The 54,560-nt window shown below is 40.1% G+C and overlaps 1 protein-coding gene across 2 annotated transcripts; it reads right to left on the bottom strand.

The window, feature by feature from the left end:
* Positions 1-10,661: 10,661 nt before the first annotated feature.
* CASR (calcium sensing receptor) lies at positions 10,662-36,561 on the bottom strand. 2 transcript variants are annotated; one of them, XM_011371111.1, is made up of 6 exons: positions 36,362-36,561; positions 33,739-34,045; positions 29,110-29,994; positions 19,604-19,834; positions 13,513-13,636; positions 10,662-12,279 (listed from the first exon to the last, which is right to left on the bottom strand). In XM_011371111.1, the coding sequence occupies exons 1-6, from the start codon at positions 36,544-36,546 to the stop codon at positions 10,766-10,768; spliced, it is 3,246 nt and encodes a 1,081-aa protein (XP_011369413.1). In that variant the 5' UTR covers positions 36,547-36,561; the 3' UTR covers positions 10,662-10,765. The 2 variants fall into 2 exon arrangements, with proteins under 2 accessions (XP_011369413.1, XP_011369347.1); XM_011371045.1 differs by having other exon boundaries at positions 10,766-12,279; positions 13,513-13,666; positions 36,362-36,546.
* Between the last annotated feature and the right edge of the window lie 17,999 nt (positions 36,562-54,560).

Raw genomic sequence — 54,560 nt, forward strand, 5'->3', positions numbered from 1 at the left:
TAACCAATTCCTATTATCATGAGAAAGTTTTCAGGAGTTGCAGTGGTTTGAAACCACAAATCTTTTGGTCTGACTGATTCTTTCATGGGGAAGACCTGCAGCCATGGAATGTTAGAGCAGGAAAGCTCATCCCCACAATGACACACTAGAAAAGGGTAAGTGTAATAGTTTCCTATTGCAACTGTAACAAGTTACTCCAAATATAGTGGCATAAAACAATGCAAAGGTCAGAAGTCCAAAATGGGTCTCACTGGACCAACATCAAGGTGTTGCATTCCTTTCTGTAGACTCAGGGAAACTCTGTTCCTTGCTTTTCCCATCTTCTAGAGGCCATCTACATTCCTTCATCTTCAAAGGCAGCAGTGCAGATTCTTCAAAAGTCTCTGACTCTGATCCTGACTTTCCTGCATTTCTATTGGGCCCACCTGAATAATTCAGATATTTTTCCTATCAAAATCTGCTGATTAGCAATCTTATTTGTATATACAACAGATTTTTCCATAGGCGTGTAACATAATATAGTCACAGGTCTCAGGCATTAGGATGTAGACATTCTTGGGAACCGTTATTCTGCCTAAGAAGAAAATGACCTGACAAAAATTTGTTAAGTTACTCACGAGAGTCCTTTTAATATACTGTAACCCTACTGTTTGTTCCTTTTGCACTGGAATTTAGTAAAAGGTGATCCTATGTTGAACCTTATTCAAGAGTTTAATAAAAGAGGCATTAGAAAGATTTTATTATAGAATTATGTTCTCATTACCAAGTATATCCTCAATTTGGTGTTGGAGGATAGTGATGATTTTTGTATCTGATATATCTGACGTCAGATTGTTTCACTTGCTAGTTTTGTTTGATTTTGATAAGGAAGTTAAGTGTTTTCTGTGACTATAATTAGAGAGTCCAAATGGCTTAAATCTTCTAACTCACTTCAACTCAACATTCTAGTTGTCTTTTTCCATCACCTCAAGGTACAGTAAGAGTCCAGAAATGTAGGTGGGCTCACCCACCTCCTCCTGGATTATCTGTTCAAATCGGATCTGAGGTGGATCATGTAGTGTCAAGACAACACTTTACTGAAAGGTGAGGTTCTGGAGTGGTCTCAGGCCCACTATTCGTCCACAGGGCCCTCTGAGTGCTGACTTCTTGTTATGATAATTTCATAACCACTAATGCAACAGCATTTTTCTTTTGGCTAAATATTTTTTGAGATTTAGGAAAAACCAGACTCATTGATGTCCCAGTAAATGCAATAAAATCTGTCTCACGAATGTTGGTGGGGTTTTTCTGAAGTGGCAAATGAAAATCGTTAAGTATTATTCATCATATAGAAAAAACTAGTTTATTGCGAAAGGAAAATTATGAGGTTTTAGTTAGTAGAAATGAAATGTTTTAAGTTAGTGAATTTAGGGGCCTCGTTGAGGGAGTCAGACAAAATAAGAATGAAACTACAGAATCTTGAGTACACAGCAGGGATGGAGCTGAGAAAATAGCTAGAGTCGGACCAGATATATCAGAGGGCTCAGTTGAGGTCTGAAATCTCTACTCTTGGATTCCCTGATTTTGAGACTTATTCTTTAAATTAATGATATTATAATGGGGAAAACCACAACCTCTGCCTTGGGGAAAGGTCAGGAAAGAGTTTGGGAGGGGCTTGTGCAGGAGACCAAGGATGTGATCCTGAGGGCATGGTCTTGGGTTGCAAATCACAGGGACTATACAAGCCTGTCAGGTCAAGGTCATCTTGGCAACTTTATGTTGAATGTCCCACCAAAGTGGTTGTGTCAGGGGAAGTAAACAGAGTTTTAAGGTGTGTGTGTGTCACGTCATTTATTTAACCAAGTGGGAAAGAACTGCAAGGCCATGGGAAGTTAGAGCTTATTCTTCCGTGTGTTCTTAGATTCTGACCAAGAAGGCCACTTGTAGGGGCAAACATAGAAACTAGAGATACCATAGGATGCTTAGGAGTAAGTGAGGAGAGTGCATCACCCCTATTAAGGAACCTGCAGGAGAGAGGGCTCCAAAATGGAGTGGGGTCTCCAAAGAACACGTGAGGGTCCCATGAACAAAAGAGCCAACTATAAACACCTGCTGGGTACCAGTCAGTGTGGGGGTTTTCTGCCCCGCTTACCTTTCTTTCTCCTTGTGCCCTGACCTTGGAGGGGTTAACCATATGCGTAGGGAGAAAAGGTCATAGCACACACAGGGTAAGTAGGGAGATAGCTGACCACACCTCCTTCTCTGATTATTGGCTTCTCTTTCTGCAGGAGGCCTGAACTGAGGGGAAGGGAGGAGGCCTTAATGAAACCACGCTGTTCAGAGTTTGCCATGAAAATGGACATTTTAATCACCGATTGGGACCTGTGTCTCCTCGGCGTTACCATAAACTTTATAACCAAGTCTTTTCCTTTAAAGGCAGGAGAACTAACCTCACGGAGCAGATTTTATATGTATCATGGGAAACAGAAATAAAATAACTTTAGGATTATATCCCATGAGTCCTGCTTGTTCAGTATGATTGTTGCAGTTGTGAAAGTCTTGGACGGAGATGTCTGGTGCCTTAATTAGCATGCTGGGGTGGGGACGAGGGTAAAGACACTGGAAAAGAGGTGAGACTGAGGAATGCTAATAACTCTTTGTTTTAAATTTGGTTTAAAATTTATTTACCACATCCGTATCACAAAGAAAGTGATTTTTAAAATTATTCTTTGACCATTTTACATTCTACTTTATCTAAGTTCACTTAGTATTGGCCAGGGTGTGAGGAAATGGATTCACATAGTCCATAGCCTATCGAATCAGGAATTCTGGTGGATTTAGCTCCAGAGCCCACAAGTGATTTCTTCTAATCTGCTGCCCACTATAACCTTGGCTTTACTGGTCCTTAAATAGTAGCTAAAATATCATAGGTAAGGCTGTGCTTCTTCCTCTTTCTTTCTCTATTTCCTTTCCTCATTTCAATGAAGTAATGTAACTCTACAAAAAAAAGAGAAGCAAACAAACAATCAAACTTTATTTTCCTCTCCTGTATTCCCTCTTCTTCCTTTTCAGTGAAACTTCATTCTTGTTATTCTGTGTGGACATACCATTCTGTGTCCTGCTCTCTGCCTTAACATTACTTCTAAACTTGATTACGTGTTTTGACATAGTGCACACGCTTGTCATATCTGATGTTTGTGGCTTCTCCCACAATCAGATTATAATGTAATTTCCTTAGCTGTCCCCTGGGTGTTGGGCATCTGAATTCTTTCCTGCCTGCATCACAGGACCTCAGTAGTGTGTCAGTGCTCCTCTGGGCACGTGGCCCAGAATACATTTAGCCAGAACATATTGGTGCTAATTAATTTTGTTGCCTGTTAGATTATTTCCTTGGGGGTATAGACATAAAAGAGAAATTTATTGGCACAAAGGCTAAGAAGGATCTGTTAAAGACTTTAAAACCTTTTGCCAGATCGCGATCCAGAAAACTTGAACCAGCCCACACTTGGTTCATCTCAGGATAAGATCATAGTAGATCACATCAGAGAATCTAGGGAGACTTGTCTCTCGTCAAGCTCCAAGAAGGCCTTTCTGATACACTTCAAAGAACTACTTTTTGAACCTGTCGTAAAGATCTTAATCTTATTTAAAAATGTTTTGCTTTTCAACTCAAATTTTAGTTGCTTGGCAGACATTTAGTTTCTTTTGTTAGTGTCAGTGTTTGACTGACTTCCTGTGATGAATGGGGCCAGTCAAGACACTGAAATTCTTTCGTGAGATTTTTTTTTTTTCGAATGATGAATTCTTTTTTATCATTATAAAAAATTTTAAAAACTTATAAAAATAGAATAGAAAAACAAAGCCCCATGCACCCATCATTCAGCTTTAACACTATTAACTTTCTGTCATTCTTTCTTAGCTTATCCTCCTCTCTCTATATATATGTGCTTATTTCCTCCCCATTTTGTGGTATTATAAAGCAAATCCCAAACATTATATGATTTCACTCATAAATACTTCAGTGTACTTCATCTTTTGTTGAATGCCCACAGTGCATATGACAAAGCAAATGAGGTAAAATGTTACCAATAAGTGAATCTGGGTAGAAGGAATACAAATGTTTTTTGTACTACTTATTTTTTTGCAAATTTTCTGTAAGTTTGAAATTATTTCTAAATAAAAAGTAAAAACAAATAAAAGAATATGAACATAATATCATCACACCTGATAATCTAAGGAACAGATTTTTCTTGATTTACTGTAAGTCATGCTCATGGAAAGAAATTAAAGAGAAAAAACCCCAATAAATATTAAAAAGAAAAAAAATCGCTCATTATTATAACACCCAGACATAATAGCTATTAAATAATTATGTATTTTTCTCCAGGCTACTCAATAGACGTAGATACACACAGACAGACAGACACACAAACAAACATATGCATATCATTTAAAAAGTCAAATAGTACTTATAATCAAACATACTAGTTCCCATTTTCCCATCCCTTGCAGTCTCATCCCTGAAGTGCTTGCCCCCGCTTGCTCTCTTTTATCTGCCAACAGGCTCTTTCTCTCATGGAAAAATGCCAGGTACAATTCTGTTTTAAATGCAATATCTTTCTGATCTACCACAACTGTTAAAATGAAAGGGAATCATATTGCACTTGGTTTTTTTCTCAGACATGGTTTTCATTTTGTGTTTGGTCTCGAAAATACTTCATTTGTAGGCAGTGGATACTGAAGATTACCTCATTCATTATCCACTATGACCTCCTTCTAGCATGTCTTCCTATACTGTAGAGGCTAGACAGCAAAGCTATATGTCCAGACTCCCTTGCAAATGGTCAATGGGAGACTTGGAAAGTTGATGTAAATGGGACCAAGCACACTGGCAGAGGGTCTTGGTTACTCTGGCTGCAGTGAAGGTTCTAGTGTTTGATTCCCTGTGTCATGGGTGCTGACTGGAAGACAGGGGAGGTAGTGAGGTTTCTACCATGGAGAGATTAGATGTTACTCTTGGTTGCATTTGTTTCTGATTATGTAGCATCCAAGCTTGTATCATCAGAAGTTTAGAAGCATCCTAATACCCTGTAATAAATTCCTTTCTGCTTAAACTAACTAGAGTGGATTCTATTTTCTCCAACTAAAAAACTCAATATTGTCTCCAACTAAGAAACTCAATAGAAGAAATTATTGAACTCTATGCTTCTTCTTGAGTATCTAAAAACAAACTCTCTAAACTTCAGTCACCTGTTGTTTGAATAATTTTCTATAGTTTTTCTATGCTCCTGAAGGTGACACTTTTACATCAGTTATTTTATTTGGCAAATAATCATAGTAGATAATTATAGCAGGTAATATTATATCCTCTTTATATAAGAATCTGAGACAATGAAAGATTAAGTACGTTATCCAAGGACATATAGCTTATGTGTTTTACTGCTTAGTATTCAACTTCTGGTTTTCAACTATTTCATATACCCAGCCTGTTCATGAGTAAATAAAGCAAATAAAAAATTGTTCCATAAAAGTCCCGGGACCAATTATAGGTCTAGTAAAATTTTATAGGAGTGGCAACTGACTCAACAGGGGATTCTTATTTAGATGATATACTTATCTGTTTAAAACTTCATTATGTGGTTATTATTTTAAATTCTTTATTTTCCTGATATGATTTAGTGCTTAATATGCAAAAATTGGAAGAATAGACAAATCCAAAAAAGCAGAAATGATTAGTCTACTACCATGCAGAAATCTTGGTTTATAATTTTAATGCTTTCAGAGGTCAAATAGAAACAAAACACTTAAAGAAAATTGAGACATTTCAAGCAATAACCACATCTTTGGGTTGATGTCAAGGAAACAACTGCATTCTCCCTGATGCTTTTTGCCAGGAATCAAATCTTGTACTGACTGGGAGGTTTTCTCAGGCTTTGTTCTTACCTGTTTTCACTATATTCACAGGCATTTGCCCCATGTGCTGGAAACTTGGTCCTAGAGTTAATCGCTTTTATTGATTCTAGCCTCCTATGCTAGCTGGTTATCCAGGTTTTCAGATTTCAGAGGGAGGCAGCTTGTGATGTATCTCCATTGCTCCCTGCTTCCTCCAATCCAGCTCTTAATATAAACTGGTACCCCTACCTCCACTCCAAACTCCCTCCATTTTTGTGTAGGATTCAGGAAAAGGTAAGGATGTGGTGGTCATTCCAGCAGAAGAGAGGGTCTGTCTACCTTTACTATGCCTTGGTCACAGTTGTCTCTGCAGACCCCAGATGTACCTTTAAGCGGGTTCTGCCTGGTTTCTTGCCCCTCTTTGGCTTTCTAGTTCACTTCTCATACCACTAGCTGAGCTTTTCCCCTCAAGGCTAAAACGCTTCTTTCTATCCTTGAAATGCAACTTGGTTACCGTGACTAGTCTTACCCTGTGCTTGTGGTATCCCTGACCCTTATCTCACTCCTTGCATAATAGCAAAGTTCTCATCCAACCCCTAGTAGTATTCTTTCATGACTCAGGACAGGAAATCCAGGGTCTTCTGGAGATCAGTTATCTCACTACAACAAATTTCTTCTACCCGCCCCAATTCCACCCACCTTTGGGAGATGCCTTTGTCTCCAATAGACTCCTAAAATGGCCAGCCAGGCTCAGACCAATGCGGACCACCTCCTCTCCTCCAGTGATTAACCAGCACCCCTTACTGATGTTCTGTTGTTCTTCTAGCACTGATGCGTTCAAATGCAGATGAGCAGAGAGAAACTCTGGCTCTACTCAGAACTAGCCCACAGCTTGTATAACTTTAGCCAGGCCAAAAGGAGAAATAACATTGTCTGGAAACACAGCTTTTGGAGACAGAGGTAGTTCCAATGGAAACTAATGCAATTAGACAACTGTCAATGATCATTGGGACTTTCAGGGTGACAATGTTCTATGTCGATCATTATCTCTAAACTTCAATGTAAATTTTTTAAATCTTCTAGGAAACTTTTTCGTTTGAGTGAAAATCCTTCATTTTTATTTTCAAAAGAAAGAAAAACAGTTTCCCATTGCCAGAGGATCCTAAAGAATCTTGCCAGTGAATTTAAAAAAAGAATTTCTGACTTAATTTATATAAGAGAAAAACAAACCCTAGTTTGTTGAAGCTACTGTTTTTCAGGTTTCTGTGACTAACAGATAATAGATTGAGAGAAAATGGCTTTTTAATGATCTGAAACCAAAACCCAGAAAGACTCAGAAACGAGGTTTATACTTCTCTAAACATCTGGAAGAATAGAATATTGGTCAGAACTTTCTTCTGGGAGTTGAGAGAGGGAGCTTGCTGGTGAGTGCTCAAGTGAGAGGAAGTATGAATCTCTGAGAAAGGCCCTGGCCTGTTCCTTGAGCTGGTCATGCTCAGAGAAGGAGACGACTCTAAAAATGTTATATTAGTTTCCTGTTGCTGCTGTAACAGATTACTACTAACTTAGTGGTTTAAGACAATATAAATGTATTATCTTATAGTTCGGGAGGTCAGAAGTCTGAAAAGGGCCTCATAGGACTAAAATCAAGGTTTCAACAGGGCTAGTTTCTTCTAGAAGCTCTGGGGAGAATTGTTTTTTCTTTTTTGCTTTTTCCAGTTTCTAGAAGCTGCCTGCATTCTTCGACTCATGGTCCTCTTCTGTATTCAAAGGCAGCAATGGCCGGTGCAGTCTTTCTCACATCACGTCACTCTGGCACTGGTTCTTTCTGCTTCCCTCTTCCACTTTTGAGGGGCTGGTGATTACATACATTGGGCACCTGGATCATTCAGAATAATCTCCCTATCTCAAGGGTTTAGCAACCTTAATTCCATCCGAAGCCTTAATTCACCATTGCCACGTAATGTAACATCATCATAGGTTCTGGAGATTAGGATGTAAGAATCTTTTGGGGGGGCCATTATTTGGCTTTCCACAGATGCCTACACAGGTTCAGAGATATGGGCCCTGCTTGTTAGCCTTCATGAATTCTCCATACCAGCACAGAGGCAGCCGTCAAGTAGACATGGCAGTCTAGGGTGCCAGGAGGGAGGGGCCTGAAAGCTGCTGGGCAGTTCCCAGGCCCCAGTGCCCTCTCATGAGAGAGCTGGCAGAGAGGTCTGGGAGAGGCCTAATGGTTGAGAGAAAGTGATGCAGCTGAAGACATCACTATGGATCCACGACTGAGGACCATATGGGGATGTAATGCCTCAGAGGATGCTAGTGTGGAAGCATCTTTATTACTAGGGGCCAGATAAAAATGTTCTCAGAGTTGTCAACAGCAGCTGCCAATATTTGGGAAGCCCCACCCCCCTTACTATACAAAATCCCTCCTGGAAGCGGGAAGGAAGAAACCTCTGAACTGACCTCCGGAAATTTAACTGACTTAGAAAACTCTGAAGTTACTGAGAAAACCCCAGTTGACTAAGATGACGTTTCTGTCACTAGGCTGAATGAGAATTTGAGATAGAAAATAAGTTGTTATAGAAAAATAATGAAAGTTCATATTTCACACCCCTGATTTTGTGCTGAGAGTTGTCCTGCCACATATAAATGAAGACAAAGATGTCAAGTCTCCCTTTCTGCTTTATTTGCAAGCGCTTGGTAAAGTGAATCTCCATGTAAGTGGTGTGTGTTTTCTGTGATGAGCTCACACCTCCAGATCCATGACATCAATCTCGGGAAGGATGAACGTGTGACATTTTGCATAGCAAATAGCTGTTTCTACATAGATATTCTGACACATAAAACCGCGCTTTCAAACTTTCACCTTTTTTTTTTTTAAGACCAAGTAAAATATTAAATATAAATCTTCATTCAGCTCTGTGTTTTGCTCATAGGTGTGACTAGGGTGAAAGCAGCAGGCTGGGCCTGGTTGGGGGAGCAGATGCCTCACCGGTGTCTTCTGCGTGAGAACTCTGTGTCTCACAGCCATGCTCCCACCTTCCATTGTCTTTTCACCTAAATCAACAGCTGTCATATCAACAGGTTACTTTAAAAATCATGAAAAGACAGCTGTTTGGAAGAAAGTGGTCAGAAGAAGTTTTTAGGAGCTATTAAGCTTGAGGCTTCACATAGATATAATTGCTATATTTGGCCTTGGCTTAAAAGCAGCATTTAGAGTGATCTCAGAAACTACTCCCAGGTGGGTGCTGGCACCATAAGAGCAGAGTGTCGGATCCTCTGGGGGATTCACAGACCTTCTGGCTTCTTTGTCATAAGCAACGTAACTAGGGCTGACCCCCTTCAACTGGGCCCCAGACTTCTTGGGCTTATTATGGAAAAAGTTATTGTGATCAGTGGACTTGTCACTAAAATCTGAATGGTAAATAAATAAGCTTTGCTTTGTATTTTAAATAAGTGAAAAAAAATAATTACAGTATCATTAGTAATATTAACTAATATTTATTTAGTGCTTACTATGTGCTAGGCACCATGCTAAAGTACTTTACATACATTATCTCATTTAATCCACATAAGAGCTCTGAGAGAAAAGAATGATTATTACCCCCAGTTTAGAGACAAAGAAGCTGGGGCTTAGCAAAACTAAGGTTCCCTGTCTATAGTCACCCAACTTGTAAATAACCAACCCAAGGCTTGAACCCAGGTCTCTCTGGCTCCAGAGTCTGAATGCTCAGCAGTATGCCATTTGACCCCTTTCACTACCCATGGGAAGACTTCCACCACTGGAGGAAACGTGGTATGGCATTTGGGGAGTGGAATGCCAGGCTAATGTCTTAGAACCACTTTCTTACCCCAGCAACTGGTAGGGCACCAATGACCTAGAGCTTATTCTCCACTGGCTTCAGGAAGCCTTCGGGTAGGGATGCGGAGGGAGCTTCTGGACCCCTGGGGCCCTGAAAGGGCTCACATAAGGCTTAGCTCGTGGGGTGGGGATGGTGGGGTGGGTGAGGAAGATGGAGCTCAATAATACTGCCTTATATAAACCAGACCGTGACATTGTTTTCAGTTCATATTGTCCATGGACTATTATAACAAAAGTATTTTTTCTTAAGCTACATATAGCAACATTAATTACAGATATAGCTCACTGGAACCATGCAGTCCCTTCCCAACAATATGAAGTGATTCCTGTCATCCTTGAATCTAAACATGGCATCACTATCACATTCTGGACAAAACCAGGTATATTGGTACAGGAGGGACACTAACCTTCTAGATGTCACATGATAGCAGCAGCAAGTAGGAGACCAAATATCTTATGGTTTTTATAAATAGGAGGAGATACATTCACCTTACAGTTCTGAACATTTATAGTTCTTCCCCTTGTCAAGGTGTTGGGCAGCACTGGTGACATTCTGTCTTTTAGACTCTTAACTCTAGTGGTGGCCAAACTGATGTCTTGTCACTCTGTACACTTTGTCTCTGGGCCAGGCTGCCTGCATTGTTCAGGGCAGGCATTTCAATATGAAGAAGAAGGAAAAAAGGATGGGGCAGGTGGATTACTTAAAGCCTGGTTCCATCTCTGGGCTGTTGGTTGGGATAGAACAGAGGAAGAGACATGAACAGCAAATCTGACTACGGCAATCTCAATGCTCCGACAAATCCAACCACAGAAGCACATGGCTCTTTTTTTTTTTTTTAAATTTTAAAGGGAACATTAGTCAATTCACTGTCATTTAAAACAGTGCAACTAAGTTCCAGGCGTTTGGTATGTCTATTATTCCTCTTTCCTCAGAGGAAAAGAGTCAGGAGCAGCCCTGCACACCTGTGGGAAAACGTGATCCCAAGAAACCTCTCTGGACCCTCCCTGGACTGGCCGTCTCCTTCCCTTTTACGAATGCAGTATGTTTTCTGTGACAGTGCTGCCTCCACCGCTGATGACAAAGCTCCGTGAATTAGACACTACAAGTGCTGGGGACAGCTCTTCAGGGTCTTCTGTCTCTGGCTGGCAGTCCCCACCCACTGGCCCTTGCAGGCCTGTCTCTTGGGTGGTCAATTCCGAGTCTGTCTCCCCATACTGCAGCGGGAGCAATGCCTGGTGCCTGGTCATGGTATCATTGCTTTTCTGGGCCTCCAGAGAGTTCTGGTGTATGGAATTCCTGTGAGCTGTGGCACTTTTCTGAGGCTCGTCAAAGCTCAGCGAGAAAGTGACTGTGCCACTGCCAAATATGACCTTCTGCTTGCATCTGGGCTGCTGCTGTGATGGCTGCTGCTGCTGTATGGTCAAGGGCAGCTGTGGCTGCCGCCTCTGCTCTTGCTGGGTCAGGGCCAGCGGCTGCTGCTGCTTCTGCCCCTCGGGCTGTGGGAAGGGGTCTTCGCTGTTGCTCTTGCTGCTGATGGAGGAGGAGGGGGTGGATCCGGTGGAGCCCCCGAGGCTGCTGGACCGCTTGCGGGAGATGTTGCTGCGGCGCAGTGTGGCCCGGGCTGCCACCTTGAAGGCGTGAGCAGCAGTGCTGCAGCGCACCTCCTCGATGGTATTACGGGATGGCTTGAAGAGGATGATATAGACCTTGTTGAAGAAGATGCAGGCCAGCAAACCAAAGCTGGCTGCCAGGATGGCGATCACCTCCACGGCAGAGACGAACTTGCCGTAAGTGCTGGCGTAGGCCGGAATGAAGGAGATCCAGACGATGAAGAAGATGAGCATGCTGAAGGTGATGAACTTGGCTTCGTTGAAGTTCTCCGGCAGCTTCCGGGACTTGAAAGCGAAGAAGAAGCAGATGGCAGCCAGCAGGCAGGTGTAGCCGATCAGGAAGCCCAGTGCCATGAGCGAGCCCTCGTGGCACGTGATGAAGATGATCTCATCCTCTAGCTCGTGGTTGCGGTAGCTCGAGGGGGGCGCGGTGTAGAGCCAGATCACACAGATGACGATCTGCATGAAGGTGCAGAGGAAGACCAGCAGGAACTGCAGGTTGAGCCCCCACCACTTGCGGTGGAAGCTGGTGGGGATCTTGGCCTCAAACACCAGGAGGACACGATTCGTTTTTACCAGGATGCAGGAGATGCAGAGCACAAAGCTGATGCCGAAGGCCGGCTGGCGCAGGCGGCACGTCCAGTCCTGGGGCTCACCGATGAAGAACAGGGAGCTGGAGAAACAGCAGAGCAGGGAGAAGAGGAGGAGGTAAGAGAGCTCTCGGTTGGTGGCCTTGACGATGGGTGTGTTGCGGAACTTGATGAAGACACCCAGCACGAAGGCGGTCAGGAAAATGCCCAGCACAGCGAAGAGCGTGAGTGCGATCCCAAAGGGCTCCGTCCACGACAGAAACTCAATCTCCTTGGCAATACAGGATGTGTGGTTCTCATTGGACCAGAAGTCATCAGGGCACTTGTCACAGGCACTTGCATCTGTAAAATGTCCCAGTGAAGAATTAGCGAGGGTGTGGCATAGACTAAAATGTGTGCGTGTTAGTGTCTTGGTGAGGGTACATGGGTTATTGGATGTGGCCACTCTACATTTTCTTTATTGTTGAAGAAATTGTGGTTTTTACATTATCAGATAATATATTAAACTCTGACTTCTCTATTATTTTTTCCCTTCTACATGGTGGGGGAAGTATACACTACCCACTGATGGTTTGTAGCAAAGAATGATCAATTCTGCTAGACAGGTGGCTGCCCAGAGGTCTGACAGAGTCCATCAACTTTTCACAGAGTGATTCAAGCTCAGCTCGACTCATTTTGGATATGGATGGGCTTTGCAGATCTGCCAGGGTAGACTTCCTCTTAGATCCAGGCAGAGTATCCCACGCATATGACCTGCGCCCTCCTCGCTCCACATCCCCGGCTTTTCGGTGAGAAAGGCTGCAGACTCGTTCAGGAAACAAATGCTTATCAAGTCTCTGCTATGTCCCTGGCAGTGCGCACTTTGGGGAAAGGAAAGCAACGTGGGCTTTCCAGTCAGAGATCTAGATGGGAATCCTGACTTTGCCGTTTGCTAGCTGTATGACTTTAGTCGGGTTCCTCAACCTCTTTGAGCCTGTTTCTTCATATATGAACTGGAAACAATAATAACCCCATTATCGGGAGGAGGATGAAATGGGATTATAACAATTATAGTTAATATGTATAGAGTACTTTCCAATCAAGGTTTTTATTGAACAGACATTTATCTAGAACTTACCATGTGCTTTAACAATATTAACTCATTTAACTCCCACTTTAGGATGGAGAAACTGAGGTACAGGAAAAACATGAGTAAGACAGCAAGTACAGTGCCAGGCACCCAGCGGGCAGTTTACCATGGCCTGTTAACTCCGGAGCCTGGAACAGACAGAACTTTGTCTATTCCGGGCCACTGAGCTATAAGAAAAGGAAAACAATATTGGAAAACTGTATAAAAGTAAAAGAAAGATGCGTCACAGGTGTGTTTGTAAGCTCTTATGGTGTTACAAGACATCTAACATTACTTTTCTATTCCTCTCAGTGCCCAGCCCAGCATCAGTGCTCAGGCATACCTTATTAAATGAGAAACTGTGCTAAGCACCATCTCGGCCCAGCCCTTCCAGGGACTTCGCTGACTCCAGAGCCCCCACAGTGGACCATGCCCTGCATGGTGTTCATGAAGCATTGTTTCGTTACCTGTCTCATCGCTGTACTCTCCATCAGGACACTCCACACACTCAAAGCAGCAGGTGGGCTCCCCCTCTATGATTCCTTTCCTGGTCCCTGCCAAGCAGTCTCGGCTGCAGTTGGAGAAAGGCACCTGCAGGACAGAGAGCACGAAAGGGACGGGCTGCAGCTGTGCGATCAGTCTTACAGCTCCTTTGCCATGAGCAAGGCAGAGGAGTCGGGCACAAGGACTATTGCAGCAGACTCCAGGCCCATTCCAGACTGAGGAAGGTCCAGAAGCCCTACCTTTATGAAAGGGAGAGATGCCTGTGGACAAGTGAAAATACACACACACACGCATCTGTGATTCTACGAAGATTAATTGCGGAGAGTCTACACCATAACCCAAATCCTCCTTAAATAATGCCTCTTCTATTCTCTCCAGGTCTCAGAATGAGACACTGTTTGCTCTGTATGGAAGTAAAAGTTTGAGATAAACTAAAAGATGCAGGGACACGAACCTACACATAGAGCAACAGTCACAAGGGAAGACGGGATGAGGGGAAGTTTGTTTGAAAACGAGACTCTGAACTTTGCAGTGAATTGTAATTCTTACAATTTTATTTTAGGCTTTACAGGGTGATTTTAGGCTTTACAGCAAGGCAGGCAGGACAGGCATAGAGGAGTTGAAAGTAAATGGATCAGAAAGATGTATCAGGCAAAAGAAAGCTGCAGTAACTACATTAATTTCAGGTAACAGATTTTAGTTCATTTATTTTCTTAATGAACTTTGTGTGTACAGAATTTGATTACTTATAATTCTTGCTATGTTTGAATCTCTTAGTCATTTTTAATGACTGCCACCCAAAACAAAAGCTAAGACTGGGGCAATAATCTCCATCTAACTCTATGCTTCCCTCTGCCCCTGACTTCTACCCCCACCACATATTCATATCTGAGATGACTATCATCCTGGATTCATCACAGGCAAGTAATATTAAACTTTCAGGGAGTTTATCAATCTAATTTTACACAAATAAAAAAAGGAAAATAAAAAAGGAAACACCCTCCAATTCATTCTCGTAAGGTCAGTATAACCCTAATTCCAAAACCAGACAAGAACAGCATGAAAAAGAAAAAAAAATTACAGGCCCATCTCATTTATTAAGTTATCTTCAGAAGCAGACCCAAGTCAGGGATTTGTGTCCAAGTGATTTATAAAGAAAGTCCTCCCAATAAAAACAGGAAGACAATGGAGGAAGTAGGACCTAGAAATGAAGAGGAGAAGCAAGGGTATGATCTTGAGCAAAGTCCCTCTGAGGGTAGCTTCTGCCAGATCCCCAGGGGAACTCTAGACTGTAAGCTATGCCTCAGAACTGTCCTGAACTGAGGAAAAGGGACCAGGGCTTTCATACCTCCACACCATTTATTGGGTAAAGGTCATCTCAAAGAAAAGTAGATTCCTAGGCTCTTCTGCCTCTCTCAGCCTATGGGCAAAGTGGGTTCCATTAGCCTGCAGGCAGTCTTCTGAGAAAGACCCTAGAGTTCTGGTTATTGGAAGTAAAAAAATACAGAAGTCCTGGAAGTGCATAAGAAGTATAAGGAATGTGGAAGGGTCTAGAAAGAGTATGGCTATTTTCCACTACTAGAAAATAGATGAAAAATACTAAAACAATAAACAAGCAAACTCAAAAGGACATAAAAAAGAAAATGCAACATGATCATGTTAGGTTTATGCTGGGAATGCAAACAGGTTTAATATCAGAAAATCTGTGTCATTTACTGCAGTAATAAATTAACAGAAAAATATGATCATTAATAATTGAAGTATTTGGTAGAATTCAACAAAAACTAGTGATAAAAACTCAATGAAAAAGAGTAGGAAGAAATATCTTTGAGTTGAAAAAGGGTAACATAAAAAAATTCCTTAGAGTAAATATCATTCTGTATGAGAAAATACTAAAAGCATTTTCATTAAAACAAGGGTGCCCACCATCACCACTATTATTAAATATTGCACCGGTGGCATTCTAGCCAGTGAGTAGAATAAGACAAGAAAAATAAGGGCATAAATATTAGAGAGGACTCAATAAAACTGTTATTATCTGCAGATGCTATGATTGTCCGTGTAGAAAACCCCAAAGAATCAGCAACCAAATTATCAGAAATAATTGGAGAGTAGCCTCATGCTAAAATGCCACAGACTGCCACTGTTCTTACCTGAGTTTCATTAGTGTTTTTTTTAAAAAAAAAACAAAAAAACACTTGACCTTTTGTTGTATGCTTTGGGTTGATTTCCAGGTCCTTAAATGGTTGTTTTTGACAGTTTTGTCCAATTTATTATTGCCTCACCATTTTAGAAACCCCACTTCCTGTTCTCTGACCATGCCAGGCAACGGAGTACTTACTCTAGAAATTTATTAGGTATCTATTATCTTACAGTCTATGTGCATCAGAGAGAATAAATATACCATAAGAATGAAGTATATCTTGCAAAAGCATATGTTTCTTGAAGTAGGGAGCAAGTCTTACTCAACCTTGGTACCCCAGTTACAAAGACTTGACTAATGCTTGGTACATAGCAGGGTTCATACTACTTGCAAAATGTCTCTTTTATAAGACGCTGCTCTTCCCCTCACCTACCTGCTTGCATTGGAGACATCTTACAAAGTTAAACACGTGGAAAACAATAACATAATTATCATTGTTTCTAGCAGAAAAGAAATAACCAGCTTGACAAGGAGTTTTTAAAAATCTTGAACAGAAGATGAGTGGTATTATCTTCTAATATAAGAGGAGTAGAAATGGCAGTATTGGACCTAATAAGTGCTAAGACTTTCAGGACCCCGGGAAGGACAGGAAAGGAAAGAGTTAAAGTCAGTATACATTAGCATGTTTAACTGTGATAACAAGGCACCCTCAGAAACTTTCTCTTAATCTTTCTTGAATTACCAACCCATTTGATCACCTAATGAAAGACATGGACCCTATTTCCCAAACCCACAATAAGAGTGCTTCTAAAATTTTTCTATTGAAGAATGATGGTTGCTGTATTCTTTATCAAGATAAGGTAAGGTAAAGTTCCCTTTTATTCCTAGGTTTATAGAGCTTTTGTTTTTAATCTTCAAGGGCGTTGGATGTTACTGAATGTTTTCTCTGCATCTACTGACATCGTAGTAGGATTTTTCTTTTTTATTCTGTTAATGTGAATAAACTACATTTATGAACTTTGTAATGTTGGGCTATCATCACATTCCTGTAAATTCACTGCAAACTCTATTGGGTCATGATGTATTATATATTTTTTCATTGCTGATCTAGGTTTGCTAAAATTTTATTTAGGATTTGAGCATCCGTATTTATAAAATAGATTGGCTTATAATTGTCTTTCCTTGTCCTGACCTTGTCTGTTTTGGTGTAAAATTATATCAGTCTCATAAAACGAGTTTAGTAGGTTTTTCTGTTGGCTTCTGTTAGGTTGTGAGTGGTAACAAAACAAAACTAAACCAAACCTCATAATAACAATGGCTTAAATAATACTGAAATCAGTTTCTCTCTCATATTCACATCTGAAGTGGTGGTCCAAATTGATATGGCACTCCACAGCATTGAGAACTAGACTCTTTCTACCTTGCTGGTCTGCTATGTTTGGTTTTGGCATCATAGTCCTTGATGGTAGCATCTAGTTTCCAGAAAGCAAGATGGAAGAAGGGATAAAAAAGAGAGCAAAGGATACTTGCAAACACTTTCTTAAAAGAAGGTTTCCAGACTTCATCACACAATACTGCCTCTTGTATCCCATTCTTCAGGATTTAGTCATGTGGCCACACTTAGCTGAAAGGAAAGCTGGGTAATATATTTATTTCTGGGTGGTCATGTGTTCAGATAGAATTGAGTTTAAATATTGGGGGCCTGTAGCAGTCTCTTTTTCTTAATGGTTAAGGAATAGTTTCAAGATTATAGCTATTGGAGCTGGGATCCACACCCAGGTCAGTCTTCCAAAGTCTGAACATTTTATTGTACCAAATCCTGCTTTAAAGAATTACAAGAATGCCAACCTCTGAGTCCTCTTACTGCATCCTTCTATCACCCTTCAGTTAAAGAGAAATCTCACCACCAAAGAAGTAGGCTGAGGCAGCCACCAGAAGGATCTGTTTTGCAAAAAGCCAACAAGTGTCTACAAGTCTCTCCACCAAAGGTGTCTATACACTTCTGGTCCAGGAAGCTCATCTGAATTCCAAAACCCCAATGAAGATGTACCTTTTCCTTCTGATTTGTTGCAATAAAATATGGAAATAATTATGGAGAGTATAGTTAGAGGATGGAGCACTGAAATCAGAGTCAGAGCACTTCTATCCTAATCTCGGCTCTTACACAGACCGTCTGTCTGTGTAAATCACCTTTGTCTCTCTAAACCTCAGCATCGACGACTTCAAATAAGGATACAAAGATGTTTAAAAACCCATTTAGCTCTAAAGTACTTCATTAGAAAGTAAATTTAGATGTTAAGATATTATAATGCTATATTAATAACAGTTTGCATTTATGTAGTTTATAGTACGCTTTCACATCCTTGATCTTATTTGATTTCAGTAACAGCTTTGTGAGCTATGTGGGGAAGTTATTAATACACAATTTATAGTTAAATATAGCTGGCATATTTGTGGTTATTTCTACAAAAAGCACAGAAAAAAGAGTGGACTAGACTCTAATAATTTGTTGAATGCCTAAGTGTGTTAGGTTTGAGGTAATGTGTCTATGGAGAAATTAAATTTAATGTGTAACTCTGTCAACTATCCTAGGGACATAAATGACTGAATTCATGAGGATTCTCTGTGTTATTGATTTATCAATATTTAAGGCCTTTTAAGCGTAGAGAACATTAGGGTTATAGAGAACTATACAGGAAATAGTTTTCATGCAGGAGGGGAGACAAGACATACACCAATTAGAGACAATCAATTACATGCATTAATGGACATAAAATATAGTCTGGATGTTTCGACAGCAGGTAATCAGTGATAGTGCAGCTGATCAATTTAGATTCCACTTAGTTTAAACTTGTGATAATTTAGACAAGGCTATAATTAATGCACAGAGGAGGATAACCTCTGGAATCCCCAAATCGCTCTTTGTAAAAGATTATAACAAGATGCTCAAAGATGTTTATAATTGAGAATCTGCCCTCCAAGGTAGAATCTAATAGTTACTCACACACTATGGATAAGATTCACTATCTATTTGAGACCTTTGCAGGGGTAGCTATCCCAGATAGTGGGAAACAATGAAATTATAGGATCTGATCAGAAACCCACCAACCTAAGGATCATTTAGTAAAAAGATGAAGTTGAATCTTTGGTCATGTTATACAAAAGGGAGACAAGATGCTCAAAGGCGATACTAGAAAGGCAAATGCAAAGAGTAATACAGTGGGTCTTATCCAAACTTCTTGAGAGAGTTAAGAGAGGTTGTTCTGTCCAGGGGTTGTTCCCACAGAGACTTGGGTCCTCAGCAGCTACTACATTCTGGGATACAGCTGCCACAGAATGGTCATTGTTTCAGCATATCATGTGCTTTTCCCTAAAGTGCATATTCACTGGGTCATCACCAGGTTATTAATCAAGCTTCTGGATGCAGTGATACTCTGGAGAGGGGGTCCTGATCATGGCCACAAGAATCCTTCTATTTGTTACAGGTCTCCCATAGGAAAAGAATAAATTTTCATTCTGACTTGTAGGTCAGCCCTGAGCTGTTTGGATGACAGGGAACTACCTCTGTGTGTATTATCCAGGCCTTACATTGAAAGATGTTTATCTTTGCTTAAATATTTTGCTCTGGTTGGGGAAAGTTTCCTTTAGACAAGGAAATTATTACTGGCTGGGGAGTAAGATTTGTAAAGAATAAAATTGTTTTAGCATGGGGCTCAGGCATGGAGCTCAGGTTCTGAGGATTTTCCTCTGTACACTAAACACTCATGGATTTCACAGGAAATTTTGGCAATGCAGAGGAGTGAGTTGAGGAAAGTGGACTCATCATTCTGGAAGTCTGTGGCCCTCCCAAAGCCCAGCACAGATTCCTGCTTGTGGTGGAGGCATTCAGTAGTCTGATGGACAGCACGTACCTCCCTGGAGAACCCACTCCACAGGATTTTCTCCTCATTGATGAAGAGCCTTTCTCCTTTCTTGGCATAGACGTTGTAATATCCAACTTCCTTGAACACAATGGAGCCGTCCTCTGGGGAGAGGTGCCAGTTGATGATGGAATAGTTCCCCATCAAGTCACCACATTCATCAAAAGTCACCTGTTCCCCCATATTGTTGGTAAAGTTTAGGTGACGTAAGTGCTTCAGGACCTAAAGAGGAACAAAGATGAATATTCTGAGTGCAAGCCACAGGACTGCCACATATGGTTATGTAAATTGTGTGCTGTGATAGGACAGTAAACTATATTGTCCTAACAAAGTGGAAGGAACACGATTTGGGGAAATGGCGCCTTTTTCTAATTTATACTAGGGTACTTGCATATATTAGTATCAGCTCTGGTAAGCCAGGGGATTTACACGGTATTCAAATTATATCTGGGGTAGGAAACACTTTCTTGAAGCCAGGAAAGGACAAAGGATATATCAGACCACAAGCCAAGTCTAGGCTTCTGCCAGTGTATCATCACCATCACCTGGGTAGGACCCCAGGAAGGGTGGAGTTTGTAAGCCAGAGCCCATTCTTGATGTTTTCTGAGATGCGCTTTGGGGAAGGAGTGGAGACCCTAGCTGCTCTTATGATCTGTACCATTCTCCCCTGTGTTACTGCTTCTGTGGTAGTGACTTGCTGCCAAAAATCACGGAGAGTGAAGTGGAAGGAAGAAAGAAATGAAGCTGTGGATGGAGTCCTAGCCATCACTGTTGTAATAGTTATGGCCAGTTCCTTATTTTCACAGGGTTTTATGGGTCACAGAGCCCTTATACAAAAAAGTAATGACAATAATTACTAAACTTTACTAGTCATTTTACTACCTCTGAGGAAAAATGTTAAATACTTTATATTCATTATCTAATTTAATCTTCACAACAGATAGTACTATTATCTCATTTTATTGCTGGGGAAACGGAGGCACAGAAAACAGAATATCTTTTCCAGGGTCACACAGCAGCAAGTGGTACAAAGCCTGTCCTCTCAACAGCTATGCTCTACAGAAGCATCATTAAGATCTTGGTTTCACTTTCTGCATGGCCCTGACATGGGTCAGGTGGAGGCAGTAGGCACTTGGCAGCTTATCTTTCATGCAGGATCTGGCAGGTACCAGGGGTCACTGAGAGAGCAAGACACAGTCCAGCCTGTGAGTGTAGGAGCACTCACTTCTACTGTACCTCAAATCAAATCCAGCTATCTACAAAAAAGAAAATACACTGTGACTAAGTAGAGCTTACCCCCAGGAATGCAAGGTTAGTTTAACATTTGACTATATTAACATGCTACAAAAGAGAAACTATATGATCATTTCAATAGATACAGAAAAAGCATTTGATAACATTTAACCTCTCTTCCAAATAAAAACTCTCAACAGTCTAGGAATAAAAGGGAACTTCCTCAACCCTACAAAAGGCATCTATGAAAAACTATAGTAACTTCGTACGTAGTGGTGAAAGACTGACTGCTTTCCTCCTAAGATCAGGGACAAGACAAGATGTCTGTTCTCACTATGGCTGTACAGCACTGTATAGAGGTTCTAACTGGTGCAACTGGGCTGAAATATGCTGATTCAGACTGAAAATTAAAAAATCTAAATTCTACACTCAGACAAAAACAAATAAGCAAACAAACAAAAGAACTTTCAGATAAAGTGAAAAGACATAAGATTCACTTTTTGAAAAACTTACTGTTAGAATTAAGGCTTTTTTTTTATAATTGTCTCGGATTTTTCTGGGGAAATATTTCTTTGTGGTCTTTTAAGAAAGCTGCAGCTAAATATTATATTCACATGTCATGTTTTCAATTATGGACATAAGCTTAATTCTTAGTAAACATTCAAACCATGGAAAAAACTGATTATAAAACTTCTACCACTTTGTTGAAGAAAAAGGAAGTTGGACCTTTAGTGCAATAATGTAGTAACAGCTGAGAGTTGCCTGAAGAGAATGGTAAGTCCAAAAAACAACTATTTCATACAAGAATGATGACAGGAGTATGCCAGAAAGTGAAGGAAGCAACCAACATCTGAAATGAAGGACTGGAAGTCTCCTGATACAGAGAGAACCCCGAATTATTCAATTAGCTATAATAAATTAATTCGGACTAATTGCACGAAGGATCAGTTTTATTTTTTTTTTTATTTAAACAAATAAAAGCCAGAATAGATTTAAAAATAATTTCTTTTCTTCTTTTAGGCATATTCATTGGTAGGATCAGTTTTATTATTTTTTTTATTTAAACAAATAAAAGCCAGAATAGATTAAAAAATAATTTCTTTTCTTCTTTTAGGCATATTCATTGGTATGAATTAGGCTAACACATTGTTCCTGATAAAGATTCTTAGGAAGCCTGTGTCATTAAAAAAAAAAAAGGAATCTAAAATTTAGTGGTTTCTGGAAATTTATTTCTCATTAATCCTGTTTATACTCCTAAAATCCTTACCAAAGTGGTGTTTCCCCCAGTCATTTATCTCACTGATAATGAAGAGGCGTATTTCAGCCCAAACTTATGAAGTTAGAATTACTGCAATATGAAAAATTTCTGCCAACTTCTATGAGATAGCTCACTTTCTCTCTTATCTATGCCTGTATCCATGTACTGTCCTATGTCATCCACTTATCCCCTGTCTTCTCTCAGTATTTACTTTTGTCCCATTCTCTTCCTTTAGCTATTTGTTCATCCAATAAATATTTATTGAGTAACCAATATGGGCCAAGCAAGCCCTTTTCTAGGGATAAGAGAAACAGTAATGTTCAGGATGGACAAATAGATATTCAAATACTCTAATGTATTGTGTCCACTCTCTCTTATTTGTACACTGTGCTTCCTTTCTGTGTCTGTGTATGAACCAGAGTTTTAGGATAATCAGTTTCCTCCTAAGGTTTAAGGCTATGGACTAGTGTCTTCACTATGAAACCATCTGCTGACCTGGCAGCCTCTCAGGAGCTAAAAAGCATGTTCCAGAGAGACAACTGGGCACATGGTTCTTTTAACAGTGACTTTGGCCTCATCAAGGAACAGACCACTTGGAGCAGATATTGCCTTTCTTTTTGGCTAGAAATAAGCCTTTGGGAAAATCATTTTGGCTTCTTTGGGTCTTACTTTCTTCGCTTACAAAAGAATAATACTCGAGACTAATATTTACTGAACACTTAGTATGTATAGGCAGTATCCTAAGCATTTTATACATATTAACTAATGTTCTCATAGTAAATTTATGTTTCATTATTCCCATTTTTTGAGTTAGGAAAGTGAGGCACAGGGACATTAAGTGACTGTCCAAGGTCATAAGCTGTTAGGTAGCAATTGGGATTTAAATCCAATTAGTCTGGTTCTAGAACCCAAACTCTCAACGATTACACTGTTTACTACATACTCAGGCATAGGAGTCAGATTGGACAATTTATCTATTAAGTTGTCCATCTCTAGTTACAACACGTTAACAAGTATAAAATTGAGGTTGAGAAGATGGATATAGTTTTAAAATGGGGTGGTGGAGTTATGTATAAAGCTTGCAACAACACAAGAAGACACAATCGGAAAAGTGGTCGAAACCAAATGACATCCAGATCTCCATGAAAGGTCTGTACTTTCCCACCCCAGGGACTTCCCACTGTTTTCTATTTTTAATCAACTTAATTGAGGTATTGTGTACATGGGATAAAGTACACCCATTTTAAGAGTGTAGTTCTGAATTTTGGCAAATGTATATGTCAAAAGGTTCCCTAATGTCCCTTCCAAATCAATCTCACTCCCACTTGCAGCCCTAGGCCATTGCTGATCTGTTTTCTTTCTGTCATTAGAGATAGAATAGCATATAGATGGAATCATACAGTATGTACCCTTTTTTTTAAGTCTGGGTTTTTTTGCTCGGCATGATGTTTTCGTAATTCACCTATGTTGTTAGCTATGTTTGCCTTTACATTTGACATTTTCTCCAAAGAACAGATCCTTTCCACAAATCTTATCCAACCTGCAAGGCCCATATTGAATGACATCTATTATTTTCTTCCTTATCTCAAATCCTAACCTGCATAGTACTGTTGTATTTTATCCTCATAGCACACGTATAAATAAAATCATAAGTGTTGAATTTTTTGAGTCAAAAGTTTCACCTTTTCCATTAATAATCAATTATTTATTTACTAAGTCATATCTCTAAGTCATCTCATTAGACATCTTAACATGTTTTGCCATGTTTACTTGCAATTTTTACATTTGAGCACCTAATTTTCTGCATAAAACCTTGCATAAAAGGGAAGGTGGAGATGGAAACCATTTCACCCTTAAAAGCAATGATAGGGAATCTTTAAATTGATAATTATGGATAAACAGAAAGCAACACAAGTTACAAAATAACTGAAATATTTCCTCCAGAAAGAATACTCTTCTTTTAGAATTTTTTAAAAAGGAATTAACAGTTTCATTAAAAAAAGAAAACACAAAATTTTACTTGAGATTCTAATTTAGTATAATACACTTCTAAATTTGGAAAGGAATGTGAGGAAAAAGAAAGAATAAATAGAGGGGAAGAGAAAGAAAAAAAAGCTAATAGAAAAGAAACGGAAGAAAATATATGCCAAGAACAAAACGAAGAGGCAACCAACTGAATAGGAGAAGATATGTGCAAACGCTTTTGCTAAGAGGCTAATATCCAAAATATATGAAGAACTCATAACAACTTAACGACAACAAAAAATAAGCAATCCAATTAAAAAATGGGCAGAGGACCTGAATGACACTTCTCCGAAAGAGACATACAAATGGCCAACAAACATATGAAAAGATGCTCAACTTCACTAGCATTAGAGAAATGCAAATCAAAACCACAATGAAATACTACGTCACACTTGTCAGAACGGCTATCACCAATAGGACAAATAATAAGTATTGGAGAGGTTGTAGGGAAAAAGAAACCCTCATACACTGCTGGTGGGAATGTAAATTGGCATAGCCACTATGGAAAACAGTATGGACGTTCCTCAAAAAATTAAGACTAGAATTACCATATGACCCAGTAATCCCTCTTCTGGGTATCTACCCCCCAAATTTGAAAACATTTATCCATAAAGATATATGTACCCTGATGTTAATGCAGCATGATTCACGGTGGCTAAGACATGGAGACAACTGAAATGCCTTTCAATAGATGATTAGATAAAGATGTGGTACACATATACAATGGAATATTACTTCTGCCATAAGAAAAGATGGAAGTACTGCCATATTGAGATTATCATGCTAAGAAAAATAAGCCAGACAGAAAAAGTCGAGAATTATATGATTTCACTCATATGTGGGATATAAAACTGAAAGCAATAAACGAACAAGACAAGCAAAAACTTATAGACACAGACCACAGTTTAGTGGTTACCAGATAGAAAAGGGGGAGGCAGGGAGCTAGCTAAGGGTAAAGAGGGCCAAATATATGGTGATGGAAGGAGATTCAACTTTGGTGGTGAATACACAATGCAATATACAGACGATGTATTATTGAATTGTACGCTCGAAACTTACATAATTTTATTTACCAATGTCATCCCAATAAATTTAATTAAAAAAGAAAAAGAAAAAAGGAAGATAATATTCGACCACCACGAGACTAATAGGCTCGCAAGAAAAACTAAACACCAAGAAATGAAGTAAAAGAGAAACAAATATATATAACATGCACACTTAGATGGTCACATATTATCTTTTATGTGGTAATATTTCCATCTTGTGGCCTTTTTGAATGCTTCCTTTAAAGGATTTTACAGTCAATCCCTTGCTCAGTATAAGCACAAATACTTGGCACATACTCTAAGGGTCAATTGAATTAAGCCAAAGACTAGAGACTAGAAAACTCCCACTCTGGTCTAGGATTTCCAGCTCTTACGCTTCCAGCATTACTTCTTAGCACGAGGGGAAAGTGGCATGGGATGAACAAAGCACCCCATTGACACAGATAATGAAGGACTGTTCACATAGATAAGGAAGCTATTGCTTCTTGCCCACTTCTTGTGCTAAGAGTGGAGGGAAAATCTTGAACCAATTCCCTTCTCTAATCTCAGCCTTATTTTCTTGTCTCCTTTTCATCTCCTCTGGCTCTTACCCCAATTCATCTCCCCTCTTCCAACCCCCCCAAATACCAGCAATTCCTGGAAAGTCAATTTTATTTGACTTTTGTTATTGCCATAGTTCTGTCATCATGCCCACCTATTTTTCTGTCTTCTGAGTGGTTGGTGTAAGGTGGAGGAATGTAGGGAGCATGTCTTGTGTACAATCATCCTGAGAGAAGGAAGAAGGCAGTTCCATTCTTATTGACATGGTGTTCTACTCAGACTTCATTCCAATCAGAGCCTAGAATACCCTGGTACCAGTGATTGATTCAAGGATGGGCTGTTAGGTTGAACAGTTCTCATCAAAGGGCTCTAGGTAGTGCTGTCAGATCAAATCAACTAGACTGCCACTGATTCGTTAATTTATTCTACACATATTCAAGTGTCAGGTGTTCTAGATACAGGGTTGAACAATACAGACATGGTTTCAGCCCTCATGAAGCTTAGAATTGTACAGCAGAGAAGTCAGAGTGAAGAGAATGCTGAAGAGCAGTGTGGAGAGGGTTTGGGGTCTCTGTGGAGGTCAGGAAAAAATTGTGTGTTGTATGCTCATAAATCGCCTGTCAGCTGCAATTGTGCCTACCCAGTTCCAGCGGAAATACTCGATAATGTCTGCCATTGCAGTGGCCTGGTGTTCATCATTGGGGTAATTCGACAGTTCTGGCAACTCCTCTCCCAGACAAGGAAGTAAGATCCAGATCGCCAAGACCAAAGCTTGAGCATGTGAGGAAAATAGCCAAGAATCAGATCAGACTATAGTCAAAATTGGGACTTTCAGTTGCATGTAGTAGAAAACTCATACTAACTGATTTAAATAGAAGTATTCCAGGTACAACTAAATACTTTCATCTCCATGTCTTTGTTCCCTATTCCTCAGGGTTAGCAGTTTTCAACCTCTGCGGCAGCTTCGGGTTCATAAAATCTTTACTGTGAGGATCTCCTTATTTCCCAGGATCTCCTGTAAAAGTCTCCAGATCCACGTTGACTGACCAGTCCAAGGCCACATATCCATCCCTGAAGCTAGGAATGGAGTCCTCCCATACTACACAGACTGAGAGTAGGGCAGGGAAGGCTCCCTAAAGTTCAATAAGGATGCTATTACCAAAAGGAGAAAGAAAGAGAAGTGAAGCAGCCAAAATAAAGTGTCCACTGCCCAGACATCTCAGTTGACCCTAGTACAGGTAAAGATGTGACCTCCTGCCTCACACACAGTCTGGCAAGATTTATTCAGGAAAGGAAACTGACTTGGAAAATAAGGTCAGAGCTCTAAGGAAGGATAAGATATGAACACAGGCCAAAATGTCCTGTATGCTTGCTATAAGTCTCCTCTGAGCCTCAGGAATCCAGGCAGTTAGTTGGGTGGTGGGGGTGGGGCTACAGTACAAGGAAGGAAACGTTAAGTTCCATGTAATGATTAGAAACTTTAGCAAATGAGGATATCTGAGTGAGAATTATCTCAGAAGAAGGGCTAAGAACTTGCAGGTCCTGGCTTATTCCACTAGCCTAGGCAGTTACTCCTTATCCCATGAGAATCTCTAAAATAACTGACAAGGGTGGTACATTCTTTGTTTCTTGGTATCTTTTTCCAAGAGTCTATGGTGATTGGGTTATTTTAGTTGTTTTTTTGCCTAACTGATTGATTAAGTAGAGGTATATCCTACTATCATAATTACATCTCTTTATAGCTTGAAATTTTATGAATTTCTTTCACATATATCATCTCATTTCATCTTCAAAAGAATCTTGGGTGGAAAGCAGGTGAGATATTTTACAGATGAACAGACTGACTTAGAGCAGTGGTTTGCCTAAAATGATGCCGATAGTAAATGGGAGAGCTGGAGATGAAGCCGAAGCTGGAGTCTGGGTCATTCAAATTCAGGGATTATAACCGCCCCTTCCCTGCTATCACGTACTCTCTCTGTAGGTCTGTCTAGAACTGAGGAAAATACAAACAGAGCATAAAGCACAACCTGATTTAAAAATCAAGATACATTCATCTATCAATGGCACCTAGATTACTTCCATATCTGGGCTATTGTAAAAAAAAAAAATTGCTACATTTAATAGAGAGGTGAATATATCTTTTAGATTAGTTGTTTTTTTGTTTTTTGTTTTGATAAGGAAGATATAGTATATATGTACAACAAAATATTACTCAGCAATAAAAAAGAATGAAATCTTGCCATTTGCAATAACATGGATAGACCTAGAGAATATTATGCTAAGTGAAATAAGTTAGAAAAAGACAAATGAAATAAGTTAGAAAAAGACAAATATTGTTTCACTTATATGTGGAATCTAAACCAACCAACCAACCAACCAACAAATAAAACACAACACAACAAAGACTGGCTCATAGAAACAGATCAAACTGATGGTTGCCAGAGGTGAGGAGGGTGAGGGAATGGGTAAAAAAGGTGAGGGGGAAAATAGTCAATAATATTGTGATACGCTTGCAGCGACAGATGATTACTAGACTTAGTGTGGTAATCACATTGTAAGGTATATAAACGTTGAATCACTATATTATACACCAACTATACTTAAATAAAAAAATAAAAAATAAAAAAATCAAGATACATATGCAAGACATGAATGGCTATGTAGGATGTAAGTCAGGCCAGAATTTTTATCTTCGGAAGTTCTATGAAATGAAAAAGATTATGATGTCTCTCCCATGTATAATTAAAAAATACCAAACAAGATTATACCACAAAATGAGGGCTGAAATTCCATTTAAGTTCTGATTATTTTCTATTGTAACTACTTCAGTGCTTCTTTTTGATATATCCAATACCAAATCTTTTTAAGGGGAGTTTTTCCGTGCCCTTGATTTGCTTGTGTCCTAAGCTTAGTTGGCCTGTCTGGTGGTCTGGCACATTATATTGTGAGTAATATAATGACAAAAGTGATGGTTAAACACAGTCACACTGGTTTTATGCCCCTTAGCATATGAAATGTAATAGGTACTCAGCAAACACTTGTTACTCGCAAGGGAACAATATCTTGAACTTAAGGATTAGAAATATATCCTGCACTCAGTACTAAACGTATTCCAGGATGTTAAAAAAATTTTAGGGGCCATACGCTAGGTATTCTGAACTACTGGACTAAAGAACAGTTGAGGCAAGGCTTTGAACTGATAATCAAATTAAATTACTATCAATTGTTCAGAAGTAGATTGCTCAGATGTTTGAACAGGCTATTTGAATCCAAAGTTATATTTAGTGACCTTATTTAGATGTTGTCTTTTTGAGGTAACCATTTCATCTGTCTTGCCTGGATCAGCCCAGCTCTACTTTATTACACAGAGAACTGCTATCTAAGTGAAGATATACCTGCCAAGCCTCAACCTTCTTGATGTCTGCACAGGAACCATTGGTGAAGAGCCCTCTCCCAGGTAAGCAGGTATATATATCTTGCAGGGCATGAGCAATGGAGTAGACTGCTAAGTAGACATTGTAGGATATTCGTAAGTGTGTATAATCCATGTAAGGAGTCTCGACACTGCTGATATTCTCATCCCCTGTACAGAGTGGTCGGAAGGCAGCGGAGCTGTTGCTTATCCTGCTACCACCTTCTTCTTGACCTCTCAGGAAGGTGTCCATGGGCAAAGGTCCTTTAGCACCTTCTTGGAGGTGGCAGTTAAATGTTTCTTCCCAAAACTCTTTGGCAAAACCGTTGTGGACAGACTTTCTGGGATGGACTTTCTGCAAGAATTCCCGGAAACCTGGGATCTGCCCAGCCTTCAGAGCAAATCCAATGGTGCCTCCGACCACATGGAAATACTCAGGCATAGCGATCAAGGAAGAGCTGGCCCAGGCCTCACTGGCCAGCCAGATTCTGCCTGTGATGTTGCGCCGAACAATCTCTTTGATGAGGGGTTCAAGGTCTGGGCCACTGGAGAAAACGACGATGACTTTGGCTGTGGAATTCTGGATTACCTCTACCACATGCTGGATCTCTTCCTCATCAGAATACTGGGAAATGAGTTCACTGAAATCAATGCAGATGTCCCTCTCCTCAGCTTCCTCTCGGAACTTCTCAATCCCTGGCCGGCCATAGTCATCATCAGCTGCAATTGTGCCTACCCAGTTCCAGCGGAAGTACTCGATAATGTCTGCCATTGCAGTGGCCTGGTGTTCATCATTGGGGATGGTACGGAGGAAGGACTTGAACTGATTCTTGTTGCTGAGGAGTCTGCTGGAAGAGGCGTAGCTGACCTGGAAAGAACACCAAATACAGAACACAGAATGAATAGGTAGGTGAGTGAGGTGCTGAGTGAGCCTCAAGGCCCTGTGGAGGTGGCCTGCTGAGGGTCCATTAATTAATCTAATCTGTCAAACACATTGTTTCCTGCAGGCAAGATGAAAGGGTGAGGACAACCAGAATCTATTGCTCTCCAGTGTGTGCACTCGAGCACCTGTCAGTCTATCAGAGAGCATTTTAATTCTCAGTGGGTGAGTCTTCACAATGCTACCTTCAAAAATGGGTCAAGCCATAAGATCAACCCAACAGTAGGATCTATTTATCCTTTCAAGGAGTGTCTTTATGTGCCATTTCATAGTTTTTTCCTAACCTCCCCTGTATTGACTCATTGGTTACAATATACCCATGTACATATCTTCTGCCTGTTAGGTCCAGGTTCTGATGTGAACTTCCCCTTGTTTTAACTTCCCCTTTACTGTGATGAACACTCTGTCCATGACTCACTTCTGGAAGGAATCAGGTTCCCTGTGGGTTATGAACCTAAGGCTCTTCAGAGGAGCCCCTAGGGGTTCCCCTTTCCTAGTCTGCCTAGTTTCTCCATTCCCATTTGTCTCTAGACTCCAGCTATTCACTCTATTCCCTCCTCTACCTACCCCGACAGTACTTTAGATAAAAGTACCCTCAATTGCAGTCATTTATAAGAACCATTTATCTTTTAAACTCAATTAGCCATTAGGTTCATTAGGCTCAATTCCCAATAACAATGATGTACATCATTAAATATAGTCAGAAAAACAACTTTTCCTTTCCCGGCATCTCAGTGGGTTCAATCATCATCCAGAGCCCTTTCCTCTGCTCAATTTCACATAATGGCTGAGGCCTTGACAGGCTTTTGATGTGGCTGAAAAGGAACCCTGGAGAAGCTGCCTACATGTGTTTCCACTTGCTAAGACATAGATAGTTCTACATTTGAGCATGGATGTGAGCCACCAAGGGAAGAAAACCTTGTCTTGATGGTAAAAGATCATTGCTTAAAGAAAAGTATCTGAATATCACATAAAGCATCTATTAGTGCAGAGCTTCCCAAATTTTTCACATTGTGGCAAACATAAAAGATGGGGTGAATGGAAGAGGCTGACCAACCCAGGTGGGGGGTGCTCTCGCCACCCTCGGCTACATCTCTCCATCCCAAACTTTGAGGGGATCAATATCTTGGCAGGTTTTGGCCCCTCTGTAGTACTCCTGTGTATCCTGGCTCACCAATTAGGAAGTTTAAGGTTATTGGACCATTTCTTCTGAAGAACAAAACATTTTTATACTTAATGGGATTTCTTCTAGGCAATGAAGGAATGTTTAATATCGCTTGTTTTCCAGTTTCATAGAGAGATTTTAAGCTTCTTAAGAAAACCAAGTTGAAGAAATTTGGGAGAATGCCTTTTTAATATTTCTCACCAATTGAAACAATTTTCTATGTTCAGTGTTTCAATAAATTTTTCCAATATTTTTCTTCTTATCAATGAATAGTTTCTGCATCAAAAACATAAAAGACATCGGTCTATGAAAGAATGGCCAACCTTGCTAAAGGGCAGGAATAATTTTTCTAATAAGAACTTTGATTTTTGAAGCTATAATATGAAATTAAAAACTTTTTTTATTTGATCAGAACAAGCCCCTTCTTGCTCTGCTATGGAAGTTCATGCGATAGGTGATTAAACTAAATAATTGATTGAGATGTTACTGTTTTTAAGAGACCTCTAGAGTTGCAGACCCATTTTGCAAATGAAAAACCTACTTGGGCATTTTGTAAATCTATCCATTATTGCTTACTTATTGATCTTTTGAAAACTGAGGTAAAAAGGGTTTTAAAGAGATAAAAATTAAAAACAAAAATATTCTCCATGGTTGTTTTTCTTAAAGAATGCGTTTATAATATTTGTCCATTTTAAGGGTAAACACCACTTTATATACCCCCCCCCCAAAAAAACCCTTAAAAACACACAGAATTTTTTTATTGCAAGAGGGGAGAATTTCATGAATGATTCAGAGAACTGTTCTAACCACAACTTATTCTAGCTGGTCTGCTTGTTCCATCCACTTGGTGGCGTGAGTGGCATAAAAAATACCACTGGGCCTCTGACCCGAGCCTGCAGAGTAGTGGTTCCTAACTCTGCTACACACTGGAACTTCCTGGGAGTTTTCAAAACTCCCATTGCCCAAGCAGTATCTCAATGAAACCAGGATCTCTGGGGGCTAAGATCCAGGCATCAATATTTTTCAAACTCCCCAAGTGATTCCAACATGCAGACGTGGCGGAGAACCTCTGCTACTACATGCTTACACTGGTTTAATCATTAGTTTTCTCAGCACTTTTATAATTTAAATTCAACTTAACTATATGTTCCATCCAAACCACAAAACATTGAAACCTTTTACAAGTTCTTTCTTTACTTGACAGTTACATCTTATGCCTGTTGGCCATGGGGGTAACAACAACCTACTTTAACTGTGTGTATTTAAAATAATACTGCACAATATGCCAAATTTAAAAGATGCATATTTGCATCTTGCCCAACACATTCACTGATGTGGACTTTACTAGATCATTTTAGCACAAAAGTTGCAGAGCCAGGGTTTCCCCATGGGGAACACCTTTAATTCCCTGAAGTAGGGATTCGGGAAATGATGACAAGACTTTCTCAGTTGTCATGTGCATACGAAAGGATAATGGCTATCACCAAGGAAACAGACTTGCAACATCGAAATGTGAATTTGCAAGGGTACTTATAAATTTTAAATATTAGACATCAAAATAAATTTAAAGTATGATTTATAATTTAATTTAAAAATTGACATAAGGGACGTATCAAAATTGAGCTGATTCTCCCATCCACGGACATTTAGGTTGTTTCCAATTTTTCACTATTATAACATGATGTCATAGATCTATAAATATTAACATGAAAAAGGGTTTGCTCTATAGTGTTAAGGAGGAAAATCAGGTCGTCAAATGGCATTTAGAGGTTGCTGTCTTTTTTTTCTTTTTGGTGCAAAAAATATGCAACTTAGAATAAATGTTTATTAAAGCACTTGTTTCAGTAAATTGTTAGTATTTGAAAATGCAGACATCTCCCCACCTAGGCTGAGTTCCTGCCGGGTGGACTGCTTCTTCATATACACTCTATAAATAGTTGTTGAATGAAATAGAATATTTTCCATTTCTAGAATGTGTAGCACAGTGACGAAGTTCCTGTTTTATGAGAAAATATGCTCTGCTTCCCTCTGAGCTAAATTTGCAACCAAATGGTAGAGAGCTGTAGACTTTTAATGAAACAGAATTAGAGGCATATTTGGGGTTTGAAAGGCTGGATTTACATCATATGAGCTCATTCCTTTTAGTAAAGGTAGAAAAATGGTCATTTACTAAAGGAATGGAGTAGAAAATAAAGAACCAAACACTTTGGTAAAAAAGACAAAGTTTTATACAAGGTATAAATATAAATAAACAAAAGGTATATACAAGTTTTATATAAAGTATGTTTAAATGAATTGTGAAGGTCTAGTTGATATTGACATTGGGGGTTCTCAGAAATCCCAAATGGTCATAATCCAGTGCCCCAATTAATTAAAAGGTCTTTTGTGCCCATGTAAAGCCAGAGATAGAAAAAGAGCAAACTGTTAGGACATAGGGCATGACAGTCCTCCGAGTCTGCTCCTCCCAACCCCTAGCCACGTTGTCCCACCTAAGAAGGCCTGGGTACCTGGGGAATGTAGAAGAGCCCCAGCAGGTTTGCCACTGCTGTGGAGATGCCTGAGCCAGTTGCTCCCACTACAGCGATAGTAGAGGGGATGTGCTGCGAACAGTTGCAGAACTCATCAAGATTCAAAGAATCAATTTTGTTCTGGGCCACAAAACTCAGGGTGGCCTCCAAGGCTTTAGAAACCGTGTTGCAGGTGTCGAATATCCTGTACCCCAGCGTCATGTTGGGAAGAAGGGCCGGGCTGCTGTTTATTTCCTCTATGGCAAATATCATAGCTTGTAACCAGCGAAACCCACGGAAATTATACCTGGAAGAAAGAAGAAATGAAAGAAAATGGGACTGCTTTCTGGCCACCTGCTTTAGAGTAAGTATTGGGCAAAGTTGGGTTGGAATCGTGGATCTCTTACTTTTTGGTTTCATGCTGTGTTCTTTGAAACTCTAAGTCCTCTCTGTAAATGGTGATAACACTTACCTCATAGGGTGGCTGTGAACATGAAATAATTATGCAAAATTCTATGTATGGTGCCTCACACAGAGTTAGGGAGCAATAATAATGAAGACTGTTATTAATAACCAAACAAATAATTTGTACCTGTCTTATCCAGCAAAGAATTTAAAGTAGCCGATGTGAGGTACTTTAGTAAAAGTAATACAGAGATTTAAAAAGAAAAAGGACCAGGGAAAATATAAATAGATTAGGATTTTAACACGTGGGAGCCTAAAAATAACCTCAGATTTGCAAAGTCACAAATTTAGACCATGACATTCCTGGAGGTCAAAGGGGAAAGGAAAATGAGTGCTCTCATCTTTGCGAACAAACAAACAAATAAATGCTATGCACAGGAAGGCTATTCATAAACAGTGGTTATTTCTAGGTGATGAAATATGAGTTTTAAAATTGTGTGGTTTGGGTTTATTTATGCTTTGTATTTTTTTAAAAAGTGAGCATGGATTGCTTTTCAAAGAACATTAAATCAAGCAAATTAACAAGGAGAAATAGGGTCAGTGACGGTTTTCATTCTCCTAAGACTTGGCTCAAAGCGAGGATTTGTTAAATGTGCTAAATCAAGGTATCAGTGCCCAAAACTACTTCGCAGGTTCTCTCTTTTTATAGTGGGTTTCACTACTTGAACTCAATAACAAGAGGTGAGAAATACAATCTGTCTTACTCCACTGCATCGTTTAAGTTCCTAAAGGTCTTGATCTAACTTTTAATGAAATGTTTTCTTAGTTATTTTCTTTATGTTTCTGTTATTTAATTATTTGTTTTAAACCTACAAAGTTATTAAGAGATATTGCAGAATTTTTGATCACATGAAACATCTGCACTGCTAATCTGATTTTGCTATCTTTGTTTCATATAATTAAAAATGTATATCATTTCAGGTCAAGCTTCTTGCTTGATTTTAGGTATATATCTGGCACGTGCACGACTCTCTCCAGCAGGGTTACAGCGAAGAGGATATTTGTCCACATGGGTTACGTGAAGGATATAATCAGCATCGGTGAAATTCTGCACTTAGTTTTTCTGCATTCATAAGAAAAATGTTATCTAATTTTCAGGCTTTCATTAGAACACAAACAGAAATCCAGTTTTGTTGGAATGATCCTAGTTGTCATTTTCATTTTCCAGCTATCAGAAAGACCAAGGAAAAGTGCTGGATTACTTTTAGTAGTTGTAAATTTCAAAGAGAAAGTGTTAGTCTCTCGTAGAATAAAAGTCAAGAGTTGGGGTGCAGTAATGGTCTCTGATGCCCAGATTAAGGGAGGTGATATACACTGTGCTCTGTAGAAATCAGATCCTATTTGAAGAAATTGTGCTTAGTTTTAGATGCCATATTCTAAAATAGTCATAATAAATTAGGGAGCATCATATGGAGGGCAACCAGAATGGTGAGGGGTCTGGAAACCATATCATGAAGTAATTGTTTAGAAAACTGGGACTATTTGGCCTGGAAAAGAAACAATTCAAGAGAATATGTTAGCTATCTTCCAATGGCCAAGACAGTCCAGTTGACTTAGATAGATTCTGTGCTTCTCTATTTGTGTTAGGTGTATTCTATGTTAACTGGAGAATTTCAGCTTTCTATAAGAAAGACTCTCTAGTCGGAGTGATTCCAAAATGTGATGAGCTGCATTTTGAAGATGACTAGATCGTGCCAACCACTGAGGTTTCTTTCAAATTTAAAATCTTTTTTAAAAAAAGGAGTGAGACAGCCAACAAACACTCAGGTATTACTTACCAGCGGGGCACTTAAGGTCAATGGGAGATATCGCTACTAAGGTTTGAAAGACATATAATAAATTTCTTTCTAGGTACTCAGTTTTCCATTAAACAACACTGTTTCCTGGTGAACGATGATGACTCAGTTTCCAAGTTACCTGGCACATGCTCCAACTGGCTATGGATTTGTCTACTTAGTATCACTGACATTTTACTTTTAAAAAAATTTCTTTAAAAAGTGATGGTGATTGTGGAGGGGGGATACTAAGCTTCAGCATGATTACCAATCACCATTTTGAAAGAGAGAGCCAAGTTTGAAAAAATTATTTTGGGTTTGGTACAGTTTGTCTCCAACCATCCAGAAGAGAAAAGACTCTTTGCCTTGGCTCCTTCCCTTACCTGATACATTCCACAGACTCTGGCCTTGACTTTAGATCTTGATCTTTGGCTGCTACTCCAAAATGAATAGGAAAGAGCCCTCCAAGGATAATGTCCCCTTTCTTCTGGGCTCGCTGGTCAGGCCCGTAGGCAGAAGTGAGCCAGGTAAATGCCAAGAGGATCAAACAGCAGCTATGAAGCGCCATTGTTCTGCTCTCTCTCCAGGGGGATCGATAAGAGTGCTGATGGTTTGGGGGTCCCAAGAACTTTCCCCCTTGGTGCAGTTCACTCCCTGCGGTGGGGACACATGTCTACAGAGCAATTAATAACAGAACGGAAGCCGTGGTATTTGAATCTCCATTCCTGCCTTCTCTATTGCAGACTAGTAAGGTGGATGCTCCTTGAGTCTTTAGAAGCCACATCATGTACAGACGATCTGTAATGCTTTCTAAAAGAAAAGAGAGACAAAATGAATTCAACTACACCTTAATTCCATCTCGTTATGATGACTGCAACAGAAGTAGCTCAGAATTTCTATTTAGAGAGGCTGAAGTGGTAGCAGGTGGGGAAAGCATGGCTTAGAGTCTCATTTTTTTAGCACCTCGTGCAAGATACAGAAAACTTTACTTGCTCCTATGGGAGGAGGACTGTATTCAGCCGGTAGGCCCACAGTTTAAAGAGGCTATTGACAAACTAAGGCTTCTACTGATGTTGCCACTGGATTTTAATCCATTCATTCTTCTGTGTAAAAAAATGCATAGAATTGACCTAGTAGTAGCAATTTCTTGTATAATAATAATATTAATGGTACTTTATTCAGCACATCTGTTCTTATAGAAAATATGGAATGAATATATTTAAGTTTAAAGCTGACTTTAAATAAAACCAAGATGTCAGAAAAGGCTGCTTGTTCTTTATTTATTATGGTAGTCCCCTTTTTTTTGTACCTCCTCATCACAAATCTCTGGTTAGAGTTTGTAAAATGACACTCCGTAAATCTTTGAAGAATAGTTCTTGAAAAGGACACAGATAAATCAAAGGTCAGGTTATATTCTATGAATCTCAACAGCTGGATTTCAGGAAAAGTCCTTTTGCTTTAGCATGATTATCCTAGCAGGATTGTGCTGCTCTTCTCACTCTACACTGTACCACATCCACTCTGTGTGTCAATTACCGATGATATGGTGATGTCAGCTAACTCTGTAGCCTCTCCTAAGTTTTAGGTCCAAGCATCGAACCGTCAACTAGACATCTCCACTTGGATGTCCCACAAGTGCTTCTAATTTGACAGTCTCTAAACTCACCTTCCTCCTAAACCTGTTCCTCCTTCACCATTTTCTATCTTAGCAAATGATGTGTCATCCACAAAGACACAAAATAAGAAGTCATTCTTGCCTCTTCCCTCTTCTCATAATTGACCTTTATATTCAAACAACCACCAGGTTCTGTAGTTCTACTTCCAAAATCTCTCTGAAATCTATCCACTCATTCCCATCGCCAAGGCCATCTTAAGTTCACCAACGCTTCTTCCCTGGATTTCTGCAACTATTTCCTAATGGCCTTCCTTTCTCTAGTTTTGTCCCTTGGAAACACAGCTTTGCAAATCTTTGGACACCATTGAACAAGTGGTTTGGAACACAGGCTCTGAAGTTAAACCTGGCTTTGAATCATATTCCAATATTTCCTAACATCTGACTCTGGGCAAGTCTCTTAAACTCTGTGATCTCAATAAAATAATGCATGGAGCTCCATTAGCACAGTATAATTAGTAAACACACAGAAAATGCCTGCCGTAATGAGTACCTTTCCAGCCTCACTCTTGCTAGTCTTCCCTTTGAACTCTACACTCCAGCTATAGTGAACTTTCTTCAGTTTCTCAAATACACCATACTTCTTTTAAAGCCCCAGACCTCATATATGCTGCTCTCGCTATTGGTCCCGCTGGCCTAAACTTTGTCTGGAAAACATCTGCTTATCTTTCAGCTTTCAGGTGTCCATAACTTCGGAGGCATGGCTTGGGGGATTGTAGGGCCTTTGTGTTAACAGAGAAGAAAGAACTCTTCTGGGGCAGACACAGCCTTGGGCCAATCGTATCTACTGCCTGTGGAGCAGAGCACAGGCTGAATTTTCACCCATGCTAACCCCTCAGTTGTGCAGTGAGACTCTTCAGGGAGGCCTTCAGGGAGGCCTTCCCTGAACACTCAGACCTGTAGGTCCACTGCTTATAGTCTTTTACATCTTGCATCTTGGAGTCTTCTTCTTGGAAGATTCATTACACTTTATTGTAGTTACATGCATAAACGTCTGATTCCAGAGCCCAAGCTCTTAACCATTGTCATTTGCTTCCTCTTACCCCGTGAGATCCCCATCTCCTCTAATAGCCATTCTAGAAGAAGGTATTGGACCCCTATGGAAGGAGCACCTCAGCAGACACTCAACATTCGTGGAGTTGCCCTCAGTAATGTCTGAACATCCACAGCCATGCTAGTTTTCTGATTTCAGTCCTGCTTTTTAGATCTTTTTGGCTTCATGCCTTGGACCTTGGTCACATACTCAGTCACTCATTTAGAAAGTACATGTGCTAAGGCCTGAAAGTATAAGGAACAGACACATGCACATTCCCTGCCCCCAAGCGGCAGGCACACTGCTGTGGATGGTTACAATTTAGCTTAACATTAAAAAGTGAAAAAAATATTTTGTAATTATGTTTTCAATGACTAAATTCAACTTTGCTTAGCAGCACTTGCACAGTATCTGAAATAGTAACTGCTGAATAAATCTTTGAATGCATAAAAAAGAAAGTACTTTAGAAGGAGACAGAAAGTAGCATTTATTGAACTATTCATGATGTCAGGTCTTTTAAATATCCAATATATTTTAAACTTCATAACTGTAAAGAGGGCAATATCAATCCAGTTGGGGGAATTTCTCCAAATAGCTTACTCAAGTGAGAAATTCTGGCACTTGAATTAAGAATGCCTCAAGAACTCAGAATTTTAAGGAGTCCTGTGTAGTGTACTAAATTAGGAGAGGGAACATTATAACTGCTTAGGGAAGTCACTAAGATCTGTTAAATTTTTCCTGTGAAAGATTAACTACTTGGAGAAGTTTATTAACTTCATTAGTCTGTTCAAGAGAAAATTCATGGCAAGAAGTAGTAGATGAAGTAGAGATTTCGGGTCAATTTGCAGTAGTTAACTCCAACAACCTAGTTTCCAAACCACTCTTTTTAGTCCAATTACCAGGGTCTAATTTGCTTTCAAAGCTGAGAATCGTTCTAGATTCTCCCTCTCCCTTTCCTCCAATATTCAGTCACTTTGTCCTGTTGATTCTACCCTCTCTCTCCATTCCGCTTTCCTCTTTCCATTCCTGTTGGCACTGCATCACACCCCCACCCCCCGCCCAGTTTCTCGTTGTAAAAGCTTTCTTTTCTTTCTACCTCACTCCTTCCACCTCCTAGATATGGACAAACAGAGCAGTACCAAATGTGATCGTAGCACAGTGGATTAGCAATTGGAATTCAAAATTGTCACTTCAGCCTGCAATAGTCAGAATATAAAAGTTCTTGAATAATCACTTACACTTCAGTTTTAGTAGCTGTGGTAGACTTGGTTCCCTCATATCCGTACTCCTTTTATGCCACAGTAAAATAGTTTTTGGCTAGACAAGTGGCTGTTGAAAAATAAAAAGACTATTTTCCCCAACTTCTTCTATAATAATGTGTGGTAATGTGACTAAATTTTGGCCAATAAGATGTAAGTTGAAGTGCCCTGTGGTGGCTTCCAGGAAACTTTGCTAAAGAGAGAGTTGGTGTTTGTCTTTTGTCCCTTCATCTCCGCTTCCTCTATCCTGCTGCATGGAGGTGAACGTGACAGCTGGAGCCCATCTTGAACCATGAGCCATATCCTAGGGAATGATGGTTCCGTGAGCCAAGGATTTCATGGAGCAGAACCTCGATATCAGACTGTTTCTGAACCCTCACATAAGAGACAAAAAAGCTTTTAGCTTGTTTATGCCACTGTTATATTTTTTCTTACTACAGCTTTATTATACATATCTATCCAAGAGTCACAAATAAACTCATTTGTTCTCTTACTATAGTTTATTTCATTTAAGTTATATATAATCATGTTTGCCCTCCTGCAAAAATAGTATTGCAAACACTAAAGCTTTATTTGTTCTTTATCTCAATGGCAGGTACACTTGGAAGAAGAAATGACCCATGGACCAGCTGGTTTTATGTTTAGAAGGTCCTTGAAATCATGAGTGTTTCAGTACTGACAGATGATTGATCATTAAGTTTCTCATCCCAGAAACGTGGGATGGGAGGTCAGGATTGACTGGTCTGTGGTTCCATAGGCTCATGATTTTGTAAATTCATACAATTATTCATTCAAAAATCATTTATTGAGCTCCTCTATGTGCTAAACACCAGGGAGTGCAAAGTAGTTGGGAAAGAAAGTCGAGTTTGTTGCTTTCAAGTCGCTTATAGTTTAAAAGGAGACAGATATTATTATTATATCTTATAATTATAGTGGTGCAAATGCTAGAAAGAGGCATATAAGATATTATTATATCTTATAATTATGGTGGTACAAATGCTAGAAAGAGGCATAAGACATAAGATATTATTATATCTTATAATTATAGTGGTGCAAATGCTAGAAAGAGGCATATGTATTGAGGAAGCACAGAGGAAAGAGTGACGTTCTTTCTAGTGGCTGCCAGGAGGGATAATTAATTCGAGTGGGAACTGGAAGCTTCTTGTGGGTAGGGCCTGTCTCTTTTCTTTATCATCGTAGCCTGGCACAAAGCACAGAACTTAGTAGATGCTCCACAAATATTTGCTGAATGACTGGATGAATTAATGACCAAAGGCTAGTTGGTCAATTCTAGGACAGAACAGGGAAGGGGTCACCCCTCAAAACCAAAGGCTCCTGAGGGGAGGTGCTTCATCATGATCCCAGTTGCACCCCCAGCATCGAATAAGGAACCTGGTGTCAAATGGATGCTCAAAGAATATCTGTTGGACTTGCGTTTGTCCAAGAGGTTGGACGGCTCATGTAAGTTCCAGAGTCAAGACAAATTAACAGAGGAGAGCAAGGCAAGGTTAGTGGTCAAAACTGCAACATTTCAATTTTCATCAAAAATCACCCTGGGCTTTAACATTTCTGGGAATTGTGTAATTCTAGAGCAGAATGATTTTACCCACATTTCAACTAGAGAAAATCAAGGCATAGACCTTTGGAACATAAGACCACTCAGTAAATGGCAAGCTTAAAAGCTACAATTTCTCAATTGTAGACTGCAGAAATAAAAATTCTAGGTTGCCTAAAAAAAAGGTGGTTATGAAATGAAAACTGATTTCCAATAGAGATCGTTTATCTTAATAGAGTGAGTATACCAATTTATCTCTGGTTGATTGTACTATAATCTTTGCCCTCCTTTGTCACACTGATCATAAAGAATACAAACAGTAAGGTGTGAGCCACTTTTGCAGAAAGGTGAAATGTGTACATTTTAATGAGGGTGGACGGGGAAAACCCTGAGAAAGTTCAACCGACCATCACAGAACCCATGTGCCTGGCTCTGGTTACAGCTTTCTTTGCCTCTTGCCGAGCGCCCATCCACAGTGTGGATTTTTATTAGCACCTGGTGCACATTTGCCAAAGAATTAGGGGCATTTTATTTGTCAATGTGACCATCCCCAGTTCGGTGTCAGACTTCATTCCTTCTGTATTAAAGCAAGGGACATCTTGTTTTAAAATGAGGGCCCTCTTTCAGCACTAGGGGAACACAAACTACCGGTCACGCTCGGCTGCCTCCCTCCAGCCCTGCTTGCCGTCCGCCCGCCAGCTGCACGGGTTCTTACCCTCCAGCTTCCTGACAACAGGTGTGACTTTTGGAGAGTCCATGCCTCATTTAGCCCTGGTAATGGCTTAATCGAGTTGGAAAAATGCAAGGACAGGAGTGTGATAAAAACCAGCTGAGCTGGGTTCCTGTTAGTCATTGGAAAAAGTGATCAGCGAAGGGAGAACAGATGAAAGAAGGTGGGGAGGAGCAGCCCGGGGCATTGAGCAGTGTGGAGAAAGAACCAAGATAAAGCAAATAAAGAAGATAAATAGGAGAGGAAACGAACATTCCTGAATGTTGTACTATGAGATGACAGGGCCTGGTCTATCCCATTTGTAGCTTGGGACGCGGAGGGGCTCCCGAAATGTAAAGTGAATGAGTGCATGTGTGAAGTGCGACCACACAATGAACTGTCTTAGGAGTTTATAAAGCTGTCTCAAGAAGAAAGAAAAAGACGGATAAAGAAATAGAATGGGAGTCAAGGTGGAGTGAAAATTCAAGGTTAAAACAACAAGAAATGCACATTCTCTGCTCCAGATTCTTGCGAGCTGGCTTTGGGCTTTGACGTGGCCCATGCCCGTGTTCCATAATAGAACGCAGTGAGTCCCTGGGGACACAAGCCACAGTTAAGACATTTCTTGTCCCGAAACGTTTCCCTTGAACAAGCTCTGCTGATGGATGTGTAGACACTTACAGGCTTAATAAATTGATTCATGTGAAGAGCAGACATGCAATTCATGTTGTCATGAAGAAAATTGCCAGAACTTCAAGTCCTACGGGGAAGAAATATTTCTGTGGAATAAGGTCCTGGTATTGCCTTTTAAAATCACCAAGGAGCCCTGACTACCGGGGTGGTGTATTTTCAGTCTGGGGTCCCAAGATGTGCCACTACAAACTGTTCTGAAGGTAAAATAAGTTTGGGAATTGACGTGCACTCTGTGTCACAAGGGCACAATCGCCTCCCAAAGGCTCTGAGAAGTCCTGCAGTAAAGAGAACTACTTAACTGTAACCTACTCATTTCCAAATTTGTTTTGGCATGGAACACTTCCACCCTCCCCCCGACCAAGGACACTTGTTACAATGCTGTGAAATGCAGGCTTGAAAAGTGGTGACCTAGTGGAAAGCATAAAATCCTTCTCCTGAACCTCTCCTGCAGTTTTGAATGGGGAGATATGTCTGCCCCTCACTGGGCATAGCACTTTTTAAAGTGTAGGCCCAGGTGTGAAATTCCAAAGGGTAGTACTGGAAAGAAGGAAGAACTGAGGTGGAGTAGATGAATGCTGATGTATACACCAGTCATTCTCTCGTCTTGGGCAGATAGTCCCACTGTCTTCTCTGGAAGGATGTTTCTCCTGCACTCAACACGCTTGCACACCAAGCCTTTCTCCCTCTCACTTGTAGCAACTCTAGCCTTGCATAGTGTCTCCCTATAAGGACCATCGGAAATGCAGTGGTGTGCTGGTAAACCACCGCTCTGAAGGCAAAACAAATGAAGAAACAAAACCAAAGGGAAAAATTGTAGTGTTTGCTAAGTCCTCTCACTATGACAGACTCCAAGCTACCAATGGTTTAATAACCAACTTGCAAAAATCCTTGATATTTAACTTAACATTGGCTCTCGTGTGCCGGTAGAAGCCTGCTCCATCATGCCACTGGGATGTATCTCTAAGCAAACGGAAAATACTGGTCTTTCTTGGAAAAACTGGCCCAAATTATCTTATAGGCATTACAAATCTATCTTCTATTTTCCTCTCTGCTCTGACTGCTAGGAAACTGCAGCCAAATTTGTGGCCCAGCTCTAGCTAACGTAAAAACCAAAAGGGTGCATTTTTATGTTTTAATATTACTCATGGTATTAATTTTTCTTCCTGCTCTCATTTCACCTCAATTTCCTCACCATATTATATCTTTCATTTTTATAAATAATGATAGGCTATAAACACACAAAAAAACAAATACGTAAATCTGGAGTTTTGCTGAGGACAATAAGAAGTATCTCCAGGTTAACCTTCCTGTGTAATTAGGAGAAAGGGGTCTGAGAAAGTCATTCCTGCCTAATTAACTGAGTAGGTAGATTCACGCAGACTGTTTTGGGACACCAGCTCATCGATCTAAAATTACACAATTTTAGAGGTAGATGGGACCTGGGAAGTTTATCTGGTTCACACTGAAACCTTCTGACACATCGATATTTGCATCATGATGGCCAAGTTTATCATATATAGGAGTTGGAATTCAGCACTCACTGAAAAAACTGAATGAGGTTTAGCGATGAAAAGGAAGTAATTTTCTTTCTTTTTTTTTTTTTCTGATTTGTCAGTGTACCCTAGTGTGTCATTTTAGGTCTCCAGAAGACCAGCTACTTTCAATCACAGCATAAAATCTATTATGGAAATTCTTGTAGTTTTAGTTGGACGACAGGTACACAAAACTGGATTGATCATAATCTTTGGTTGATGACATCCTCATCATTGGTCCATGCTTGCTCCACTTTTCTTTCTTTATTAAGTTATTTTTATTTTAATTTTTTTCTATTTGTATATCTTTCCCATTTTTCTATCAGAGTTTGGTCCTTTTCTCAAATTTTAAGAGTTCTTTATATATTATGGATATTAGCATTTTATCTGTGATGTATGCTGCAAATGTTTTCATCTAATTTGGCAGTACTTTGACTATTTCACTATGTGATTTCATTTATGTATGTATGTATGTATGTATGTATGTATTTATGTATTTATCTATCTATCTATTTTAATTTTGGGTAAATCAGAGCCTTTATTTCATGTACCAATTCAGTATCAGTTTTCTTTTTTAAATTTTTATTCTTCAATTAGAGTTGATATTCAATATTATTTTATATTAGGTTCAGGTGTACAGCATAGTGGTTAGACATTTATATAATTTACAAAGCAATCCCCTCAATTAGTCTAGTACCCACATGGCTCTATACATAGTTATTACAACATTATTGATTATTTTCCCTATGCTGTACTTCACATCCCCATGACTATCTTGTAACTACCAGTTTGTACTTAATCCCTTCACCCTTTTCACCCAACCCCCTAACTCCCATCCCATCTGGCAGTCACCCCTTCGTTCTCCGTAATCTATGAATTTGTTTCCATTTCGTCCGTTTGTTTATTTTGTTCTTTATATGAGTGAAATCATTGAAGTTATTTTTAATAATGAATAAACACTTGGGAATCTACCATGCAAAACAAAAAACACCGGTGGTACCCCTCTTGCATCCCATTTTCCTCCTCCCCTACCCAAAACCATTATCCTAAACCACAAGTTCATCATTTATTTGCTGTTCTCCCCACCCCACCACCCCAATTTAAAAAAAATTTTAAATTATAATAAAGACTAAGAGGATACACATTAAAATGTTAAAAGTGATTATATTTCAGTGATGGAATAATAGGTTTCATCTTGTTTTGTTTTGTTTTTTTGTTTGTTTTGAAATTTAAGTCAGAAAAGATGTTATTATAAAATGTTATTAATAGGATGGTTGTAGCAATAGATACAAGCATTAAACACGAGGAAAATCTGCAGAAAAAGATTTTACTGTCTAGCCATACTATATATATTTTGAAATATATTTTGAAAAATATATTTTCTTTGGATACTTCTTACTTTTTTCTTTGGATACTTCTTACATTTATCTTCCATCCTTCCCCGCGCCCCTTATTTTCACCTCATTTTTTTTTTTACTCTCTCTTCTACCTCTCTCTTAAAATAAACTTTTACTTTTACTTTAAGTATAAGACATCAAATGTGCACCAGTCATAAGTGGATTTTCACAATGTAAACACATCCATATAACCAATATCTGGATTAAAAAAAAAAAAACAGAACCAGAATGTTAGAGACCCCACTCAGCCTCCTCTCAGTTATTATCCTTTCCCAAGGTAGCCAGCAGCCTAACCTCTGCCATCACAAAACATCAATTCTCCATGTTTTTGAACTTTATATAAATGGAATTATGTAATATATACTCTTTTGTGTCTGGCTTTTTTTGTGCAGTGTTCTGTTTGCAAGATTCATCTACATTGCTGTGTAGACTTTTTTTTTTCCCTCACTGTCGTATAGTATTTTTATATGAGTGTATCATACATTATCTATCCATTCCACTGTTAATGAATAGTTTGGGGTTTCAATGACTAGTGCTGCTGTGAACATTTTTGAACATGTCTTTTGATGAATATATGTTGAGTTTATACCTAGAAGTGGAATTGCTGGGTCATAGAATTTGTGTATGTTTAGCTTTAGCAGATACTGCCAACAAGTTTTTCAAATGGTTGGTTGTAAACAATTTATCTTCCCATGAGCAGTATACAGGAATTTCCATTGATCCATATTCTCAATCTTTTTCATTGTAGTCAACTCTTGCTTTCCTTTTATATGGTTATATTCTATCTATGTGTATTCCTAAAAAGTATTAAACATTTTTTAGTTGTTTTAACTTTATTAAAGGGTATTGTACTGTATGCAATTTTCTGAGACTAACTTTTTGCATTTAATATTATAAAAGGATTCATCTACATTGTTGTATGTTACTATAATAGTTCATCATTTTGACTGCTGCATAATAATCCACTGTGTGAATATACTGAAATTTATTCATTCACATTCCCATTGATGAACAGTTGAGCTGTTTCAATAATATGGAAATTATTTCCTTCAAATTTGCTCCAAGGCTACAGGAAACATGAAAGTGCTCTGTGAAATTCTAAAGGCACTTAAAATAGGTAAATGCTGTTAGCTTCTTGCGAATTTCCAAAGCCAAAAATGACATACCTTCAGTGTTTCATCATTCTGTTTTACAGAAGATTTTTCCTCATAGTTAACTAAAATCACATATATTTAAAAAAAGAGGCCATTTCCTGTTGCTTAGTTTACTACTGCAATGAAAGACCAGAGGTAGAAAACACTCATTCAAGGTAGAATACAGTCACCTTCATTTTTTCCAGGCTTAACAACTCAAATTTCTTTCAAAACTTTCTGCTTAGGGTTGTTTCATATTTTTCTAGAGATATATGTTAATTTCTCATGAAAGTTTTCTAGTTTCTTCATATTATTTTTTAGAGTATGCTAACAAAAATCGGTACCCTACTTGAGACTGACCTGAGGTTGAGTGGCATTGTGTTCTACCCCTCACATGCCAGATCTCAGGACATATTTGTTGCTTTTTGTCCGTAACACCATCGTTTGGCCGATTCATATCCACATTATAGTCATTTAGGTCCTCCTTGTTTTTCTAATGTACATTTGCTCGAGCAGCCCTTTCACAGCCTATATTTGTATTTTTTAATCCCCAAATACATCACACTGCAATTGTTCAAGCTGAATTTTATTTCATTTCTGAAGAACTACGGCCCTCTGTTAAATTCATTTTAAATTTTGGTTCTGTTTTTGAAGGACCATGTCTCCCCGTCAGGAGATATTTATTGATTTATGAATGAACTGGCCTCTGCAACATTGTACATGTTGGAGAATTGTGAACCATTGTTTAAAAACTAAATCTGGGAAACTGCTACATGCAGTTGCTCCTATGGGAAGGCTCTCCCTTGCTAATGACGCCTGCAGCTGTTCTGGAGGAAGACTGTCTCAAAAAAATAAACGTTCCTCAGATAAAGCTCATGCAGGTTTTAAGTCTGACTTTGAAGCTGGATTATCCCACACACCCTCACACATGGTGAAAACCCAACCAATTGATTTCCTGTGATGTGGTAACCCTCAGGAAGAAATGTAATGCCACTGTATGAAGAGTTTTGTATCTGTCAGGCACTGGACTGAGCATAGGGCAGTTGGTCTCAAAGTGAGGTCCCTGGACCAGCAGCAACAGCAGCATCTCCTGAGAACTTGTCAGAATGCAAATTCTTGGGTCCTAACCTGACTCACTGAATTAGATATTCTTGGGGTAGGGTACAGTAACCTGGATAGTAATGTACATTCAAGTTTGAGAACCTCTGCTAGACTACCTGAACAACTCTTTTATCTGCACTGGCTCAGGTGCTCTGAAAAATCTGTTTCCTAAGAACGATTTCAAAATGAACCTTTTTCTCTTAACACTATAACTTTGATTTTTAACCTAGCATAACCTAGCAAAGCAAAAAATGCATTGGAACAGATACACCACAGTTTCCTGTCAATGTCAATTCATTCTTCAGTTTCCCTGAAATCTTTTTCTTGCAATAAGTGCTAACATGTTATGATACCAGTATTTCAGGAACCATAGTTCAGAAAGCATTGCTCTCCAGCCAGGGTAATTTTCTGAATCTGTAATCGGTATGCATGGTCTGTGAACTAGAGAAAATGGTCATGAACCATAGATCGGCCACTTCTCACTGTCTCTCCCAGCCAAACAGAGGGGATTCACCTATCTAGTTATCATTCTCTTCTACCTTTCCCTGGCAGAATCTTGAGAGCTCTACTTTTAAACTTAAATCTTTCATTATTAAATTTATTTTCCAAGTTTGCAAAATGGATACATATTCCTCACAATCAATGCATTTGCCTCAGATAGGAAGGTCCAGCACCGTATTTATATGTGGCCATTAGAAGTTATCTCACAAACCTCTTCTGTCCAGCATCCCCTAGCCTCTTCTGCTCTCTCTGGATGTACTTCTAGGGATTCAGAAAGGCCTCTTCTTCAGGAGCAGCAATGGTCCTGAACATTCTACAATCTGTGGCTATCCAGTGAGTTTTCAGTGTCTCCGCCAGCAAGTGGCTCCCGAAGAGCCAGTCAGGGGAAGAAGAGGCCACCAGAGGTTTTACAAAGAGCTCTTACCACCTTGATTCCCCCATTCCTCTTTTGAAATAAAATCCTATTCTTTTATTTTTGCTTTCTTTTCTTTTCTCTCCCTCTTTTTCTTTCTTCTATCTTCTTCCAGAAGTTTCCAAACTGATTTTTAAATCATCTCCAAATCTCTGATGAAAAATAAGCTCTTCTCGGTTATAGGAAAGGTTGTCATTCCTGTTCTCTTTCAGTTGTGCCCATGCATTGATTACATTAGACCAGGGGTTAGGTGGCAAACTACGGCCCACCTGTAGGCCAAATCTGGCCCACCTGTTTTGTAAATAAAGTTTATTGACATACAGGCATGCCTATTCACTTGCATATTCCCTATGGTTGCTTTGAGGCTCTAAGGGCAGATATGGTCATTACAACAGAGATTCTCTAGCCCAAGAAGCTTAAAATATTTACTATTTGGTCCTTCACAGAGAAAGTTTGTTAACCCCTGCATTAGACTGAACACAGAGAAAACTCTTCTTTTGTCATGACTGTACACAGAGAAAACTCTTCTTTTGTCATGACTGAACACAGAGAAAACTCTTCTTTTGTCATGACTGTACAGACAATTTTGGAAACAGTTATGTGCCCAGTGTGGGCAATGGCTTCTGCGAGTTAAAAAGAGCTGACTCCACTAGCTTTCTCCAAGAGGGGAATGAGTCCAACAGTCCGTTTTAGAGGAACAGGTCATTTCTTCCCCTTGGTCGCCATTTGACTCAGGAGTCATCAAGGGTCATGTTTGTTGATGGTTTGCTCACATGAACAGAATAGAGTGGGTTGTATGGTGGGAACACCCCCTCCCCCAGTGAAAAAACTTTAGCTAAAGATGGGAAGTCCAAGCTGAGAAGCTGAATCACCAGCGGCAACAATTTTTGCCCTCTTCAATATTGCCAAATGAGTCAGTTCTGTGGGAGCCGGTTATCTTCTTGTGAAGATAGCTTTTAAGGGAAGGTATGATTGGTGTGGTTTGGTTGGGAAACAGAAATACCACTACCTCCCAAGTAGCCCATGTATGGTCTGGGTGGGGTGTGGGCCTGAGAGGAGAAAGCCCGGTGCTTTACGTGAGGGAAGAAACATTTGCTCTGGAGACAGTTTTAATTCTGCTCCCTCATCATTGGATGGGAGCAAATTCCCTAGTGAAGTCATCCTCCGACACTTCCCTTCTGCATTCTCGTCTCCTCCTCCACTTTATGGCTCCAATCCCAACACCTGAAGCTTGGAGCAGGGCACTCTGGTGAGATGAGAGGAGAGTATCAGAAGACGAAGGGGTTGATGTCAATGACCTCCAGCCAAGGACCACAAGGACAGGCCGGGAGCTAGGGTGAGGAAAGAGAGGCACCTAGGATGCAAAATATATGGCACTACTTCTTATGGCCGGTCTTGCACTTGCATGGCCATAGTCCAGCCCTGCTTGAGGAACACTCCTGTGGTTGAACAAGTTAGGTTTGTTTCTCATTACAGAGTAGACCTGTGGGGTGTTTCAGAGAAAATGTTAGAAAGAACTTACAGAGCTGGGGCTTGTGTGAGGTGATTGGGGGAGGGCCTAAGGGTAGCTTTGCATGCTATCAGGGAGCAGGGATAGTTCTAGGATTGGGTATTTTAGTAAATCTTGCCTAGAAGGAAGACTAGAGTGAAGCTGAAGCTGTAATTGATAAAGAACTAGTAGTCATTCATCTGAGCCAGGATAGGAGGATATTTGGTCATTTTTGTGGTTTGGACAATGTTAATATTTTTTGTCTGTGTTCAGACATGATCGTGGAGTGATCTTATTTTTGTCTTTCTCCATTGCAGTCACAGAGCGGTCTTGTTTGATAGTGATGTTCTGTGTAATTGCTTGTGTTCAACAGGAGAACACCAGGCCCCCGATAATAGTATCACCCAGCTCCCAAATACCAGGAGCCAATTTTCTCTTTCTCACCGCTGGTTTCACTTTCCTTGAAGTCACAAAATCAAAGGATAGTGGAACCAGGAAGGAGTTTAGAAACCATCTGGTTCAAACCTCTCATATTTAAATTAAAGAAATGGAAGATCAGAGATCTTACCTGCCTTGCCAACATCACACAGTCAATTAAGGTCACAGCTGGTACTGGGACACATGTTTGTTGACTTTGGGAGCCCTTCATACACTGGCCATACCGCCATAGGAGCCTCATTGGTAGTGTAGGGAGAGCCTGCACTACTCTCCCTCTTTCTGCTTTACAGCCTGCCCATCTCCTCAGTTCCTCCAGCCGGCCAGGTTCTTTATTGTCTCAGGCTCTTCCCACATCTATTTCCTCTGCTTGGAATGCTCCTTTATCCCTCCGACCTGTACCTTTTGCTTAATTCATTCCTACTCCTACTTCAGGGATTGGCTCAAATCCCACCAAATCTCAAGGAAGCCCCTCCTGACCCTCCAAGTGTTCTATGTGTCTTCCTAGCATTTCCCTGCCAGGGTCCCTCTGAGTCTCCCTGCAGTCTACCTGGTTCACCACTGCAAGCTCAGGACATAGCAGATGCTCAATAATGAATGGATGCTTTACCCCAAGCCCGGAGGAGGTTTTACCACTAGAATTCTTTTTATAGTACAATCAAAAAGAGTTTTGAAATCTTTACTACGGGCCTCTATATAAACATAGACTCTGGTTGCAAGTAAAGAATCCAATAGGCTAAAGGAAAAATGCTGAGGTGTTACAAGTAGGTGAAGGATGAATTTGATGATCCCATTCCAACGTCGTCCTTCCTGTGATCACTATCTGGACATGCGGGTGTGCATGAAAGGCCAGCGTGCAGCCGGGAACCCTTCACACCCCTGAACCAGAGAGGGGTCCTGGAGTCTGAAACTGCTATTGCATCATTGTTTAAAATGTTAGAAGAGAATGTAAAGTAGACTGCTTGGCATGAAAAACACTGTAAAGATGAGATAGTCCAAAGAGTTGATATATATATATTTTTTTGTGGGGGGGGGGGGAAGGGGAGGCATATGGATCTCTCTGCTCTTCTCCAAAAAATGTATGCCTGCACATAATTCTATTTGTTCCAAGTGTTTCATGTACTCGAAAAGCAAGGGAGAGCAGAGGTAGAGCGAGAATGGAAGCCAAGTTTCCTCATTTCTCAACTAGTATTCTTTTCCTTACACCAAAATGTTTATTCCATCACGAGGCAACAGGACATAACAGTTGAAGGTACAGGCTCTGGATGAACCTAGAGTTCAAATCTCTGTTTTGACGACTTCTAGTTGGTGACTTGGGGCAGGTAGTTCAATTTCAATGCCTCTGTTTCCTCATCTGTATCACAGGAATAACAGAGTAGGGGTGCTGTAAGGATTATATTAAAATAATACTTGTAAGAACTTAGCATAGAGCCTGGCGCATAGTAAATGCTCAATAAATGTTAGTTCGTAATATGATGAGGATAGTGATCCGCACCCCTTGAATTAGGCAGAACAATCACTTTGCTATCTCCCTCTGGTCCCAGAATGAGCCTGGTTTAGCTCACCCACAGCATGACTACCTTCAAAAAGCAATTGTTCCATGGCGAACCAGAGCAGAAAGCCAAGCAAGCCACCCAACAGCTTGAGACAAGATACCCTTAGGAAATGCAGTTAGCATGATAACCACAGGGTGGATGAGATTAGTTGTGTGACAAACTTCTACCGTGGGATCATGATCAAGACTTTTTCTGAGGTCTCTAAGGTCACCGCTGACCAGATGATGACACTCAGATAGCTGCTAAAAACCTGAATTGACGGCAAGCAGAATGAGTAAGGAAGGTCTGCTATAGCTTCAGTAGGGGGAGATGGGTTTCAAATTTCAAATGTGTAAACCTCTGATCCTTTACACATCAATCTGATAGGTCAATGCCACAACCTGGAAGCACGTTTGTGAAACAGCCAAGAGAAAGCCCTTTAGCTGAAGAAACCTGGTGGAGGAGACACAGGACTGGAAAGGATCAGGAGACCGTGGGCCTAGTTTCGGCTCTGCCACTCCCCTGGGGACAGGCTGCTGCCCTTCTCCGGGCTTTGGTCTCTTGGTCTATATAATAGCCAACTTGGGCAGCACAGGCTGGTGGGTCCCGCGAAGTCCCTTTTACGAAGGCGGAGCCTCACAGAGGGCTGGGCTTAGAAGTGGCCACTCTTCCTATCTGTTTCCTCCCCTCCGCTTGTTTAGGTGAGAAGGCCACTCTTCTCCCTCCCACTCCACGGCCCACCCGCTGGGGGCTCAGCGACTGTCCCAGAGGACGGCGCAGGGAGAGGATGCCTTGCGGGGAGCAGTCTCCTTTCTCCGCCGTCAGCAGCCCCGCCTGCCGCTCCTCGGAGCCCTCCGCCCTTCAGCCCGCGCGTCCACTGCCCGCATCTGCGCAGGGTCGGCGGTGCTGGAGCAGAAAGATCGCAGGTCGATTTTCAGCCCCAGCTTGGCCGTGGCGTCAGCACGGAAGAGAGGCTGCTTTCGCTTGTAATATGTGGAGCTAAAAGAGAGGCCCTCTCTGGCCTTGGCGAGGCCACGCGGCCTTTGAACTTCCCTGGCCCACGAGGGCAACTCCTCGGAACGGCCGCCCCTGTGCGCCTCGCTGGGCTTGGAGGATCCTATCCCAAGGTCCTGGGCTCCCGCAGGGGTTATTAATAATTTGAGACCAGAGACGCAGTCTGAACAAAAATGATACACAATTAGAATCCAATAATGCCCGGGCCAGAGGGCATCTCAGAATACGTTTAGTTTAAATTTCCCATTTACGAACCGGTAAACTGAGGCTCAAAAGAGGGAAGCGGCTTGCCAAGGTCACAAGGCCAGACCAGCGGTGCTAGGAGTAGGATGTGAATGTTCATTCTCTCACTTCGTAAAGCTTACTTAGGTAAGGAATGGAAGGCTTCTTATTTTTAATTTTTAGTGTGCAAAATTTTTGCAAAAAAAATTAATCCACAAAGGAAAGATCCATCTCTCTGGAACATTGAAATATTATGTCCAAACGACAGTGAATTTAAATTTGGAAAGGATATTAGAGGTCTGCTAGCTCACTCCCTCATTTCAGTTTCGGACTGCTTAGCGGCAGAGGAGAGTATAGACTCCCAGGGGCCCTGCTCACTCCCACAGCTGTTATTAAGTAAACAAAGAAACTCGCCTTAATAGAAATGCAAATAAACCCCATTCATTAGCTCCAGTAGGAAAGAAGGAAATTTTGCTACTAGTATGTGTTCTGATTTTGAGGGTGGGGTGGAGGTGGAAGGAAAAAGCATAGAGGCTGGTGAAAGTGTCAAGCACACTTAAAAATGTGTATTTTAAATGTAAGACTTTACAATAAAATATACACTTAGCATAGAGTATCTTCATGGCATTGTGAGATTATTAAATTTTAACAATAATTTCAGAAAAACAAGGAGTTTTTCTATCTTGTAGGGCCTTTCTGGCACACTGGCAAGGCTGTATAAATCAATTGTGGTAACCCTAAGAGTCTGAGAATTAGATCATTTATAATAAAATGCTAAATATGTGACTAAGAATTCCAGAAAGGATTAATCAGCGAGTATCTGAAGGATGTATTTGAGAGGAATGGGGCATTGGGGGAATGAAAGGTGTGGACAGGTGAGGGGGAGGGAG

This window comes from Pteropus vampyrus, unplaced genomic scaffold (genome assembly GCF_000151845.1).
Source record: "Pteropus vampyrus isolate Shadow unplaced genomic scaffold, Pvam_2.0 Scaffold1, whole genome shotgun sequence".
Taxonomy (NCBI): domain Eukaryota; kingdom Metazoa; phylum Chordata; class Mammalia; order Chiroptera; family Pteropodidae; genus Pteropus; species Pteropus vampyrus.

Excerpts from the sequence above, each read along its gene's own strand:
- CASR (XM_011371045.1), bottom strand. The coding sequence starts at position 36,546 with ATGGCGCTTCATAGCTGCTGTTTGATCCTCTTGGCATTTACCTGGCTC. Across the intron at positions 29,995-33,738 it reads GGCTCTTCTACATTCCCCAG|GTCAGCTACGCCTCTTCCAG; the intron begins GTACCCAGGCCT and ends TGTTCTTTCCAG. Across the intron at positions 12,280-13,512 it reads AGAGTACAGCGATGAGACAG|ATGCAAGTGCCTGTGACAAG; the intron begins GTAACGAAACAA and ends GACATTTTACAG.